This window comes from Symphalangus syndactylus, chromosome 6, assembly GCF_028878055.3.
Source record: "Symphalangus syndactylus isolate Jambi chromosome 6, NHGRI_mSymSyn1-v2.1_pri, whole genome shotgun sequence".
NCBI lineage: Eukaryota > Metazoa > Chordata > Mammalia > Primates > Hylobatidae > Symphalangus > Symphalangus syndactylus.
Genome location: NC_072428.2, coordinates 134107205 through 134178389, shown reverse-complemented (window position 1 = coordinate 134178389; position 71185 = coordinate 134107205). Strand labels below are relative to the sequence as shown.

At 45.0% G+C, this 71185-nt stretch overlaps 2 protein-coding genes and 1 long non-coding RNA gene across 5 annotated transcripts in view; 2 read left to right on the top strand and 1 right to left on the bottom strand.

Moving 5' to 3' along the window:
• NOBOX (NOBOX oogenesis homeobox) overlaps nt 1–1956 on the top strand; it is a 12827-nt gene extending 10871 nt beyond the window's left edge. The window contains 3 exon segments of the mRNA XM_055281485.2: nt 1–196; nt 563–867; nt 1614–1956. The exon segment at nt 1–196 is cut by the window's left edge and continues 33 nt beyond it. Coding sequence (XP_055137460.1) covers nt 1–196; nt 563–867; nt 1614–1915 — 803 coding nt within the window. The 3' untranslated portion in view covers nt 1916–1956.
• Nucleotides 1957–18700: 16744 nt separating this feature from the next.
• Nucleotides 18701–43977, bottom strand: ARHGEF5 (Rho guanine nucleotide exchange factor 5). Its single transcript, XM_055284368.2, has 15 exons — nt 43860–43977; nt 33555–36723; nt 32965–33022; nt 32467–32531; nt 32022–32275; nt 28308–28468; nt 27599–27751; nt 27199–27328; nt 26870–26944; nt 26343–26432; nt 24736–24893; nt 23969–24130; nt 22143–22213; nt 20447–20551; nt 18701–19437 (listed from the first exon to the last, which is right to left on the bottom strand). Exons 2-15 carry the CDS (start codon nt 36709–36711, stop codon nt 19280–19282), a joined length of 4797 nt encoding a protein of 1598 aa, XP_055140343.1. The 5' UTR covers nt 36712–36723; nt 43860–43977; the 3' UTR covers nt 18701–19279.
• Nucleotides 43978–44065: 88 nt separating this feature from the next.
• Nucleotides 44066–62042, top strand: LOC134737054 (uncharacterized). 3 transcript variants are annotated; one of them, XR_010121615.1, is made up of 5 exons: nt 44140–44211; nt 45163–45887; nt 48110–48235; nt 48531–48637; nt 59386–62042. It is a non-coding gene; the product is annotated as an uncharacterized lncRNA (long non-coding RNA). The 3 variants fall into 3 exon arrangements; XR_010121614.1 differs by lacking the exon at nt 45163–45887 and having other exon boundaries at nt 44066–44211; XR_010121616.1 differs by lacking the exon at nt 45163–45887 and having other exon boundaries at nt 44174–44379.
• The last annotated feature ends 9143 nt before the right edge of the window (nt 62043–71185 follow it).

The following is a 71185-nucleotide window of genomic DNA, read 5'->3' as shown; positions in this document are numbered from 1 at the left end:
TGGCCCCCACCCAACCCAGTGAGGGTGCTCAGAGGGTGGTGACCCCCCCACTCTTCAGCCCCCCACCTGTGCGAAGGGCCGACCTTCCTTTCCCCCTTGGCCCTGTCCACACCCCCCAACTGATGCCACTGCTGATGGACGTTGCTGGCAGTGAGAGCAGCCACAAGGATGTTCCCTGTGGGTCCTGGGGGACAAGGTAAGGAACCTATGGGGGTAGGTCACTCGAGTTATCTGGGCGGGGGTAGAGGGGGTGTAGATGGAGAGAAGATAGACATTGAGAGAGGATAGGGTTAACTGAGAGGAGCACAGAGTAGTACAGGAGATGGGGATGAAAGGGATAAGGGGATCTGGGGAATGACCTAGGGGATCACAGCAATAGAGCAGACACAAGGGCAAGATGCTAGGAGCAGGAGCGGGGAGAAGAGGCAGCTGCAGCAGCCTTGCACGGCTGGGGTTACCATGGAGATAAGAAGGAGGTGAGAGGGAAGGACTCAGCTACTGTGGTAGGAACGGGGAGCTCCCCCACCCCTGCACCTCACCAGCTGTTCCTCTGTCCTTGCAGCATCACCCTGCCACCCCCCTGTTCATATTTGGAGGAGCTGGAGCCCCAGGATTACCAACAGAGCAACCAGCCAGGACCCTTCCAGTTCTCCCAGGCTCCACAGCCCCCACTCTTCCAGTCCCCTCAGCCCAAGTTTCCCTACCTCCCCACTTTCCCCTTCTCCACGCCCAGTTCACTGACGCTTCCACTGTCTGAAGACTCTCTGTTGACGTTTCCCTGTGGCCCCAGCGGGGGCACATCACAGGGCTATTGCCCAGGTGCCTCCTCAGGGCAGATCCTGATGCAGCCACCTGCTGGGAACATGGGTGAGTTGAGGCTGGGAGAGAAGGTCCCCTTGAGATTGAGGAAGGTGGGAGGGGACAAAGAGTCACATTATCTGGAGGGTAGACTGAGGCATGTCATGGGTGGCGAATGAAACCTTCTGTTTGCCCCTAGTTCTCTTTATTAAGCTCTTCTCCCTCGAATTCTGCAGAGGCTGCAGAGCACAGTGAGAGGTAGCAGAGAACTCTGGAGTTTAGCATTAGGAAAACAGGCTTGAAGTCCAGGTCAGGCAGTTACTAGCTCTCTTGAGTCTCGGTTTCTGGGACTCTGAAATGGGACTCACAGTTCTATGTTAGGGAGGGATTTGGTGAGGATTAGAAACAACAGGAGTGAAAATACTTGGCCTAGAGTAGATGGCAGCTAATATTCTGCTGGGCCACTTGGACCTCTGAAATCCCAGAAACATCTACCATATTTAAAACTAGATTCTAGCAGAAGGGGAGGAAAGATCAGGTGGTTCCTGGTCTCCTTGTTGCGTGTACGAAACAGCATTGGCCTGATCCATGGTTCACGTTGTGCCAATGTTACTAAACCACAGGACCTCGAGTGCTGGAGCCTGTGTGGTCCTAAGGACAGAGCCCGAGGCTACAGTTTGACCCAGACTTGCAGTGAGGCCCTAAGCTGCGTCTATGTGTGTTGGGGGCATGGGGGGATCTGTTGTAGAACACAGTGAATGATAGTTGATACTCTCAGTCCTGTCTGGTAATTCCTACACTCTCTGACCCCGCAGGTACAGCCTCTTGGAGTGACCCCTGTTTGCCAGAGCTGCCCTTCCCTGGTCCGTTCTGCCCGCAAGCTCTGGGGCATCCCCCAGGAGGGGATGGCTACTTTCCTGACCTATTTCCAACTCCCTGCCCCCAGGCTCTGGGCAGGCAGCCTTCGTCGGCTCTCTCTTGGCTGCCTGAAGGGGCCAGACCAGGGACTGGGTCCTTACTCAGCAAGGCAAAAGAGGAACCGCCAGCTGTTTCCCTGGATCAGCCCTCAGCACTGGAGGAGGCCAGCAGGGATGACAAGGATAGGCATGTCCCCTAGTTGGGGGGTCAAAGAGTGAAAAGAGGCTGCTTGGTGGGATAGGATTGGGCCCGCTGAGAGGACAGGGGTTGGAGGTTTGGGAAAGAGTGTGGTCTCTGTAGACTGAGGGGAGAGTCAGATGTTTCCCCTGTGTAGGCTTATCTTGCTGATATGAGAAGGAAGAAAGAGGGCTGGCCCTTCCCTTTTCTTCACATTCTGTGTGGGGGTCTTGAAGGAAGCAGGTGGCCTGTGTTACTTCTGAATGTTGTATCAGGTGTTTTTGTTTGTTTCCTATCCTTGCTTGACAAATGAGCTGGAGTGTCCACCGTAAGCAGTAAACTAGTCCGTCCTGGGGTTTTCTCTGTGCTTATGTGTCTCAATTATGTGTCTCCACACTCACACTAATGAAGAGCTCCATTTTTGTCCTTTTATTCCACTTGGCTGAGCAGTTATTGGATGCCACTCTCAGGTGGGCACCACTGGGCATAACCACATGGAGGGCCTCTTCCCTGGGCCCATCTCTCCCACTAAAGAAGGAACTGGGCACCTTGGGCTTTTCCTTCGGTCCTGACATTTAACCATATTATATTCCCAAACCCATGAGTGACCCTGAGCAAATCTGAGTCTGGGCCTTTCTCTGGAAGTTGGGCCCCATAGGACAGGATCACAAGAGAAGCCTGAGAATATCTGGTCACTTCTCTAGTATTGTGAACTATGAGTTATTTTCCCACAGCTCTTTTTTTTTTTGTGTATGGGGGGCGGGGCTGGGGAGCACTCCGAGGATAGCAAGTAGACAGTTCTCTCCTGCACAGGAGGATGTGACAGCATCCCCCGACTATAATGGCCCAGACCTCACTGGGCCAGGACAAAAGGTCCAGAATGTTTTCTGTCTCTCCCACCCTAGCTTGCAGAGGCACCAACAGACAACTTTGCTAAGCACCTTGAGAGATCACCCCCTAAAATGATCATCAACCATTTCATGCTTAACTCTCACCCATAGACTGCAATTTTACCTCCTCCACTTGTTTATGGTTACCGTTTGAGGTTGGGTGCTAATCTCGGGAGGTTTGGTTATAAGTTGAGATGTGGGAAGAGGAGGGAACAAGACAGAACTCAACCAAAGATGGAGAATGCTCCCTAGATGTCTGCACAAGGGGTCAGGAGCTCAGGAAAGAATGGACACAGAGTGAGGATGTACCACCCTCCTGTTCCATTGCACAGAGTGATTCTGCAACCACATTGAACTTGAATAGCTTCCTTCTGTCCTCTGGTGGTGAGCCAAATTAGGCAAATGACAAATTAGGTAATGAAGGAAGAAACATCAATTAGACCTTATTGGTTCTATGCTTGAGATCCTGCTTTAGTATGTTAAGGGCTAAAGGAGCATGAGAAGGAGGGTAAACAACCAATTTGTATAAAAAGAGAAGTGGGTGGTGCCTGGGAGATGGGAGAGATGGGACTGAAAAGGACCAGAAAGATGAATGAAGGGTGGAGACAGTAGGTATAAGAAGTAGCAAAAGGTTGACTGGGTGATGAAAGAGAAAGATAACCACAGAATAAAACCTATCCTAAAATACATTTAAACAGTAGAGAAAAGGTAAGGCACAGATCTGGAGACTGGAGGAAAGGGACCTGAGGGGTCTAAAGTAGGAAAGAACAGGTCAGGAGGGGAACAAAGGAAAGAGGCGAGGGGGTGGGAGAGACAGGAGATGACACGTGAATTAGGAAGTGGATTTAAAAAGAGCAGAGAAAGGCCAGGTGCGGTGGCTCACGCCTGTAATCCCAGCACTTTGGGAGGCCGAGGTGGGCGGATCATGAGGTCAGGAGATCGAGACCATCCTGGCTAACACGGTGAAACCCCGTCTCTACTAAAAATACAAAAAAAAAAAAAATTAGCCAGGCGTGGTGGCGGGTGCCTGTAGTCCCAGCTACTCAAGAGACTGAGGCAGGAGAATGGCATGAACCCAGGAGGTGGAGCTTGACTTGCAGTGAGCCAAGATCGTGCCACTGCACTCCAGCCTGGGAGACAGAGCAAGACTCCATATCAAAAAAAAAAAAAAAGAAAGCTGAAGGGACAGGAAGATGTCCTCCTAACAGATAAAGAAGAGGAGTGTTTAGGGATTAGAGAGGTGTAATTAAAACAATAGATAAGTGCAAGCCAATGAGAAAATGTCTCTGAAAGGATGCAGAAATCCACCAGAGGGGCAGAAGTCAGGAGAAAACCAGAAGGTCGATTTGGCGGGTATGTGATGGAGATTGTAATAGCCAGGTTTCAGTACCCTTAATTTAGGGATTAGGATATGTATTTGTTAAATTATGAAATGTTTTATGATGCATAACAACTGAGTTTTTAAAAGTATATATTTACATATCTCTTTATTTTCACATTCTGTCTCATGAGGCTCATGAAATGAACAGCCTAAAGACAGACATAGGGCAAAATAGATGGAAGACTGTAACTGCTCTTTCAATTAATCACCAGAGCATTCTGTTGCTTTCAAAGCCCTACATGGTGGCTGGATATTTTCTCCTCCAGATCTTAATTGGTTCATGCTCCCGCTATTCAGTGATTAGCAGCACCTCTGTATGGAGCAAATACAGCATCTAACACCAAGAATCGAAGGGAAATCAACTTTGACATCTGTCCTTACATGCAACTCTTAGATAAAAAGTGTTGATTTAATAGTATACTAAAAATAAAATGAGTTAATTGAGAATTAAAAACAAACACTAAACAAAGAGAAAATGGTGAAAACTTAGAAGCATGGAAACTTACGGGTGAAAGAAAAAATCCAAGCTCCTGACTTGCAGGAATCTCTTCTACCCACCATCGATGGGGCATCATTCAGTATTGCTTTCCCAGTGGAGGGCCCGGGGCTTGGGGCTAACTCCCTTTCACAAGAACCTGCAGAATTTTTTAATAGCTTTATTTTAAAATTCTTCTACTAGAAATAAACCAATATCTTGTTTGATTGAGCGGGGTTTTGTTTTCCAAGTGCTACAAAAAATAAATCACAAATCTAAGGACTGTATATCATTCCTATTATAAAAGCTTTGCCTTCTACAGGCGATGGTGGGAGCTCTGTCTGCTAGCCCTTGTGGGGCTCGGGCTCCAGGCTCTTTGCCATCCTGTATGCTTCTTTTCAAATAAATGTGAGTTTGCCCATGTTCCTTTTAGGACTGGTGTCAGAAATGAAGCCTACTTTGAATGTGGTCTGGTCAACAATTTGGTACAGCTGTCATCTCCATTAACTAGGATATCCTACAAATGGTGTCTCTATTAAAAACACATTAGCATTTTTGTGCAGCTGGTTCATATTCTTTGTCCAAAACTATGACCTCTAGGTCATTTAAATAGAAGCTGTTTTAAAGGCAGTTCACCCTCCTCATTTTGCACTTGGAGAATTGACATTTCTAATCTAAACATACAGAGATTTATACGGCCTGTCCAGTTTCATTTTGTTAATTTTAGCCCAATATTGAGCTTAAGATACTCTGGAGTTCTTATATAATATTAGCCATTTTTTTGCAGTTTTGTTCTGCCTGCAAATCTGATATGTTTTACACATTTTATAATCAAATCATTAATAAATTAGTAAACAGAATATAGGTCAGCACAGGACATTTTGGTACTCCTCTTTGAAAATACTCCATTAATGGGTACTTTTTTTTTTTGTATAGAGGGTTAAACTAGCTACAAATCTTCCTAAACTGTATTATCATCCCATACCATCCTTTACTATCTCCCTCAAGGATTTTAGGAATAAAACCTGTATGATTCAATAAAATTAAAAACATATTCTCTGTATAGCACTCTGATAATATAACATTATTGTAAACCTAAATATATAACAAATGAGATAGATTAGTTTGGAACACCTGTTGTCTTTTCTGGTTATTTTTTACCTAAGTGTTCATAAGCCATTTTTCAAGAATCTCATAGAATTCCATAAGATTTTACATTTAATTGATTGTACTTTAGTTTCAACAAATCATGTCATTGGAAATTAGGATATTTGCCTCTAGTAAGTCTTAGAAACCCTCTCTTGTCCTGTACTAGAAGACATATAGGATGATTTAAAAGTTATAAGGCTCCAGTTTGGGTTTTTAAGTCCATCTAACTTTTTTTTTTTTGTCCAACTTTTTTTTTTTTTTTTTGAGACAGAGTCTTGCCCTGTTGCCCAGGCTGAAGTGCAATGGCATGATCTCGGCTCACTGCAACCTCTGCCTCCTGGGATCAGGCGATTCTCCTGCCTCAGCCTCCCGAGTAGCTGAGATTACAGGCATGCGCCACCACGCCCAGCTAATTTTTGTATTTTTAGTACAGACAGGGTTTCACCATGTTGGCCAGGCTGGTCTCGATCTCCTGATGTTGCGATCCACCTGCCTCGGCCTCCCAAAGTGCTGGGATTACAGGCATGAGCCACTGCACCTGGCCCAACTCTTTTACTTTCTAGAATATTTTCATTTCTTTGGGAAGACAGTCTGAAATAAAACTCAAGTGCATCTGCTGTGTTTGTATCGTACGTTGACATTATGATGTCTGCCTGCAGGAGTACATTTCTCTTTTCTCTCTCCTTCCTGTCCCAAGTTTGGTTTTATTACTGTCATTGCTAGTGTTACTGTTCGTATTGGTCTTCAGCATGCTTGCAGAGCGGAGTTTCTTCCAGGCTTCTCACTTTGAGATACCGTCTTTGGAATTCCAGCGTGTGCTTTCTTTTAACTTTTGCATTTTTTCAACCTTTTTAAGATCTGAGCTTGCCTGTGTAGCCACATTGTCACCTTCTGGATGACTTCCTTTGTCACTGGTTTTAATGATGAGTGATCATATCTTTAGAATTTTGTTTCTGATAGTTCCACATCGCTTTGAGCCATCCACAGGTGGAAGAATCTTGCGCTTCTTACAGGAAGCTCTAGCTTTTGTTCTGGTTTTGCGTAGAGAGGGAGCAAAGTTTCTGCATGCTGGAATGGAGCAATGGTCCAGGCACTCTGCTTAGAACACGAGGCAAATGCATTTCAGCCTTGTTCCTATTCCATCTGCTTCCTACCCTCCCTTCCCCCCGCCCATGTCCTCCTCCTCTAACAGGGCAACCTCAGGACTTTGCAGTTGGCCAGAGCAGAATCCTTCCTGGCAAACTCCAGAAAGAAAAAAACAAAACCTGTCCAGTCCTCCAATTTTAGCTTTCACTACTAATATCTTTCCACTAGATGGCAATCTATCACCAGTTTCACTGTGGCCCTGAAATACTCTGGTTGTTTACAGCAAGAAGAGTCCGTGGGAATCTTCCTCAATTCTTTCTCCAAAATGCCCCAGAGCCCCATCCTGTCAATAATATCGCGCTCAAAGTTGTTAAAGTCATTTGGGTTACAGCTTGGTTTTCCAGATTAAAAAAAGGATGTGCAGTTAACTTTGAATTTCAGAAAAACAACAAATAATTTTGTAGCATAAGCCTGTTCCCTGCACTATTTGGATATCTTGCATTTTTAATTTTTTTTTTTTTTTTGCTAAACCTGGCAAATCCTAGTTGTAGCACTTTGCTAAGGACATCTACATCCATGTTAGTTTCGCAGTTCAAACAGATAATCTTGAAGTTGGCCTCCATGTTTTACCCAACTTTCTTGCTGTTCAGATGCCTAGGCATTCCTGGGTTCATTGCTGGCATTTTAGTAACCCCTCACCCCACGCCTCACCATTAGGACTCTCATACAGGCTCCACAACTGTCCAGAAAAATCATTTCCTTTCATGTTCTAAAACCTGTTTGATCCCCATTCTATTTTTTGTTCCTGTAGGCTGAATATTTTTTTAATTTTGAGACAGGGTCTTGCTCTGTTACCCACGCTGGAGTGTAGTGGTATGATCATGGCTCACTGCAGCCTTGACCTTCTGAACTCAAGCAACCCTGTCGCCTCAGCCTCCCGAGCAGCTAGGACTACAGGCAAGCACCACCATGCCCGGCTAAATTTTTGATATTTTGTAGAGTTGGGGTCTCACTATGTTACCCAGACTGAGCTCAAGCGATCCTCCTGCCTTGGCTTCCCAAAGTTCTGGGATTACAGGCCTGAGCCACCTCACCTGGCCCTGAATCTTTTATGTGAGTTTAGATAATTTTATGAGATAGCCCATTAGTTTTAAATGTCTACTTAAATATTATTTGCAGAAATGGAACACAAAACAGAAACAGGCTACAAAAGACAATTAAGCTTTTGTTGGCCCCACTCCAAGTAAATGGTCTTTATTAGTCAACAGCAAATCTGCTTCCCTGGAAATGATGCACCTTCTTCATTCATCCCCAAGTGCTGATATTCGAGTCCAGAGGGCCAGTCCGGGAGATTCAGCGTTCTTATGTTTGTAGTTTAGTTCATACTGTTCTTTCATAAATACCTTTTCATTTGAGTTTATAACGAAGCCCTGAGATATAGGGCAGACATCCGTTCCATCAGGTGATGGAGATTTATGGGCACAGACAGTACTAGGTGAGCACAAAGATAAACAAAATCTCGTCTCAGCTTTCAAGGAACTGCCACTCTCTCTAGGGAGTCTGACAATCACATGACCAGTTACAATACAGGGGGCCAATGCTGTGAGGTGCCAGCCTGGGAACAAAGAGTGGCAGGAACTCAAATGGAGGAAAAGCCACGTAAGAAAGCTCTAGAGTCTAAGGCATTAGAGCTAGCTCGTGAAGGAACAGTGGAATCTGGATAAGCAGAGAAAGTAAGGAAGGATATTTCAGGCAGAAACTATAGCCAGTATAAGACCACTGAGATTGGTAAGAGGATGAGAGAGATGCTCAGAGTGGTGGGGTTTGAGTGGAGGGGCTGGGGTGGCAGATGAGGCTGGCAGGGAGATTGGGAAAGGCCTCACACAATGCTGAGTGTTTGCATGTATTCTTTGGGCAAACAGTGGCACTGGCAGTTTTAACTCATGGGCATGACTTGCCCACATTTGTGTTTCAGAAGGTTGAACAGGCCAGGTGCGGTAGCTCACGCCTGTCATCCCAGCACTTTGGGAGACTGAGGTCAAGAGATTGAGACCAGCCTGGCCAACACGGTGAAACCCCAACTCTACTAAAAATACAAAAATTAGCTGGGCATGGTGGCGTGTGCCTGTAGTCCCAGCTACTCAGGAGGCTGAGGCAGGAGCACCGCTTGAACCTGGGAGGTGGAGGTTGTAGTGAGCCGAGATCGCTCCACTGCACTCCAGCCTAGAGACAGAGCGAGACTCTGTCTCAAAAAAAAAAAAAAAAAAAAAAAAAAGAAAGTTGAACAGAGAATGAGATTGATAGATGGAAAGAGGAGATGCAGGGACATAATCCAAGGCTGCTGAGACAGCCTCACTGAGAGATGTGTGGAGTATGGCTGGGTGAAGAGAGAAGAGTGAACAGACTTGAGGAATATTTTGAGATGGGGTTTTGCTTTTGCTGCCCAGGCTGGAGTACAATGGCACTATCTTGGCTCACTGCAACCTCCACCTCCCAGGTTCAAGCGATTCTCCTGCCTCAGCCTCTCAAGTAGCTGGGATTACAGGTACGCGCCACCACACCTGGCTAATTTTGTATTTTTAGTACACACAGGGTTTCACCACGTTGGTCAGGCTGGTCTTGAACTCCTGACCTCAGGTGATCCACCCATCTCGGTCTCCCAAAGTGCCGGGATTACAGGCGTGAGCCACCGTGCCCAGCCTTGATGAATATTTAAGTCAGAATCAATATAATGTGGTAGATAAGTAACTGAAAGAAAATAAGACTTCGGTAACTAAGAAATGCTATAATTGAGAAAAAATAATGGAGATTGCATAATGCCGTTTTTGCATTGCTAGGCTAGGTAAATAAAAGAAGTTTAACTGGCTCATGGTTCTGCAGGCTGTACAGGAAGCATGGTGGCGGCATTTGCCTGGTGAAGGTCTCAGGAAGTGCAGGGTCATGACGAAGGTAAAGGGAGAGTGGGAACAAGCAAGGGAAGAGAAGGAGGGTGCCACACTCCTTTAAACAACCAGATGACCATATATGGCATGAAATCAAAGCGAAAACTCAGTCATGATTGCAAGGACAGCACCAAGCTGTTCATGAGGGATCCTCCCCCATGACCCAAACACCTTCTACCAGGCCCCACCTCCAACACTGGGAATTACATTTCAACATAAGATTTGGAAGGGACAAACATCCAGACCATATCGGAGATGAAGCAAATTCAGGGAAAAGGAGAGCTTTGTTTATATATGTTGAAGATAAAATTCCTGTAGTTGTCTGGTTAGATAAGTGGTTCTCTGCGTAGAGTAGGGTCTGTAAGTTCCCCCCATAGGGTAGAACTTACAGACCTTTGTTGTAAGAAAAATATAGAAGTAGGGTCTGTAACAGACAAGGACTAAAAAAGACTAAAGGCAGCTCTTAGGCCTATTCAGCATAGAGAACACTAGTTCAAATCAAGAGAAAGTCACGCAGGCACAGCATGTAGCAGGAAGAAAAGTGGTCTTAGGCAGACTCACTATGTTTCCTACGGAAACAGCAACATAGTGAAGGAGCATTGGGCAGAAGAAAAAGTGGCATTGATATGGGTCAGGGACAGCCTGAGAGTACAAGTAGAAAGAGCTCCGAGATGTGCTGGATTGGGAAATGATCAAAAGCCCAAACAGGGCTGTAGGTCCTGGAGGGGAGGTTGAACAGGTGTGAAAATATAATGCAATTATCCAAATTCACAGAGCAAGAAACAGGTTTCAATGATTACCTAAAAATGCCTTAACCAAGGTCAGGTGTGGTGGCTCATGCCTGTAATCCAGCACTTTGGGAGGCCGAGGTGGGAGGACGACTTGAGTCCAGGAGTTCAAGACCAGCCTGGGCAATATAGCGAGACAACCACCCACCCCCCCATCTCTAGTTTAAAAATTATCTTACAATTATCTTTTAAAAAAATAAAATTAAAATAAATGCCTTAACCAAGCCTAGATAGAAGTCTTTTAGTTTTTTATCTTCCACTTCAGCAAGTGCAGATAGAAGAGTCTTGCTTTGGGCATGCTAATGTATCTTCGAAAAAACTGAAAGAGCCTTAACAAGTAAAAGGCTATAAATGATAGCCAATTTTGTGTGCTTGTAGGTTTTACAAGACCATGAGGAGCTGAAATAGCTTACTTAATCCAGAAATTGGTCCTTAGGCAAAATATTAATGATGATGCTAGCTATTTATTTGGCATTCATCCTGTATCTAGCTCTCTGCTAGGTAATTTTATTTCACAACCACCCTATAAGGTATTCTTTATTTGACAAGTGAAAATCTGAGACTCAGAGAGGTTGAAGTATTTGCCCAAAGTTGCAAAACGAATACATTCTGGACACGATTTAAGCCCATTCATGAGGTGTCAACTGCAATAAGCAATGTCTAGTGATAGTTTTAGAAGGAGGTGTTAAAGAAGGTCAAAAGCTGGGGTTAGGTGGGGCATGTCAGAAAAGAGTGGGTATAAGCTAGATTCGAGTTAGAATCAAATCTTTCCACAGGCCCTGGGTCTGTGTTTAAATTACTTAAATGCTCAGTACTGTTTAGTTTGATTTAAAAAGAAATAGACACATTATTGTGATATGTAAGAGGGAAGAGAGAATAGTCGTCAAAGGGAACAGGAAGCTGAATGTTCCAAAACTAGAAAGGGAGTTGGGATGTGTGAGAAGAACAGGTAGTGAGGTTAGTGAAGGTGTAACCTAAGCAGCAGTGGGAGAAACAGAGGGGGCTCATGGACGCTGGATGGCTGGGTTGGGCCCAGCCTTATTACCTGGTAGACAACGAGAGGGGTAAAGAATATAAAGTCGAATTTGAGACTGTGGAACACTCTTCCAGATAGATTTTGGGTGAAAAGACTAAGAGTAGATAGACCAGTGGGGAAGTCATTCCAGTACCCAGGGATGAGGGGACTGAGACCAAAACAGCGGTAGGGAAATAGGAAAGCAATCAATGTGATCAATGCTGTGAATAAATCAATGAGTTGATTGCATGGGTGGGGAGGAGAGAACTTCAAACGGACTCTGGGTTTCAGAGCCCAGGGATCTGGGAGTAAGATGTGCAAAATACACAAGCCCAGGGGAGGAGTTGGTGTCAGACCCAGGGTTGTAGCATCTGCACCTTACTTGCTTCTTCATTCTGTAGCCTTTACATTTTATTTGTTTCTTCATCTCATTACCCTGGCAGGTTGCCTCACATACATTCCTACTGCCATAGTTTCATTATCTGAGAATGGAATTTCCACCCACAGAGATTCCAGGGTGCTTTCTGGTACACTTTCATTCTATTGGTTTTTATGTCATTCTTTCCACATAATTCTACCCAGCGTGCCCCTTCTCAAGCTCCTGCACCCTTACCCCAACCCATATTCTTCTAGCCTGCCAGGGATACAATCCTGTTTCTCAAAAGCCCCTTCATCTGAGCTACCAACCACAACAAGCATTTAATGTTTCCAAGCATTCCAATTTAACTATTTCATTATTTCACATCATTGCCCCATACAAAACAGATTGTTCATTTTGGTCTGACTTTTCTGTTACTTCCAATAAATTACTTAAATTGGTGAAATCAGGTATATTTTCAGAACTGATAAACAAAAAAAACGTTCCGAGGACCATATTTAAAAGATGACTGTCAAACACTTAAAAAAAGTACACATTTGGCAGGGTGCAGTGGCTCATGCCTGCAATCCCAGCACTTTGGGAGGCGAAGGTGGGAGGATCACTTGAGTTCAGGAGTTCAAGACCAGTGTGGGTGACATAGCAAGACCTCATCTCTACTAGAAATCAAAAAAATTAGTTAGGCATGGTGGCACACGCCTGTAGTCCCAGCTACTCTGGGAGGCTGAGGTGGGAGAATTACTTGAGCCCAGGAAGTCAAGACTGCAGTAAGCTGACATTATGCCACTGTAATCTAGCCTGGGCAACAGAGTGACATCCTGTCTCAATTTATATATTTATTCATTTCTCTTGGTTTCTTAACTGGAACACATCTTATCTTTTTCCCTTTTATTTGTTAATGCAAATATTATTTTATTTAATTCATTTTTTTGAGACAGGGTCTTGCTGTGTTGTCCAGGCTGGAATGCAGTGGTGTGATCATGGCTCACTGCAGCCTCAGTCTCCTGAGCTCAAGCTATCCTCTCACCTCAGCCTCCCCAGTAGCTGGGATTACAGGTGTGCACCACCACACGTGGCTAATTTTTAAATTTTTTGTAGAGATGGGGCTTTGCCATGTTGCCCAAGCTGGTCTTAAACTCCTGGGCCCAAGGGATCTATCCACCTTAGCCTCCCAAAGTGCTGGGATTACAGAGGTGAGCCACTGAGCCCATCACAAGTATTATTTTATTTCAGGGAGGAAGCCCAGTCTTACTGCACAAATCCCATTTCTCCCAAAGATCTATACTCTTCTCCCTTGAATCTAAGCAGCCACCTCTACACACACACACAAACACACACACACACACACACACACAGTGGACTCTTCAGTTCTTTAAGGCCCTGCTTGTGCAAGGACAATGAACTGCTTTGAAAACACCACCTTGATTCGTGTTTTCTGGCTAATGTTGTCTGGCTAAGCTCAATTCCATAACCCAAACCTGCTTATTAACAATTCCACAGCCGTGCGCGGTGGCTCATCCTTGTAATCCCAGCACTTTGGGAGGCCAAGGCGGGCGGATCACGAGGTCAGGAGATCGAGACCACGGTGAAACCCCGTCTCTACTAAAAACACAAAAAATTAGCTTGGCGTGGTGGCAGGCGCCTGTAGTCCCAGCTACTCGGAGAGGCTGAGGCAGAAGAATGGTGTGAACCCGGGAGGCGGAGCTTGCAGTGAGCCGAGATGGCGCCACTGCACTCCAGCTGGGTGACAGAGCAAGACGCCATCTCAAAAACAAAAAAAAACAAAAAACAATTCCACAAGTCTGACCACCACCTCTTCCTGCTCTCTCAAAAATATTCTGCCTGTGCATTTTCTGTTCACTCAACCTTTGCGTTGTATGGCAAGTCACCTTCACCCTTTGGGTGATGAGCACAAGCTCAGCAGGTCACTCGTTTACATCCTAGCAGTGGACATGGAGCTGGACAAATCTGTCCTTTATAAGCAACTGGCTGTACGACCTTAGGTAAATCACTTCCCCTCTCCAGGCTCCACTGTGACCAGTGAGGGTGTTAGACACAAAGACTTTCAAGGTTCTTCCAAATCCAGCAGTGGATAATTTTCTCATTTGCACCACACGTTGATCTCAATAAGAAAGTACTCTAGAACGGGCTGGCTGAGTCCCACTGAGGGCCCATCATTTCTTTGCTTTCTGCATTTCCCTTTTCTCCCTGAGACTGTCTGCTTCTGGGATAGCCTAAAGTCTGTCCTGTTGGGCTGCTATGACTGTCCCACAATATCCCACGGTCTGTTGCTCTTGCCCACCTTTTCCCCAACAGTCTGAATGTTCTCCCTGGTGCTTAGGAGCCCCTTGGTCTGAGCAGATGCAGAGCCCCCATCTCACTCAGCACACCATGTGGACTGGCTCCCTCTCTCCTTCTGGGTTTCCATCTGCATTGATCAGAGCTAGTTGCCTCTCTGAAATGCTCAGGTAAACTGCCGGAAAATATTCATCTCATCGGCGCCTTGGTGCTCCTGGAGAATGCTGTGAGCCAGACGCAGCCCCTCCCTAGAGCAAGTTCTGCCCTCAGCCCATGACTCATTCACGGAGCAACAGACACCAGCTACCCCCACCCCAGCAGCGCGGAAAAAGTTTGTAACACACACCTACCCGGCTCCTTTCCTACACAGATGCCCCATTCACAGCCACCCAGAATCAACACCCTCACTCACTCACCTTCACTGCCCGAGTTTTGTCTGTGTCCTTAGCCTCGTTTTTGTGACGCTCCTTGGGAACTTCAGGGTGAATGGATGCTCTTCCAAGGAAGCAGCTAGGGAAATTTCCACTCCATGACTGTCATTTACAATGGGTGGGTCGGAAAAAATGGGTCAAAGACTATTAAGCATAGAGAATGTTTTCTAAATCTAAGCAAGAAGTGCATTTGAATCATGACTGAGTTTGGCATCTGTCTCTCTTCAGCTGATTTACTCATAACCTTTGGCCCTTCCACACACCTGACTTCAGAGTTTAGAAGATTATCCTCAACTACAGGCTTGGAACTGCTGTAATCACATAGCTTCTGAGTCATGTTTACAGCCAGTGTGGCTCTGCGGTCACTGGACTGTGTTAGTGATAGAGCGGAGTTACCACCACAAAAGATATTTACGTGTAAGTCTGAAACATCAACAAGTATAAACCTGCACAAGTCTCAGTGATGTGTCTTGAGGGGATGGGTGGGGAATAACTGTCTGTGAAGGGCCACTACACCAAAACACTGGAATTCTCATTTGACCCCATAAACAAGAGTTTATGATAAGGGCAACATCACTAAATACTTAAGAAGCACATAGACTATCAAGAATAGACCAGGCCGGGTGCGGTGGCTCAAGCCTGTAATCCCAGCACTTTGGGAGGCCGAGGTGGGCAGATCATGAGGTCAGGAGTTCGAGACCAGCCTGGCCAAGATTGTGAAACCCCGTCTCTATTAAAAATACAAAAATTATTTTGTGGCATGCACCTGTAATCCCAGCTACTCGGGAGGCTGAGGCAGGAGAATTGCTTGAATCCGGGGGCCGGAGGTTGCAGTGAACTGAGATCGCTCCACTGCCCTCCAGCTTGGGTGACAGAGCAAGACTCCATTTTGGGGGAAAAAAAAAAAAAAAAACAAAGAACAGACCAACATGAGGTCCCTAAGGGAATCAAGTTTATTTAAGGGGGTAAATATGTGTGCAAAGGAAGGGGAACTAGCAAATGTAATCTGGGTTTTAAAAGACATTTTGTTGTTGTTGTTGTTGTTGTTTTTTTGGGGACAGAGTCTCGCACTGTCACCCAGGCTGGAGTGCAGTGACATGATCTCGACTCACTGCAAGCTCCGCCTCCCGAGTTCACACCATTCTCCTGCCTCAGCCTCCCGAGTAGCTGGGACTACAGGCACCCGCCACCACGCCTGGCTAATGTTTTGTATTTTTAGTAGAGATGGGGTTTCACCGGGTTAGCCAGGATGGTCTCCATCTCCTGATCTCGTGATCCACCCGCCTCGGCCTCCTAAGGTGCTGGGATTACAGGCGTGAGCCACCGCGCCCAGCCTTAAAAGACTTTTTAACCACTTCTATCCTAAAGGCTAATTTAAAACAAAATCAGTCATAGAACTCAGATTCATTTTATCTGTCATGGATATAAAAGTTATTTGAGACAAAAAACAAAATTAGGAAAAATAAACACATATTAAACTGTGTGCTTTCCAGATACTTGTAGGCTAGTCTTATTAAAATCACTATAAATGGCCAAGACAGAGCAAGTAGTGCACAGTTAAAAGCCAAAGGTCATAGTTAACTTTAAGTAAAGTTGGTAGTGAAAATAAACTTTAAAAAATAGCTTTCTAAGCTGTGTGCTTAGGCAAACATGACAGAAGTCCAATGTGGTCAAGTGCACAAATAAAACAACTGAGCACACACCTATATGATTTTAAGCTCCAAGCATATTACAATTCAGAAAAGGTTCTATGAATAGAACTATTTTTGGTGTCTCCTGAAGACGCTACTCAATGCATTGTTTTGCTTAAGAAAGCAACAAAATACTGTATATTCATACATGCTTCAAATGCAGTTCTGCCCAAAAAGTCTTGGTTAATGATTGTTTTCATAATCTCTTTTAAGAAAAGGACACGTAATGGTGCCAGTAATCACTGAAGAAGTTGAGTTCAATTCTGGAAATTTGAAGATGGATGGGACAATGAGTGAACCTATATTCACTTTTTCCAAACCTAAAGTATAGTTAGTAATTTAACTGAAGAGACATTACTCATGTCTAAATTTCTCTTTTTCTTTTTTTAACCAAGGACTTAAAAGACAGGTAAAGCCTAATGCTTTCAAATATTCCAGATTAGGTGAGTATAACCCAATTAAATGAATACATATTAAAAATCTAAAGAATAGTTTTAGTTAGAAGTCTTACCGAACTTATTTTCAAAGGGATGAGAAAGCCTTAACTTCAAGCAAAGAAGCAGCAATGCAACTCAAAAAATTATTTGCATTCAGAAGCTGATATTGTACCTCTCTGAGAAAATAATGGAGAATTTGCCTTGAAAATAATATAGGGCTGAATATGGAACTGTTTGAGCCACATGGCCAGTATTCAAATACTGGTTTGTACAAATAGTTTGGATTATAATTATTGTTATTGCAATCGATATGAATCAATTATTATTTTATGTTAGTATATGCAAATTATAGCATATACAAATAACATATATTATTGACTTAAAAAATCTGGCTTTTTGAAAAGAGTGAAAAATCTCAATTGAACTTCTCTAAAACCATCCTATTTTGGATATTTTAGCAATGTCATCTTGCTTATGATAAAATAATATTAGCCTACAACTTTTTTTTTTTTGACATGGAGTCTCACTCTGTTGCCCAGGCTGGAGTGTAGTGGCACGATTTTGGCTCAGTGCAGCCTCTGCCTCCTGGGTTCCAGCAATTCTCCTGCCTCAGCCTCCTGGGTAGCTGGAATTACAGGCACGCACCACCATGCCCAGCTAATTTTTGTATTTTTAGTAGACACAGGGTTTCACCATGTTGGCTAGGCTGGTCTCGAACTCCTGACCTCAGATGATCCACCCGCCTTTGCCTCCAAAGTGCTGGGGTTACAGTCGTGAGCCACCGCACTCAGCCTAGCCCACATCTTAATGATTATAGTGATAATTTTTTTCAACATTAAGTAAACTGGCCAAACACAGTGGCTCACACCTGTAATCCCAGTACTTTGGGAGGCCAAGTCAGGAGAATTGCTTAAGGTCAGGAGTTTGAGACCAGCCTGGGCAGCACAGTAAGATCCTGTCTCTATAAAAAAATTAATTAAACTTAAAACATTTACAAAATAAAAAATTAAGCAAGCTAACATGTTAGGATACATTGAAAACAGTTTGTGTTATTAAGAGGACAATTATGTCACATCATTGTTAAGTGGGCCTAGGACAAATTTTATAGCATCATTCTTACCTTTGTACAAGGCTGCAATGCAATTCTACTTTTGAGCCTCCTGAATATGAAACAGAGTAGTAGAGTGTCAAAGGAAGGACTATTATAGATGAAAAGATGGCATAAAAGATGACTATGGTATTGTTATATATGGATGCTAATGAGAAAAAAATTTAGTCATATTCTTCAACTGAGTCAACCTGAAAGAAACTAGAGAATAACACATTTGTTAGAGTTAAGTAGGGCTTTGGATGTTACTTGGTTCAAGCCTACGTTTTACATTTAAGGGCACAGAGACACAGAAGGGTTGAACTGTGGCAGTGTGGGGCCTGCAGTTTGGGTCTTGTGACTTGGATCCCAGGCCTCTTTCCATTCTGCTTTTCACAAAGAAGAAAGCTAAAGCAGCTGAGAAGATATTTTCACAATAATTCAGGTCAGAATATAAAATCGTGGATGGTCTGAGTCAGATTTGCCCAATCCACCCAAACTAGCCTATACCTATACCTTACGGGTACAGCAAAGACGGGATTTTCATCACCTATCAATTACTTCTAACTTTTTCTACAACCTCTGAAGCTGTAACAAGCAGAAAATCTGTCCAAACTCTCAGGGGTCAGAAAGCAGGAGTCAGGAACTGCCATCACCTATGCACCACCTTAGTCTTTTATGACACCTAAACCCAACAGGTAGGAACTCTTGGGATTCCATGTTCTGAAGCTTTTTCAGTGCTGAGGAGTTTGAGAAGAAAATACTCGGAGAAGTGCCAAGTTTATTAGAGTGAGAGAGTATTACCCTCACATTGCCACCAACAGACATACATCTCAGAGACACACTGACCTTGCACCATAACTATGGAGAATTTCTAGGTTGGAAGATACCTTAGAGGTCACTGGGCTGACCCTCCCATCTGATGTGTTAACCCCTCTTAAACATCTCCCTCCAGGAGACTGAGGTCAGATTCTGTTTAACATACGGCTATCACTGAAACTCTGGCCAGCTCTGAATCTGCACCCCGGAGGCGGAGAATGTTTAAGCACTGTAAGGCAGTAGAACGAAAGTTCCTTGGCTCAGGCCCCAATGGTCCCTTTTTCTTTTTTTAATGATAAAAGGTTCCCAGAGTCCTGTGCAAAGTCCCTCGAAATCCCCCCACCAAGCACAAAGCACAAAACAAGGCCTGGGCCGAGGGACTGGGTTAGCTGGATTTTGTCCTTGAGCTTTGAGAAGGCCTAGTTCTCCATCCACAGAAGGCCTCTCTTGCAGGGTTCTGGGGCCAGCCCTTGCCATGAGCAGCTTGTTCTTCAGCTCAGGAAACTCTTCTCAGAGAAGACTTAGGCTTGCTGTTTCACCAGCTGTAGTTTGGCAGTCTTGACTCGATGAGCTTCCTTCAGGTTCCGCGCACGGACCTCTGGGTTGGAAATGAACTCCACCTGTTGCACAGGAAACCAGCCTCGCTCCCCATCTGAGAGCCTCACGCCCTCCAGCCAGCCTGTGGGCACAGGATGAGTGGGAAGAATTACCTGGGAAAGGCTCACGATAGCTTCTCTGTATCACCTTCCTGGAGACTTTTCTGAATCCTCAGGCTGAGTGAACTGGGGAGCCTCCAGCATAAACCCAGCCTCCAAGTGTCCTAACATGGAGGCCCTGGGTGTGACCAAGTCTACAGCTGTCCATTCCTGAGCCTTCACCACTGTTATGGTTGCATCGTGTCCCTCCCAACATTTATGTTGATGTTCTAATCATCTGTACCTCAAAATGTGACCTTATGGGGAATGAGGTTGTCACAAATATAATTAATAAAGTTAAGATGAGGTCATACTGGAGTAAGGTGGCCATTAATCCAGTATAACAAGTGTCTATATAAAGGAGGAAAATTTGGGCTGGGCGTGGTGGCTCACGCCTGTAATCCCAGCACTTTGGGAGGCCAAGGGGGGTGGATTGCTTGAGGTCAGGAGTTCAAGACCCCATCTCTACTAAAAATACAAAAATTAGCCAGGTGTGGTGGCTCACGTAGCCACTTGGGAAACTGAGACAGGAGAATCACTTGAACCCAGGAGGTGGAGGTTGCAGCGAGCCGAGATTGTGCCACTGCACTCCAGCCTGGGCAACAGAGCAAGACTCTGTCTCAAAAATAATAATAATACATAAAATAAAAAAATAAAGGAGGAAAACTTGGACACAGACACAGGAAGGCAGCTAGCCACAGGAAGACAGAGGCAGAGATTGGAGGGATGCTGCCACAAGCCAAGGAACAGCTGGGGCTACCAGACTGGAAAAGGTATGGAAGGATCTTCCTTAGAGGTTTCAAAAGACGCATGGCTCTGCCCACACCTTGATTTAGGACTTCTTGCCTCCAGAACTGTGAGAGAATGCATTTCTGTTACCATAAGCCACCCAGTCCATGGTACTTTGTCACGGCAGCTGCAGGAAGTGAACACACTCCCAGCGCTGCCCTGCCTGCAGTGCCTGGCCTGCTGCTCATTCATGCTCCCACTTACCGTCACTGCTGTGCTGAGTCACCATCACCACGTCGGCTTTCTCCAGTGCCAACTCGTCGTTCTCTCGGGGCTTGTAGGCTCGAAGGCACTGTACCTGGGGGGAGTCTTTGGAAGAGAAGAGTGTGAAGAGAGGTTAGGAGAGGCAGGGGATTGGAACACAGACAAGGACTTGGAGGGGGGTGGTGTGGGAGGACTTGAGATAGAGACAGATTTGGGCTGTTGAAAGTCACAGACAAAAGAGGAAATTTGAAAATGGTTAATAGGGACATAGACATACCAGAAATGAAATGGACCAAAAATTCCACTTCTCCAGAGGAGATGGGTTGAGAAATACATTGTGACCACCTTTAGATCCTCATCTCAAATACCTGAGATCCAGCTAATGACCCGTCTTCCCTCTGAAACCCTCGCTGACTCTAGTCTTCAATGGGTTCTGAACTCTTTTAAGACTGCTTGTTCATGCCAAGGCATTTATCCCTTATCTAACTGCTACATGGACGTGTTTTGCCTCTCCAACTGGATTATAAAATCGGAGTCTGTGTCTTATTCTTCATTTTCTTCCCAGTACCAGATGTGGAACCAAGAAAGACTTAACCAGTGGTGTCCCAGGTTTGACCTAAGCAAGAGACTGAATGCCCTGGAGCTTCAGTTTCCTCATCTATCAATGATCAAGACGGTTATTGATCAAGGTTGATCAGATGAATCTTGAGGACATTCAAGATTTCTCTATTTCTATGTTTTTGAGAACCAGGGGACATGTCCATAGATCTGAAGCTCAAGAAAACAAGCCTCAGAGAATGCTTCACCTATCAGTATTCCATCATATGTGGGTTTATGGCTCTTTTATGTTACCACACTGCCTTGATTCTCTTGTAAAATAAACAGAATACTGCATTACTATTTGCTTTCTCAAGATCCTCCCCATCTGCCATTCACAAGGTCAAAATGAAGGAGGAAGAATGCTCCTGCCCTCCTCACCCAATGGGGAACTGAAGCCAGCAGATGGAGCCCACAGTGAGCAAGTTAACAGTGTTCAGTTACTACATGGCTCTCCTACATCATTCCCAGGGTTCCTTGTAGTGATTTGTTCTTTTCAGTCACTAAAGGTCCAGTGTTGAGATCAGATTCTCTCTGGATTTAAATTAGGGAATCTTTGCTGGAGGACAACGGTGGGGCTGACATGAGAGGCGTAAGAAGTCCAGTCTTGGTGTGAACGCCGACACATACATAATGTGTGTGTGTCTGTGGCTCCCCATGGGCACCCAGAAGCCTGGGGTAGGTGACCTCAGGTCACCCTCTTAGGAGAAGTGTGGTCAAAATAGATCTGGGGTGCTATCCTCCTGCACACCTCCCACCACCGTCAGGCTTTCTTCCCCTACCCTCACAAGACCTTCCAGCAGGTAAAATCTAGGCAAAGTAATGTCAGCTTAGACTTAAGGGGACAAATGTTTTTAAAAAGAGCAAACTATTGCCCAAGGAAGGGAATGTATGGGGAAGGGGGACTGCCATAGTGATAAGCAGTTTTAGGCGATATATTTCAGGTTTTTAAGCTCTAGAGGCCAGTGTTCCACCCTGACATTTTATGGAATATCAATAAATACAAGCCTAGAGTTCCCACCCAGCCCTTTAAACCCCTGTATCCAAAGGTGACATCTGACCCTGCTTGCTTTTCTCTCCCTCTTAGACCCTCACTCACCATAACACTCCAGAAGGTCCAACTCCTCTCTTGGCATGGCCAAGGCTGAGATCCACCGAAGCTTTTCACTTCTGAGAAAACAAAGCAGGGTCATAGCATCAACTGTAGGGGTGTAGGAGGAGGGCCAAGGATGGGGATGGCAAAAGACTGTGGGAAGGACTTATCTAGTTCCATGACTTCTTTTTTTTTTTTGAGACGGAGTCTTGCTCTGTCCCCCAGGCTGGGGTGCAGTGGCGCAATCTCGGCTCACTGCAAGCTCCGCCTCCTGGGTTCATGCCATTCTCCTGCCTCAGCCTCTCCGAGTAGCTGGGACTACAGGCGCCCGCCACCACGCCCGGCTAATTTTTTGTATTTTTAGTAGAGACGGGGTTTCACCGTGTTAGCCAGGATGGTCTCGGTCTCCTGACCTCGTGATCCACCCGCCTCGGCCTCCCAAAGTGCTGGGATTACAGGCTTGAGCCACCGCGCCCGGCCTCCATGACTTCTATCACAAAACTATATAGGACTCTTTTTGGTTGGAAACATGACACAATCTCGAACTATATGTGAATGTGTCTTGTCACACTTTACTTTTCCTCTTCTCTTTCCAGAATTATCCTCCTAATGGCTTCTCATATCTTCCAAGTTGGGGGCGTAAAGTCCGTTAGTCATAAAGTCTGTACATTTTCTATTTTGGAAATTGTGCTAAGCGAAGTACCCATCTCAGTTTAGATTCCCTTCATCATTTTGCATGATTCTTGACACTCCCTTGCCTATCTCTCTTCGACCAAATATCTCAGAGATGAACATTGTTTCATAATAATAATTAGATCAGGGAGATATGTCTACTGTTTTATTCGTTGTTGTTGCACAGTGTAAACCAAGCTTAGGTTTGTAATCATCTGAAGGTTTTTGCATTCTCTTAGCCTCTGTGCCCAGTTGTGCCTAGGTAACTGGGAACGGACACTATTACTGTTCCAGGCACAGTGCCCAAAGCACCAAACCAACAACATGCATCTGCACCTGGTTATTTGACTTACATGCTGTTTTGCACACAAACTCCAATACTAGTCCTTCTGTTCAATAAATGAGAACAGGTGTTATCAGTCCCACTCTGAAGTATCTTCCAAGGGACAAAACTGAAAAAGTGTCTACAACATAGGGATCCTCAAACACTTAGATATGTCAAACTTTTAAACGACTGTTCATATATCTTTTATAATAGCAATAACAGCTACAGGCTTTTATATGTTCATTATTGCAGGCACTGTGTTCCAGATTTTATAGGTACTATTAATACTCTCAAAAATGTATGTCTGTGTGAATGTATTTTATTTTATTATTATTGAAAACATGAGCAAATCAGCATTCTCAACACTATGGATTTCTGGTCAACAGACGACTGGTTTGGAAGATGGGAGCACAGAAAGTAGAAGTCACCCAGCACTTGTCTTATTCACATCTGTGCCCACCAGCTGGGGCATAGAAGGGTTTCTGCCTCAGGCATGGAGGCATGTGCTCACAGATATCAGCATTCCAATTCCTTGCTCACTGCATACCAGTCCTTCTCCTTTCTGATACCACACAGACCTTGTCCTTCTTGAGTAAAGAGTACAAAATAGATGCTAAGCCTCGGTGGTGACTTTGTACCCTCTCCCACCCCAATCTCCTGCAAGTTATCCATTAGTTCTAGGAGTTTGAATTTCTCTATGGTGGTCCCCAGTCCAGAATGGGCTAAACGAGGCTGTGGCTGTCTTCCGGACACATTTTCTGCCTTGGTCCCACTTCTTTTCTAGGCTGCCCATCTTCCCCCCTAACCCCAGCTCCTCTGCCCAGCCCCATCTCACTGAGTCTCCGTGCGGAAGAGGAACTCGGCCTGGGCGCCCTGAGTGTTCTGCCGCAGAAAGAGTCGGAACAGGTTTTTGTGAGGTCCATGTAGCTTCATTTCACACTTTTCCCCCCGAATGGAGGAGAAGGGAGCATGGTCAAATACCAGGAATCGGCTACCCCTGCAAAATACAAATCCTTTCAACCTGATTCTACAGTTTCCATACTTCACCTACCCTCATAACCTTGGGTTGGAAATCCCTACATCTACAGCCTGCGAATTCCCACAAAAACCATCCCAAGATGGTAGCTCCACGTTCCTCAGGGATTTGTCCTAGTCTGGCAAACCACACACCTAGTGCAATGGATACATTACCACTTTAAAGAGGTGAAGAGATAGAATTAATATACATTTCCCAAGAACCTTAAGACCAGAGACTTAAGATCTGGAATTAGCTAAGTATCTCTAGAATAGCAGGTTGAGGCCAGTCCAAAGAAGCCACAAATAGACTCATGTGAGAATGTGATAAGCTAATTTGCTACATTTTGCTCTGTGTCTACAGCATAGTACATGTCCTGCCATGTGGTTTCATGACATAGTTTGATGGGATCCCCTTTTTGCTTTGGGCTTGTTTTTCTCTTCTCTAGGCTGTGACCTGGGCTGTGTGGGTTAAGCCATTGAGAAGGGCTCTTCTAGGAACATGACCCTTCTCTCTCCCTTTCAGACCCCCCTCTTGCCTCATCCCCTTCCCCTCTTGTGCCCTGGCCTGCCACTCCAGTCACTGACTCTCGGGGCCGAGACAGCAGCAGACAGTCATTGAAGAGGTGCAGGTGGACTGGACGTGTGTTCAGCTTCCTTCGTAGCCCTGGAGAAGCACTGAACTCCAAGGCTGTCAGCTCCCCACTCTTCACCAGCCAGCGTGACTGAGAAATGAGCGGGAATATCTACAGGGCAGAGGAAGAGAGAGAAGGCATTGTCACAGAAGGGAGAAGCATGAGGTTTGCTCCTGGTCCCACCATCCTCCCCATGCCACTTCTATGCAAGTTCCACCTTGAACGAGCATCTCTTCCACATCTGCCTTCTGGCTCATAACCCATCACTTAGATTCTCTTTCTCTGTGAACCCTCTAACTACCACTGTCCACTGGTGTGTGGCTCCCATGGTTGTATGCTCAGGCAAATAGAAGATGCCTATGGTCCAACTCAGGATAGTGAGTGTGTGGGACAGCTCTGCCGGAGAAGCCTGAACTGAAGGAAGGTTGGAAGAGTCCAATCAGGGTATGTGATGGAGCAAGTCAGTGAACACTATATGTGTCTTAGAGGTTAAAATACTAGAGGCAGGTCTGGTATCAATTCCATTTTTTATTATACCAGAGATATGTGAGCAGTTGGAATCAAACTTGGGGGTGAGAAGAACTAGGTGGGGCGTCTTGGAGCTGGAATTTGGTTAAAGATGAGGGTGTGGTCTATGCTTAGTATGTGAATACGGGATTTTCCTTCTTTTTCAGGAGTGTAAAGATAGTATCTGTTCTAAGCATGGGCGAGGTGGCTCACGCCTATAGTCCCAGCACTTTGGAAGGCAGAGGTGGGCGGATCACTTGAGGCCACGAGTTGGAGATCAGCTTGGCCAACATGGTGAAACCCATCTCTACTAAAAATACTAAAATTAGCCAGACATGGTGGTGCAGACCTGGAATCCCAGCTACTCGGGAGGCCAAGGCACGAGAATTGCTTGAACCTGGGAGGTGGGGGTTGCAGTGAGCCAAGATCGCACTACTGCACTCTAGCCTGGGGCGACAAAGTGAGACTCTGTTTAAAAAAAAAAAAAAAAAAGATAGTATCCGTTCTAAGTTGGAATTTGAATATGGAATGTCTATTTTAGATTTATATTTCAATGAGGGATGTTGGCCCTAAATTTGGATCCAATCTTATGTGGGTTTGATTAGACTAGAAAGAGATTTGATAAAGTAATAAATGACTCAAGCACCAAAACATTCTTTTATAAAGCCTCATCCTGAAAAGTTCTCTCTCATTTGCCCATTTCTCAAATGCGCCCCCCTTGTCCTCAGGTAACCACTGTTTCTTTTTTTCTTATTCTCCTTCCAGAGTTTCCTTATGCACACACAAGCAGACACCTGTATAGATTTGTATCCTCCCACTTTAATACCAAAGATGATATAATATACACACAATTCTTTACCTTTTCTTTTCACTTAGCAATATGTCTTGGAGACCAAAGTAGGCCTCCCAGAAATGGAACAGAACAGAAGGCGGGCAGAAATGAGGGGAGGGGCTGGGGATAATGTGAGCAAGGTGGTTCCAGGTTAGGGGGTGATCTGCAGGACATGTTAAGGGAGTTCATGGGCAGGGATGGGGTGCATGGGACCAACTCACTTTGCACTCAAACTCAATCTTCTGGCTCAGGTAGATTAGCTCCTCTGTCCGTCGCATACTCTGGACATTGTTATTGCAGTCCCAGATCAGCTAGGGATGCAGAGAGTGAGGAAAGGGGAAGGGCACTGTGTTAGAGGCTTTGACCTTTGAGTCCCCTGCAAGCAATCTGGAAATAGGTCATGACAGCCTCGGTCATTTTTCCCAGGCTGGAATTGGGCAGGCAGCATCAAGCACAAGTCCTAGACAACTTTGTATCACCTGGCAGAACATTCCTGGACTGAGCAAAAGTGAGACTGAATGTGAGGGTGATGGTGGAGAGGGCACAGTCCCTTGATGTGGAGTGTGCTCAGCGTGGGAGAGGTGGCCGTGGGGTGTGTATATTTGGAAGTTTGGTGTATGCAGGGAGGTGGCTGAGCTCTCCCAACAGGGTCCCACCTCTCATGCTCCCTGGAGTTGTGGGCCTAGGTGGGAACGACCTCTCTGAGAAGAATACACAGAGGGTCAGAGCGGAGGTGGTGGCTGCCTACCTGCTCCAGGGCATGGTGCGCCTTTGTGGCCTCTGCCTCCTCCGAGGAACCAGGCTGTGTTCTCTTCAGAATGTTCTATTGAACAGACAGTAGGCAGGAGTGAGACAGGAAGAAGAAATGGGAAACAGGAAGAAATGATTGGGGGCTGGTGAATGGAGAAGCCCAGGGACCACATTTCAGCTGCAAATATTTCTAAGCAAGCAGGCAGTGGGCAGCAGGGAGACAGGATGTGGACACCTGGCAGAAGAATGGTTGGTCCTTTGTTGTGGGTCTTCCTGAGGGCATCCCTTTGAGTTAAGGGGAGAGGATCAAGGTAGCATCTGCCCTACCTGGAGCAGCAGTTTGAGGCGGGTGATGCGTTGGAAGGGCAGAATCAGAAAGGACTTGAGGGAAAGACGCTGGCAGACGGGGTCGCTCTCCAGCTTCTCCAAGACCTCTCGGAAATTGCTGTTGCTATTCCTGCATGGACAGCGAGCCTTAGGGGAGGGGGGATGTGGGGAGCAATGGGGGATGCAGTGAAGTCGCGGGGAAGGGAGGTCAGTGGAGTATCTGTGGGCTGGGAAAGAGCTGTGGGAGCTGATGTACAGGGCTCTCAGATGTGATGGCTGGGGGAACCAATATGGAGGGTGGGATGGAGAAAGTGTGCTGTTGGGATAGCCCTCTGGGCTGGGGACTGGTGCATGGTCACTGCAGGGCCTACATCGGGATTGAATAGGGGATGAGTCTCACATCAGGCTCTGGAAGGTGCGTTCCTGATAGGTCTGGTTGGTGACATAAGGCAGGTAGACCCGGCGGAAGTCTGGGGCATGGTTCAGGACTACGTCACACACTTGGAAGGAGAAGATATTGTTCTCAAAGTTCTCTTCCAGGTCTGAAAGGAACCTGTACAGGATTTAAACCAGTCTCATGAGACTTCTGGACCTCAGCTAAGCAGTTGACTGGCCCCTGATGCACACTGAGCTGGTGACTTCTTCACTCCATTAGCCAACAACTTCTATTGACTCTCTGCTCTGTGCTCCTTGCTATGCACTAGAATTCGCTCCAAAACTGTCCTGAGTTTGAGCCTGATTTAACACTTTTATTCTAATATTCCGTTTCTCATTCTTCTTTTGATCCTGTTCAGGTTTTCTGATCTTTAGATCGTTTTTCCACCTCATCTCCAATGCAGTGCATGACCACAGTAATCCAAAACCTCAACCCAGGCAGCGTTGCTCATTTACTTATCCATTAATGGATCTATCCACCCACAGGCCCTCTTCTCTTCTTGCTATTCTTCTTCCTATGGCCATCGGGAATCATGGAAGAAACTGAGGCCCAATTTCATCCCATAACTGTGAAAAGGAGAGGGTTTCTAAGAGGGGGAGAAAAATAACGGAACATTTAAAGCCTAACAACAGTGAGGCTGAGTGAGTGGTATTTGGGAGAAAGGGAGTCTCACGTGGCGCTGACGTCTCGCACATCCTGTAAACGAGAGAAGAGCCATTGGTGCTCCTGGTTGGAAAGTGTGGCCCGGAGTGAGGTTGAAAGTTGGAAATGATCCACAGCTATGTTTAGACTGCGCAGGTAGGAGGCCTCTGACACAATCAGCTCAAATTTGACCTAGGAGGTTGGAGATGAGGAAGATTAATTAAGGATTTTATTTACCCCCTGGAATATGCCAGCCACTGTGTAATGTTTTGGGAGTAGAGCAGTGAGCAAGATCCTTTTATGGTTCACAGTCACACAAGAACCTAAGTTGATCTGCGGGGAGGGGAAGAGCATTTGAGTAGGATTTAATCTAGGGTTGAAGCACAGGTATAGGCCTTCAAAGGTATAAGAGAAAAATATGCTTTCAAGAAATCTAAATAACACAAAAACAAGAACAAAAAAATGAGTAACAAAGTGAGATGAATATGTTAATTTGCTTCACTAGGGTAATTCTGTTACTATTTATATGTATCCCATAACATCATGTTGTATATCTTGAATATACACAATGAAATTTATATTAAAAAAGCTAAGTAGACTGGGCGCAGCGGCTCACGCCTGTAATCCCAACACTTTGGGAGGCTGAGGTGGGTGCATCACTTGAGTCTGGGAGTTCAGGACCAGGCTGGGCGACGTAGAGAGACCCTGTCTCTACAAAAAATACAAAAATTAGCCGGGTGTGGTGGCATGCACCTGTAGGCCCAGCTATTTGAGAGGCTGAGACAGAAGGATTGCTTGTGCCTGGGAGGTGAGGTTGCAGTGATCCGAGATTGCGCCACTGCACTTCAGCCTGGGTGACAGAGTGAGACCCCATCGAAAAACAAACAAATAAACCAACTAACTAAACTAAATAAATTGAGCATTTTTTGAACCAAGTATACAGCAGTAGTGGCAAGAGATAAAGCTGCAGCAGTCGAGGAGGCCTGAAGGGTAATGTAAACAATGTAAAATTGTTTGGACTTAAGACAATGGGATAATGAAAACAGGCTTTACATAGGAGAATAACTTCAGCAGATTTGTTTTTTATAAAGTTATTTCTGCGGTTTTTTTTTTTTATTATTGAGATGGAGTCTCGCTCTGTCACCCAGGTTGGAGTGCAGTGGCATGATCTCAGCCCACTGCAACCTCCGCATCCCAGGTTCAAGCGATTCTCCTGCCTCAGCCTCCTGAGTAGCTGGGATGACAGGCATGCACCACCACGCCCAGCTAATTTTTGTATTTTTAGTAGAGACAGGGTTTCACCATATTGGCCATGCTGTTCTCGAGCTCCTGACCTCAGCTGATCCACCCGCCTCGGCTTCCCAAAGTGCTGGGATTACAGGTGTGAGCCGCTGTGCCCAGCCTGTTTTTTATAAAGTTATTTCTAAGCACAATGAGAAGAAAAGATGAAAAGAAGCAAAAGCCACGTTAAGAAACTGTTGTAATAATTCCATATGAGAGATGAAGGCCTGAATAGCCATGGAGCTGAAGAGAAGTAGATTAATTTTATAATTATTTATGGGGTTGAATTGGAAGGGTTGGATTATTTGCTAGAAATGGGGCCTCAAACCGAAGGAAGGTTCAAAGCTAATGTTTTGTACTCACAGCAAAAGCTTTTTGAGTCGGGCACCTGGGTGAACGATGGAGTCATTTACTGAGCCAGAGAACTTTGAAAAGGCATAGATTTAGGGGACGAAGGTGATGAGCTCAGTTTGAGGTTTGAGGACAGATGAGAAGCAGGAGACAGAAGCAGGATATCTGAGAACAAGATGGCGCAGCTGTGGTTTAATGCATGCCCAGCATATAAGAAACTGTCTGGAGGTTCCAGCAAGGGGCGCTATGACTCATGACCATGCCTCTAGCTGGGCTCCTCATGCTTTTCATCCAAGCATGTGGCCTCAAGAGAGATGCCTGGATAGAAAAGAGACAGGAGACACACACACCCTGGTGATGACTTGGATGACCAATGACACAGCCAGATGACCCTCCCATACAACAACCCTGAACAGGGACACTGAAGGCTCATTTGCATCCTTGCTCTAACATTCACTACATGACTGACTTTGGGTGGCTCATTTAACCTCTCTGAATCTCACTTTTCTTGTCCTTTTATGTGGATATAGTGACCCCCATCTCACTGTGGAAGAAGCAACAGTCGAAAGAAATGGAGCCTGTGAAAGCACTTTGTGAACCCCAGAGGTGCTACTTTATAAAATGAGTATGTGTGTTTAACAGATAGAAATGTAAAGCCCTTTCTTCTCAAACATGAGACCAGGGCTGGAATAGGAGCCCTGCTGGACTTCCCAGTATGCTGGAGTTGGTAAAAGAGAGCTAGAACTCATGTCATCTCCCACTGTTTGGTCAACAAATATGGGGAAGATCAGTTATTTTCTAAATATCTTCTCTGTGCTTAAAAATTTGCAGCCAGAACAGGGCTCTCAAGTCTGAGCTTTGCAAAGTCTAACAATGTATTCTGTCTCTGACTTGGTAAAAGCATTGTCTATCCATAAGTCCTCCTGGCCCAAAGTTTACTCTTCCCTGCCTCTGATAGGCAGAGAGTATGGCACTAATATTTATCAAACTATACATCAAATATTACTGCTAAATTAGATATGCATTATTTCATTTAAACCATTCAGCAACCCTGAAAGGTGGGCATTATTATCCTCAATTTGCAAGTGAGGAAACTGAGATTTAGTGAAGTTATAAGGCTGCCTAAGCTAGTAAATGGTGAAGTCATGTTTCGAACCTAGGTCTGGCTTACTTAAAATGAAAAGTCAACGTTTTTTGAGAAATTACTATGTACCAGGCATTCATGTTTCTTGATTCTTACAGTAACTGTTTGTATCTCAGTTTTACAAATGAGGAAACCGAGGCTTAGAAAGATCATGTCGTTTGGGCAAAGGTAAATTGGAAATATTAAAGTGGGCTCTGTGGCCGGGCTCAGTGGCTCATGCTTGTAATTCCAGCACTTTGGGAGGCTGAGGCGGGAGTATTGCTTCAGCCCAGGAGTTCGAGAAAACTGGGGCAACATAGTGAGACACCATCTTTACGAAAAATTAAAAAATTAGCTAGGCATAGTGGCACATACCTGTAGTCCTAGCTACTTGGGAGGCTGAGGCGGGAGGATTGCTCGAGCCCAGGAGGTTGAGGCTGCAGTGACAAACAGCCTCTAGTTCAGTCTTGCTATTGGGAGTAACAACCAAGCAGGGACTGCTGATCACTCTAAGGCCCCTGTTAGATTGATGGACCACAGGACAGCTGCAAGGGGCCCTCTTCAAGGGACCCAACAAAGAGCCCCGGAATGTGCCTTGTCTAAAGACGAAAACTGTAGTGTAGCCTGACACCCTGGCTGAACAGGGAAGCTTTCCTCTACCCTGAAACAGCAGTGATGATGGGATTAACTCCACATTCCTCCACACAAATTCAGAGGCAATGGCCACCCTGTATAGTCCAGACCAACAGCAGGTAGGAGCAAGTGTCCTATGGCATGAAGAGATGAGGATGGAAGGGGAGGTGGTGAAAGCCAGAAAACAATTCAACTTCTTCAGAATGGACATGACCCACAGCTGTGGCATTTACACGCGCCTGTGTGGTGGGGACAGCCGACTCTTCGTGGCAGTGCTGAGCAGGAGAGAAGAATGCTAGCAAACCAGACCTTGTCATCTTTTCTGTAGCCCCCTCCCCACTGCGGCCTGCCCAGTACCTCTTGCAGCTTTTGGTCTTCGTGGGTCATGGAGAGCAGCACGGTGCTGTTGCGCACCACGGGGATTTCCTGCCAGAGGGAGCCGCTGGAGGCCATGGAGAGCCGCTGCAGGTACGACTCGGAGGAGACCAGGGCCTTCCGAGGCTGCCGCGGAGAGCTAGGCCCGGATGTCTCGGACAGGCTCTCCAGCCGCTGCTGGCTCTGGATCTCCTTATTCAGGACAACATCACTATACTCCTGGTAAAGCAGCTGGGCTGCAGGGCAAAAAAGCATGGGAAGGAAGAAAAGCAGGAAGAAGGGACAGTGAGCGGAGGCAGGGAAACAGATCTTCTGCAATGCCTTCTCGCTAGGGACATCCCCACCCCACTGCTGACAGCCACAAACCCCTCTCCAGTGCTGGGCAGAATGCCCACCTGGGTCTATAGTTCCATTTCAAGGTACTCACAGGAGTTGATGAGCTTGGAGCAGCGTCTTGAAAAGCCTCCCATCACCTCCTTTGTTTTTTTCTCCCTGTGGAGTAAAGAAGGGCTCTGGGGTACCTACTGGCCATTAGACACAGAGCACCCCAGGTGACTGTGGGGAACAAAGTCTCTAGCCTCTGGGATGTGTGCTGGGATGTCAAGACCAAATCCCCTGGAGAGGCACAGAGTTGCAGCTTGAACCACTTGGGCTAACATGGAGCTTTTGTGGGGTTTAGTTCACAGCCATAGGGCTTGGGAAGATGGATGACTCGTAGGCTCGGCTGACCGAATGAAGTAGATAAAGACAATCTCCCTAAGCTGGCATCCTGGCATCTCTCTCTTCTCCTCCTTACATCCAGAAGAAACAGGAATGAGCCATTTGGGGTCTCAGAACCCTTATCAACTGAAATCCTCACTAGGGGACTCTCAGTATCCCAAGTGAAGAGAGTGCAGTGTGGCTGTTAGGGGAGAGGGTGACTTACCGAAAAACAACAGGGTCCGAGGGTCCCAGATATTTCTCCATGGCTGGACCTCTTGAATCTAAAAGTGGAAATGGGGAAGATAACTGAGATTTCAGAGGGATAGAGAGAGCCAAAGAAGACCTAGAGCAGGAGATGTAGGGGTCCAGAAGGGAAAATGGGCTTTACTGGGAAACTGGGAGGGAAGAAAGTGGCAAAGCAGAGAGTGTGAAGGAGACCAGTACCAGTGACGTCCTGAGCCACGGGTCAGGATGGGACTGGGACAAGCATAGGAGGCCTTTTCTAATACCCAGGAGGACAGCAAGCAGGGGAGTGTAACTGAAGAGTAGAAGGGAGTCCAAAATAACCTTGGGACATCCAAAGAAGGTGCTGGTTGAGGGAGAGACAGGGAGATAGAGGGGAAGAAGAAGGAAGAGCATCCCAAGGAGCCTGGAGGGCGCTTCGGGACTCTCTCTGTGTTGAGGTTAGGCACACATGTGAGTGAAGCCAGCAGAGGGAATGTTAGGAACCCTGGGGACAGAAGATGGGATGAGGTGGGAAGAGCTGGGAAATGCTTGATCTGATGCATCACTGCGGTCCTGGTTCTTGCTCACCTGAAGAGCCCTCAGGCAAGATGGAAGGTCTGCGCAGGCCCTGCCGGCTCCAGCCCTTGTGCTTGTTGGCCCCCTCACTAGGAGCCACAGCCTGTCCACTGCTGTCCCCTGGTGGCCTCCCTGAGTCCCGCCTGTGGGGCCAGCTGGACGCCTTCTCCAGGTGCAGATGGCTGGGTTTTTCTGGCTGCCTTGCTTGGCCCACAGGTGACCTCCCTGGGCCACTGGCTCCTTGCTGAGGGGTTGTCCTTCTCAAAGGTTCTCTTGCAGGGGCCTCAGGGTGTTCTGAGACCCCTGCTTCATCCTTAGGGATGGGTCCCTGGAGCTCCGGAGTCCAGGGAGTGGTAGGGGAAGAGGGGCTTAGGAAGTTTGTCATGTTGCTGAAAGCCATGCCAGGGGACACTTCGCTCTTACTCCTGCTGGTGGAAGTGAAAGACTCTGTTGATCTACCTGTGGCCGGGGGCCAGGAGGTGCGTCCAGCAGAGGCAGGGATGGGGACTGTCCAGTCTTGACAAGCAGGTCTTGTTTTGGCATGACCCCCTGAGTTCATATGTCCTCCCCGAGTGCTCCGGCTCCTCCCTCTGGACTTTGGGGGTAATGGGGGTGGTTCGGTGGGAGGGTCTATGATGGGTAGCGGGGGTAGAGGCCTGTAGATCCTTGAGATACCAGGAGCAGAAATGGGAGAAAGGTGGGGCTGTGGCAAATCAGGGGTAGGGGGTAGCGGCTTGTTGTATCTCCACCTGGGGGTGGCCTGAGCATGGTGGGAGCTGTCTGGGGTAGATGGCAGAGCTCGGTGCTGCCTGGCCACAGTGGGGTCAGAGGCTTGGGGAAGTGGGCCTTTATGGGGGGCATGCGGCCCTGAACCTAGGGCCAATGGAGGAGGGTGGCTATGCTGCTTCAGTGTGGGAACCACCACACGAGGATGGCCATCTCTCTCCACCACGAAGGGATGGGTGTCCCTCCTCTCTGGGGGAGGAGGGGGCAGAGGTTCGTGGATCCTCACATCCTCCATGGAGACAAAGGATGGGGAAGAACCGTAGGCGGGAGACTCTGTGGCAAAGGCTGGATTATGTGGGGAGACCCAGGGCTGCATGCTGGGAGGACTGCTGGGCCTCTCTAGATTTGAGATGGATTCTTGAGAGTCCTGCTTCAGCGTGGATAAGGCAGTAGGGGATTCTGAAATGGTGCTGCAGTCCCTACCACTCCTTCTGTCCCTTCTTGGGGTCACAGAGCTGTAGATGGCAGGTTTGGGGGGCCTCTGGGGCAGCTCTGAGTGGGAGCAGGAAAGCAACATTCCCACCAGGTCTGGAGTCTGCTCTGTCCTGTGAGAACCAGGGAAGGAGTCACTCTGTAAGTGCTGGATGGTGCCTGTGGAGTTGGCTGGGGGCCTGGGAGGGCTGGCCCCGGCAGAGGGGAAGCCATGGAGGGCAGCCGGGCACATCTCAGAAGTGCCCCAGGGAGCTGAATCATCCATTGAGAGAGGGGCACTGGCAGTTTCTGGAGCACGTGCAGCACAAGAGGTTTCCCTCCTGGGAAAGGCAACTGGGGGCCTGGCAGATACCGAGGCAGGTGTGATGGGGGAGGCTTCAGCAGAACTGGGAGGAGCTGAATCTGGTGTCCTTGGGGGAGTCACAGATGCACTGGCAAAGACCACCTCAGTCCCTTGGCTGGACACTGTTCCCTTCCTCAGCCTGGATTCCTCTTGCCGGCTGTTTTGAGCTATTTCCTTGTCAGGTGACTCCTCAGTCGAAAAGGAGCCCAATAGAGAAATGGGCTGGTGAGAGCATCTGATGGGCTCTAGCGAGGGAGACAGAGCTGTGGGGGACAGTTCCTCAGCCCTGGACTCTGTCTGAGTCCCGGGAATCTGAGTCGCGAGATATGAGGCACCTGGAAACAGGTCACGGTGAGGAGAGTCCTCAGGGGCTACCAGAGCGGGCATCGAAGGCCCATCATGCTCATTCTCCTCTTCCCTGCTCCTCGCTCCTCCCCCTGCCCCCAGCCTGCCTCCATCCCAACTGCCTGGCTCTTTCTCCTCCTGCCCGCCAACTGGCACCCCTTTCTCCTTTAGACCATGATCTTCTTGCTTTCCAGTTACTTCCTCTGATTTTCCCACATAGCTTTGACTCTTCTCGTCCTGAGAGTCCACCCTATTCCCTTCTGGCACCCGCAGCTCCCTCTTCCTCTCTTCTCCCTGTTCTGGACCTCCCTGAACCTGAGCCGTCCTCTCCATATCCTCCTGCTCCCCCTCACCATCATTCAGACCCTCTGGTTCCCCAGTGAGCCTCGTTCTTTCTCCTCGTCTCCCAAGCATCACATCTTCTTGTACCTGTTCCTGTTTTTGCTTCTGTTCTCCCTTTTCACCATTAACCTGCTCTATCATCTGTTCCTCCCCCAATAGCCCATCGGCACAAACATCCTCCCTCAGAGTTCCTTCCCCCCGAAATCCTGCTTCCTGCTGTCCCTGCTCCTCCAGAACTTGGACCTCCTGGGGATGCAAGAGCCCTTGACTTTCCTGCAGCTCCTCAGATGGCAGCTCTTCCCCCTGCCTGATAGTCCCACTTTCAGAGCCTTCATTCTGGTTGGTCTCTGCAGGATGCTCTTCGCAGGGAGAATAATATCTGGTCTGACCAGAGTTATCCGAAGAGGTTTCCTCTTCTTCTTCTGCCTGTCCAGATCCCAATGTCAAAGAAGTAAGTCCTGGCCAAAATTCCACCTCCTCTTCTTCACTTCCCAGGTCACTGGAAAATGGGGCCATGTCTAGATGCTCACTCTGAATGGGGCAGGCCCAGAGCTCTGGGGGAGCTAGAGTCCTTGCTTGTCGGCCTGCCAGGCTCTGGGGTACTGCTTCCCAGTGTTCCAGAGTGTCACAGGCCTCAGCCACAAGGCTTTCCTGATTGGGCTCCACATCTGCAGAACCGTCCTTGGGAAAAGAAGGCATCATCTCAATCGCATAGTCACACACATCCTTTAACTCGCTCTGCTGTGTTGCTGAGAGTCTGTGTTCCTCTCTCCATTTATAGGATGGGTCCTCATCTTCTTGAGCTTCAAGCCCCAAGGCAGAGACCTGGCTGCTCCTCATGGGAGCCTCAGGGATAATGCTGAATTCCTCTATGGCAGAGATGGGAGGAGAGGCTCCATGCTGGGCCTCCTCAGCCTCCATCAGGGCTGAATCCTAAGGAGGAACGAAAGACAAAGGTTTCTAACAACTCTGCTTTTACCTATCAGAGGAAGAGACCATAAAAAAGAAGAGTGATGCATTTATTTGGTTCTATTTAGGGTCATTCTTTGAGACAACAGGTTCTCAACAACATAAGCGACAGCCTCTAAAAAACTTGTCATTGATGTATTTATTTCATAAATATTTTCCTAGCGACCCTGTTAAGTGTGGGGCATTCAGTAGTGAATGAGATAAAGATCTTGTCGTCATGGAGCCTGTGGTCTTGTGAGGGAAACAGGTCATAATGAACAATTAAATTATAGCAGAGGACCATTGTCAGAGAGTGCCCAGCAGCTCCCAGTTGTCAGTTCTCTCTAGACTCCATTATGTCATCTTCTGTCTCTCCCTGTCTACTCTTCGGACACTAGGAGTGACTCAGCCTCATATAACCCCCAGACACAGCACGGGACACACCCCAGATCTATTAGGCCAGAGAAGCAGTGTCAGGAGAGGGTCTTCCTCTTAAGCTGTGGACATCAGTTAAAATAGGCCAGGCTATGATAGCCAGTGTGCGAGGTGCTATGGTTTCATCTTCTTTACGGAGGGTTTGGAGTTTACTCATCTTTCTACATTCCATAGTGTCTACTACAGCATTGTAACTAACAGTTTTGTTTCCATTTCTAGAGGCAGCTGTAGTAAAGTGGGATGATAACAGCCTTATTGGATTAGTGTTGAACTAGACACATTACCACCTTCAAGGAGGACCAAAGAAGGGTAGCTTCTGCATCATCTTACTCTCCCCTTGGCCTCAGTATCCATATGAACTCTTGTCATTGTCATTAATTGTCATTAATTCTTTTGACCTTCCTGTCTTTTGATTTCGACCTTCCTGCCTTTCCTCTCACTTCTAGCAGAACACCTCATCTCCTATTTTGCAAAGAAAATAGAAACTGATGGAACTGGGTTTCTCTCACCTCAATTTCTTGCGATCCAAAGCAACCTGTATTTCCACTCTTTCTATATTCCACCCTCAGTCAGGAAAAGACGTATCCCTCCTTTCCATGCTCTGTCATTTCTAGCCTGCTTCCCCAGGAACCCTGTGCACTCATACCTTCAACATCCCTGCTGAACCACCCCTGGGGTATGGAAGCATTCCCACATTCTTCTCATCTTTCAAATGACTAGAAGGAGTTGCTCTTACCTGCTGTCTTCATAATCTCACATCCCACCTGCCTCCAACCCGGCTTTGATAAGCAGCATTCTGCCAATATTCCCTACAATCTACATGTTGTTAATTCCAAAGAAGACCCTACGGATCTTCATTTTGGGTGGTTCTTGTCAGTATTTGACAGCACTGAGGTTAGAAATACTCTCTTGTTACTTGTGGTGTTACATTTTCCCGGTTTTACCCCTTCAGTTTCCTCCAGTCTTTTTTTTTTTTTTTTGAGATGGAGTCTTGCTCTGTCACCCAGGCTGGAGTGCCGAGGCACAATCTTGGCTCATTGCAACTTCCACCTCCGGGTTCAAGCGATTCTCCTGCCTCAGCCTCCTGAGTAGCTGGGACTATAGGCATGTGCCACCACACCCAGTTAATTTTTGTACTTTTAGTAGAGACGGGGTTTCACCATTTTGGCCAGGATGGTCTCGATCTCCTGACCTCATGATCCACCCTCCTCGGCCTCCCGAAGTGTTGGGATTATAGGTGTAAGCCACCGCACCCGGCCTCCCATGATCTTTTAACTAGGTTAAATTGTACCCCTCTTTGTAGCACTTACCAACTATAATTCACTTGACTTTTCCTTTGTAGCATTTATACAATTATAATTATATAATGATGTGTGTATTTTGATTTACCCTCTATTGCAACCAATAGATGGTAAAATTTATGAGATTAAGAACTATGACTTGCTGAATTATCCATACTTAGCCTAATACTGGCCTATACTAAGTGTTTAATAAATATTTTTCACATAAAGAATAAAATTCGGTCAGAATAAAATGTGATCCTTTTACTTCAATGGAAAATGCCCACCTTTTCCTAAAATCATGATTAACAGTTTACACAGAACTTTAAACATTTAGAGCTGTATACATAACAAATTAATTTTTCTTATTTTTCATTCTGAAACATTAAGGTTTTCCTTCATACATGTCATTAAAAATAATGAAACGCTTCTTTAAATATGTATATGCCATACATCTAAGAGTCATCGTATAAGATGGGTACCATTATTCTGCCAATTTGACAGATGAGAAACTGAGTTTCCCGATGCACTTTATATATATAAACCTGACACTTTGGGAGGCTGAGGCAGGTGGATTGCTTGAATCTAGGAGTTTGAGACCAGCCTGGACAACGTGGTGAAACCCTGTCTCTACAAAAAATACAAAAATTGGTGGAGCGTGGTGGCACGTGCCTGTAGTTCCAGCTACTCGGGGGCTGAGATGGGAGGATCCCTTGAGCCCAGGAGGCAGAGGCTGCAGTGAGCCAAGATCACATCACTGCACTCCAGCCTGGGTGACAGAGTGAGACCCTGTCTCTAAATAAATAATTAATTAAAATAAAATAAAATTCTTGTTTCTCTCCTGGCCCAGATTCCCCATATCTAATCAATCACCATGTGCTATTGACCTCATCTGCTAAATATCCCTTAAGACTGTCCACTTCTGTCCCATCCATCTCCACTGGTGTATGCTGCTACTGTCTCACCCGGGCCACTGCACCCAGCCACAGCTTGGGCACTGGCCTCCACCCATTTCGCGCTATTCCAGTCCGTTCTCCATACAGCATCTAAGTGAGCTTCAAAAGCACCAGTTCTAGCTTAGATTCTTCGGCAGCCTCTGAATGCTCTTGAGATGAAATCTAAATCTTCAGCATGGGTTATACTCCCTGCACAACCTGGCTCTGCCTTCTTCTCCAGCAGCCTATTCACCTGTCACCATCTGTCCCTGCCCACATCCCCCCTCTCCCACTGGCTTTCAGTGTCTTTAGCTCACTTCTCTCTCTGTCTCTCACCTGTAGGCCTTTGCAGACACTGCTCCTCTGCCTGGAATCCTCTTTTGCAACAGAGAATCCTTTGCTTCTCCTCAAACACACCTTGCACTTGTCATGTCACATATAATGTCTATTTTCCAGGCTAGATCATGAGCACCATGAAGGCACAAACACTGCCATATTAACTGCTCAAACCCCTCTGCCTGTTGGCCCTCAACAAAGATGTATTGCATGAATGAATGATGGAAGAATATACAGTTAAAAGAGTGTGGATCAGTGTTTGGTTGTGCCTCTTTGGTATCTTTGCTGGTTTTAAGACAATTGTAGAAACCAGTAAATTTATTTGAACATCCATTTTCTTATATTTAAAAAGGAGATAAAAGGATTCCTTCACAGTTCTAGTAAAGACTAAATAAGGTAACACAAAAATGTATACTGCTATCTTTAAGGGTCATAGAAATAGTGGCTGTGGTAAATACTGTTAATCTGAGAAACAGAGAATAAGTGTAAGAGAGAAACATAGGATTCATAAAGCCAGAAGGACCTTCAGAGACACACAGAAACTTTGCTCAATTTACAGATGAAGAAACTAAAGGTCAAAGACCCTAGACCCTTGCTCCAATCTCCTAAGCAAATGGTATGGGCAAACCTGAAGCAAAGTCGCTTGACTTAAGTCTACTGTAAGCACTTACAGGTCCCATTGAAAGAAAGCTGGCAGGCCACCAGTCCAGAGAAGACCCCAAAATTCTATGGACCCAATGCTGCACCTGACCCTGCATCTTCCTTGTCTGGTCCAGGCTTAAACTGAAAACTCACCTGCTCAGAATACTGTCCTGCTTAGCCACTGTATACACACACACACACACACACACACACACACACACACACACACACACACAGCCATCCTTACAATCTCTTGCAATAGAGCCTGACATAACCAAACAGGCAGGTCCCCAGCACACTGCAGAGTAGTATGTGACAAGATTCTGGCCATCCCAGAGACACAGATACCATCTATATGGGGCAAAGAGCTATGTCTGACATAATTGTACACAGGCAGAAGGACTTTTATGTCCTTTTCCAGTTAACTGACACCATGTGTGATTGGCTCCCTATGTCTAGCCCTTAAGTACAAAATACTATAATCCCTATGGGTGATTCTGTGATGTGGCCCTATTCTCTCAACCACACATCGAGTAATATACTTGCTCACTGTAAGACACTTTCTGAAACTTGGCTCCTTCCTGCCTAAGGAGACCATGGGACTAAACCTGTAGTCTCTCCTCATCTACATCTGTATGATTCAGATGCTCTCCTCCATATACACCATCACATCCTCAAAACAAGTAGCCTCTAAATAGAAGTGTGCTTCTGCCATATCTAGGGTATATCTATAAATACCATGTGCTACCTGGACATTTTCTGTTCCAATCTAGTGGCACAGTGCATGCCTGCCTCTGCAAGCCCATTGACATCGTTTCTAACTGTCTTTTTTCATTTGGAAATATCAGTGGTCACCTGCTCAGCCACCAGTTACCACAAAGGGAGAACATACCCCACGTTCCCTATACTTGATCCTATCTCAGTGATCCTGTTGCAATCAGGCATGACAAAGCTAAAATGTGACAAAGTGAAAGGAAATCTGTAAATCATGGTCTTACTCTCGTAAAGGCATCAGGAGAGAGTTTTTTTGCAATGCTCATTACGTTAGAGTGCAAACATCCTCATCTCCTTCTCCACTGAGGGTGAATAATCACTGTTTATCTGTGTACAGGCAAAGCCAGGGCATGGGATTATGGGGATATGGCCTTGCTTCAGACCACAGACATTTTGCATCCACATAACCTCACCCACGTGTGACTTCTTGAGAGGCAAAGCTTCAAGTCATCCCTTTAACACAATGAGTGACAGAGCTCACTATCTTCCCCAGAGCCCCCCCAACACCTTAGCTCTTGTCTATTTCTAGTCCCTAGAAACAACACTGTATTTCAAGGATACAACCCCTCTCCAATCAAACTGCCAATTCTTTGAACTGAGACTCAGTGCCATATATATTTTTGAGGACCATGCTTCCTGGATTTTCTAGCAAGGTCGATTTCAAATATTCTGACTTACAAATCACTAAAATAATATTGAGGTTAAAATAAGATCACCACATAGATATATAACTTTATTCACTGACATCACTGCCCTCAATACTACAAAGATATCAAAATGGGGGTAGCTTGCTAGACCACTGACTACTGCAATGTGTTTCTATCCATTGTAGGAAAGTCCCACCATGCCAGCAAAAGCTGTAATAAACATTTATCTATTCCCTAATGTCTGAAAATGTCACACCAACTGCCTTATAGACCAGATGGTTTCTATAAGAACATTATTAGTGTCAATGCTGACTTACACTCTACAATGTCATCTGTGGTCCTGGTGGCATCCACACAGATAACACTAGGGTGAGGGACGTGTTTGTGTATTAACATAGACCTTGAGGGTGACTTTGTTCCAGTCTACCTTGCAGGCACTATAAGCAATCAGCTCCTGCTTACTCCACAGACACTGTGAGTGACCCAGCCCCTGTCTACACCAGACCCGTTGGTCACCTGTTTGTCTACACCACTGACACTTGAGTAATGCTGCTCCCGTTGAACCCAAGACCCTACGAGTGACTCCATTCCTGTCCATACCACATAGCGACTGATCTCTCCAGACACCACAGATGACATATTCCTGTCTATCCCACAGACATCACGTGTAATGTGGCCACGGAACCTCAGACAGACCGCGTTAAGGGCACCGATACACTCTCAGGACCTCTAATACATGAACACTCTTCTCTCTATTGAGAATCACTATGTTCTGTTGATGAGAGGGATTCCTTTGCACTCCTCTTGATTTCTCTGTCCTCCCCACTAGGACCATGACATACATTCCTCCTGCAAAACAGTCTCACCCAGAACTGACACGCCCTCATCCCATCTTCCCAGCTCCCCAGGACTCCTTCACTAGCCATGGCTTCAGTTTTAGGCCCACAGATTGGTTAACAAATGACATCCATTTTGCTAAGGCCTATACCAGGAACTTCTTCATGCTCCAAATGTGTATAAAACAGGACGTCTGAGACAGAGGCCACATCAAGAACTTTTCAGCTGGAGCTGGGACCTCTGGATTAGGCCCAAGATGCAAGGCCAGACAATGGAGTTCAGTAGGGCAGCAAGCTAGGGAGGAAGCTCGAAAGGAAAACCACCCTCTCTCCTCTGTTTGACACACCCTTCTCTTTCAACCAGACAAGAGTCATGGCCAGAGTTCACTTCTAGGTAGACAGGAGGGCAAATCTGTCTTTGGAACCCAAGATCCAGGAAGGGAAGAAAGAGACTGACATCTGGAAATGACGTGGTATCACAGTTGGCTCTCCTCTGGCAGTCTTGCCAGAAGGCAACTGCAAAAGATGCTCAGGGGTTCTAGAGCTCTGAGTCCACATTCTAGCTCCCCGACCCCTAACTCAGTCCCCAACTCTAAATAACTTCTTTCCACCTTGCTAAGAATGCAATGTTGTGATTCACATCAAGCTTTAGGAGGCTCCCCATATGTAGGGAACCGGGGTGAGGGGCAGGGCAGGAGTCACTGTTCCAGGTTACGGAGCTTTGGTTAACACGGAGAGAAGCTACACATAGACTCACACAGTATGCAAATACCTATGGAGATACATAAGGAAAGGCCCCGGCCTGGTTAAGGAAAAGGAGCCGATAAAACCTCTCCAGGTAAGGAACAGCCTAGAAAGGGAATCTCAGTTATTCCTTCTGATACGGCTTAGCTTTCCCCAGGGCGCCGACTTTGAAGAAAGAGCCCTGATTATTGGCCCGGGGAACGTCTGGGGGCAGGGTGCCCATTTCCTAGGCGGGACCCGACCGGAAGCAAACTTTTAGGCAACAACATTTCCTCCAGTTCCTCTCCTCTTCCCCACCAGGGTCCTCAGCCACACACACCGAGCCCTGCCTGCGGGCCCAGCCCCCCCATTTCCGGAGCCTGCGCCCCGGACCCAGCGGGGGCTGATCCCTGGGAAAGGCCTTGCTTCCTCTTCCTTCCTGTCCCTGCCCCACCTCCGCCGGGCTCCACAGCCGCCGGGAGCCCAGGGCCGAGACGGGAGGAGGGCACCCACCTGGTCGGTGTCACATGCTGCTTCGGCCCCAGCGTCCCCTCCAGGTCTCGGCGCCGGCCGCAGTCCCCAGCGCCGTCCCCAGCGCAGGCCCGGCCGCCCCACCCGCGGCCCGCCCCTGGCCGCCCGACGGGAGGGAGGGATCGGGTTCTCCTAGGAAGTTTCAGGTGAGGAAACAGGGACACACCTTCCCGGAGGAGGGGCAGGGCCCCTCCGCGCGCGAGCCCCATTGGTGTGAAAGAAGCTCTCGCGTCAGAGCTGGGAAGTGCCGGGCCGGCGGGGAGGGGAGCCCGGGCGCACGGGCCAGGCCGCGGGCTGTCCCAGGGAGCCCCGAGGGCGCGGTGCGCGGGCGCAGGTCGGGCGCAGGCGGGGTGACCCGGGGAAGGGGCGCGCATAGAGACAGAGGGAGCCAGTCGGGCCCCGCGGTGTCCTCGGACGCCTCCGAAATCTCCCTGCGTGTTTGTTTCTTCGGAGCTTCACCGGAGCCTGACTCTGGACCCGGCCTGTCTGCCTGCTTCAGTCTGTATGTGTTTGTCTTTTGCCTTGGCCGTGCCTCTGGAAGTCTGACATCCGTGGTTGTACATGTGTCTTTATCTTCAGGCCTCAGTGGTTTTTTGTTTGTTCGTTGTTGTTGTTGTTGTTTTTCTAAGACGTAGTCTCGCCTTGTTGCCCAGGCTGGAGTGCAATGGCACGATCTCGGCTCACTGCAACCTCCGTCTGCGGGTTCAAGAGATTCTCCTGCCTCAGCCTCCCGAGTAGCTGGGATTACAGATCCGCGCCACCATGCCCGGCTAATTTTTGTGTTTTTTAGTAGAGGCCGGGTTTCGCCATGTTGGCCAGGCTGGTCTGGAAACTCCTGACCTCAGGTGATGCGCCCGCCTCGGCCTCCCAAAGTGCTGGGATTACAGGCGTGAGCCACCGCGCCCGGCCAAGGCCTCAGTGTTAATTTCTCTTCCGTGATGTCTCCTCCTATAGAATAAAAAGTGTCTTCTTCTCCTCCTCCGCCCCCTTCTTCCTTTCTCTCTCTCTCTCTCTCTCCCTCTCTCTTCCCCCTCTCCCTGTCCCTCTCCCTCTGCCTCTGCCTCTCCCCTCTTCCTTCTCCTACTTAGGGCCTAGAAGTGTGCCTCTCTGAAAGGACATGCCCGTGTCCTTCTGTACTCCCGAGTTTATTTTAGAATGAGTGCATATCTCAGGGTGTATGTTCCTTCTAGGGCCTGTGTGTGTGTGTGTGCGTGTGTGTATTTAAATCGCTAAGCCCATGTTTGTGTGTTTTCTTATGCCTGTATTTTTTTTTTTATTCTTTCAGGGAAACGTTGTGTTCTGTTAGTCTTGGAGGCCAAGGCTGCGTGGGTTTATCTCTGTGCCCCTCTAGTGACTTCAAAGAATGCCAAAAGTCTCTGAGTGTACGTGTGTGCACACACAGACACACACAAAGTAGGAATCCTTTACCTGGGGGACAGAGATTTCTGTTATTTTTGGTTGAATCTGACCACCCCCCAAAGCCATTCACTACTCCAGGGGTTTCCATGGTGACATAAGTCAGGTGAAATATTAATGGACTCCTTGCCTATTTTGCTCTTAGGAATGCCATAGTCTACAGCCCAAACAGCTTGGCTAGACCATTTCCAGATCACTGTGCCCACTAGCTGTTGCCAATGATTCTGGTTGAACGTGTTCACTAGTTCTTTTGAGGTGGCTGTAGAATAGAATGTAATTAAGGAAGTATAGCCTCTTCTGTAATAGAGTCCTGAACAGCTTTATGTTCAAAGAGTGTGCTACTTCTGCCGTGTTACTCTGAAGGATTAACTCTTAAACAGTTCAGCAGTTTTCAGCCTACTCTAAGCTGCCATGGAGTATATGGGAAACAATAGGAAAAATTGGGATTAAGACTCAAAAATCTGGATTAAGAAGGGCAGGCCTTGCATGTGTCCTAGGCTCAGCAAAGGGGTAAGAACTGGGAGTACAGAAAGGCAAAAAGTTCGGACTGGGACTGGCTCTACTTCTAGGCTGGAATACAAAACTCATTCCCAGGTATGGAGGGTCTTTGATTTATAACGAGTGAGCAAAGTGTGTAAACTTCTGATCTAGGGCAGAAGCTGTTGACCTCTGGGCCGGGGGTGGTGGCTCACACTTGTAATCCCAGCACGTTGGGAGGCCTTGGCTGGTGGATCACCTGAGGTCAGGAATTTGAGGCCAGCCTAGCCAAACATGGCGAAACCCCTTCTCTACTGAAAATACAAAAATTAGCTGGGCGTGGTGGTGGGCATCTGTATTCCCAGCTACTTGGGAGGCTGAGGCAGGAGAATTACTTGAACCCAGGAGGCAGAGGTTGCAGTGAGCTGAGATTGCACCACTGCACTCCAGCCTGGTTGACAGAGCAAGACTCTGTCTAAAAAAAAGAAAAAAAAAATTGTTGACCTCTGGCATATTTCAGGCTGCCTACTGGGGGTGGGCAATGGGGTCAGAGGTGCCAGAACTGCCTCCTGAACCAGCCTGGCTATCTATTCTTTCTGCTTCCCTCCAGCTTCAGTTGGTTCTCCTTGATTACAGTGCTCTCTTTCTCTCTCTTCTGATCAACTCGACCTCCTTTTGTTCTGCCAGCTCTGACTTGTCAGCATATTTTGGTTTTTGAAGTCACAACCCTGGATTCTTGTGCGCTTGTCCAGAGAGTTAGCACACAAGGCTTTTCCTGACTTTTCAACTAGTAGGAAAGTTACCACCGACCATTTAGGGAGTTTGCTCTTCCCATCAAGTGTGTTCCTGTCTGCAGGGTGTATTTGCATGTGGAGGTCACTCTAGGTCTCCCAGGTATTCTTCCTTTCACTTTGCAGAGTATGGTTCTCAGCATTTTATTTATTTATTTATTTTTTCATTTCTTACTGCTTGGTCTTGGTGACTGGGTTTCTTAATCAGGCCTGTCATCCCATCCTGAGATTTTGATATTTTATTTGGGCCTATATTTCCTCTATAAAGGCCTTGAGAGGAGAGAGAATGATGCAATGGAAAGAGAATGAGATTTAGATTCAGACAGGGTAAATTTGAATCCTGCATTCCATTTACTTAATGTAAAATCTTGGGCATATTCACCTTCCTGTGCTTTCTCTGAATCTTCCTACATTTCATTTCCCTAATGTCTTAAATGGGGATAATAATATGTAATAATACCTACATCACTGGATTGTTGTGGTGATTCAATAATGTAATATATAGAAATCACCTTAGTATAAGTACCCGATGTGTAAAGGTGGTCAAGATGGGTTAGTTTCCTTTCCTAGCAGCTCCTGTCAGTGATGCATGTGGAATGAATACATTTATAAGAACAAAGTGATAGGGGCTGGGAACAGTAAATAGATTCAAAATAAAGCTATTTTAAAATGAAAGCTGTATTAGACGAGGCTGAATAAAAATAGCTTCTGCAACTTGGGACTACTTTAATTGACAATAATGCCTTTAAGATCGAGTTATGGGGCTTGGGGAGAGGCAGGGAACGATCCTGTGTAGTTCTAGGTATCAGGACTAAAGGAATGACAATGACCTTTTTTGAAGCAGGAACTCATCAGCGTTGTCCCTGGGGCTGTCATTGTCCTGACTAGATACTGTCATGGTGCCACCATCCCACATGACTGGCTGCATTGTTCCCACGTGGTGAACTCTTTCTGACTCTCAGCTGGTCCAGTGCTAGTTCTTGGAACACTCCTAAGGCCTTTCTGCCTCTGCTTTTTGCCTGATCCTGTGACCCAACATTGAACCTTTGGAACTGATTTTGAACTCAGTTCTTCTCTTTTTTTTTTTGAGATGGAGTCTCGCTCTGTCGCCAGGCTGGAGTGCAGTGGCATGATCTCGGCTCATGGCGACCTCTGCCTCCTGGGTTCAAGCGGTTCTCCTGTCTCAGCCTCCTGAGTAGCTGGGATGACAGGCATGTGCTGCCACACCCGGCTAATTTTTGTATTTTTAGTAGAGATGGGGTTTCACCATATTGGTCAGGCTGATCTCGAACTCCTGACCTCATGATCTGCCTGCCTCGGCCTCCCAAAGTGCTGGGATTATAGGCATGAGCCATCGTGCCTGGCCCCAGTTCTTCTGTTAATGGGGGTGACTGTGGTCTCTCCATTCGTCTCTGTTGAAGCCAGGCTGACTTGGCCGCCATGGTTCTTAGCTATCCTCTTCTATTCTGGTATTTTATTTTATTGTATTTTATTTTATTTTACTTTATTATTTTATTTTACTTTACTTTACTTTATTTTATTTTTCAGAGATGGAGTCTTGCTCTGTCCAGCCCAGGCTGGAGTGCAGTGGCACGATCTAGGCTCACTGCAACCTCCGCCTCCTGGGTTCAAGTGATTCTCCTGCCTCAGCCTCCCCAGTAGCTGGGATTACAGGTGCGTACCACCACGCCTGGCTAATTTTGTGTTTTTAGTAGAGATGGGGTTTCACTATGTTGGCCAGGCTCGTCTCAAACTATTGACCCCACGTGATTGGGATTACAGGCGTGAGCCACCACACCCGGCCTATCCTATTCTATTCTGATGAGTATAGTTTTATTTTCTATCCTTGGCTTCCCCTTATTTATTTTCTCAACCTTTGCACATTGATTGGCATGAGCCTAAATTTAGTGCCATTCAAGGCATACATACTAATTGTCTCATTCATTTTTTCTTCTATTCGTTTATTCAGTATGCATTCTTAGAAACCAGATATACAAAGACAAGATCTCTGCTTTCAAGAAGCTCTCAGTCTGATTGAGGAGAGGAACAGGTAGCAAATAACGACAGCAGAGTGTGGTAAGTGTTATGTTGAGATGGACACAAAGTACAATGGAAGCATAAAGGAGAGAGTAGGTGGCACTGCTTGGGGAATCAGAGAAGCCTGAATGGATAAGGTGGATTATATATATATTTTTCTTTTTGAGATAGGGTCTCACTGTGTCACCTAGGCAGGAGTGTAGTGGCGCGATCACGGCTCACCATAGCCTCAAACTCCTGGGCTTAGGTGATCCTCCCACCTCAGCCTCCTGGGGCTGGGACTATAGACATGTACCACCATACACACCTGGCTAATTTTTGGTATATTTTTGTAAAGACAGAGTTTTGTCATGTTACCCAGGCTGATCTTGAACTCCTTGACTCAAGCAGTTCACTCACCACGGCCTCCCAAAGTGGTGGGATTACAGGCGTGAGCCAGCGTGCCCAGCTAAGGTGAGATTTGAGTTGACTTGTCTTTTAAAAATATTCTGTTACTGGCCGGCATGGTGGCTCACGCCTTTAATCCCAGCATTTTGGGAGGCCGAGACGGGTGGATCATGAGGCCAGGAGATTGAGACCATCCTGGCTAACATGGGGAAACCCCATCTCTACTAAAAGTACAAAAAAAATTAGCTGGGCTTGGGAGACTGAGGCAGGAGAATGGCTTGAACCTGGGAGGCAGAGCTTGCAGTGAGCCGAGATCGCACCACTGCACTCCAGCCTGGGCTACAGAGCGAGAATCTGTCTCAAAAAAAAAATTCTGTTAACCTGGTATAGAGGAGGATATAGGAAAAGCATACCAATAGCAGAAGTGAAATATGCAAAAATACAAGCCTGAGTGCCCTCTGTTCAGGGATGTGCAAATAATGTGGGTTTAACATGAGATGTGGTGAAGAAATGACAGAGAATGAAGTTGGAAGGGTAGTCGGGCAGCCAAATCATGAAAGGCCTTGTAGGCCATTCCTGCTACTGAGTTTGGACTTTATCCTTCTGGGGATAGGCCTCCTTGGAAGGGTTTCTTGCAAGGTCATGATGAGATCAGATTATAAGGTTAGATTTTAAAAAAAAAAAGCTCTGGGGGCAGTTTAGAGAATGGACTGGTATGGGTAGTGAAGTGGAGAGGCAAGGAAGGCAATCAGATAGCTGTTGTAACAATTAGATGGATATTGTAGTCATGTAGGTAAGAAAAGAAGACACCTTGAATGAATGCAGGGGCAATGGGAAAATAAGACAGGGAATGGATTTTAGTATTGTGCTGTTTTCTGAAGATAAAATGATTAAGTCAGATTTTAAGAATTGACTGTTGGAGGTGAATACAACGATGTGCTCTCTGAGTACTTTCTCTGTTTGTGAGAGGACTCCTCGAGGAGTTCTGCTCTTGATTTTGCGGGGGCTGCCTCTAGAGCTTTGTGTTTTATTCACAGAAAGAAGCTTAACTATTAATACTTTGCTACTTGCTTTGAACTTGCATTTCACAGCCTGGCCCTTTTATCCTCATTGTTGCTACCTTGCTTTCAAGATGTAGAGGCCTACTGGCCAGATAGACACATGAAAGAGCCTTGCCTAGGAGTTTAGTCACAGCTGTCATCATTTGTGTCCTGGAGCCGTGGGCTTCAGCTTGCCTCGTTTAGTCGGCACTACCTATTTTTCTTTTTTTTTAGTCAGTAGTGGTAAGAGTGGTAAGATGGGTGGTTCTGGGAAGGGTTACTGAGGAAATGGTCTGTTTTGCTTGTAAAAGGAATGTTTCTATTAACTCAGACATTTAGAAATTCACTTATTCTCAGAGATATTAAGTCATGGGTGTAGGAAAAGGATAGGAGTTTAAGAAAGAAAGAGACCACCTCGACCTGAGTGAATGAATGAATTGTGAATTTTTAATAATTCACAATTGTGTGTACTTGTGAATTATTAATAATGTATATAACAACTAAGTGTGCAGAGGGTCTCAAAGTATAGTTTGTTGATGTGAGGGTGATCTGGCTGTGACATCTGCCACACCATAGATCAAAGTGTAGTTTGTGGTACACCTGCATTGGAGTCTCCAATTCACTTTGTGAGTCATTCTTTTTTTTGAGACGGAGTCTTACTCTGTTGCCCAGGCTGGAGTGCAGTGGCACGATCTTGGCTCACAGCAACCTCTGCCTCCCACGTTCAGGCAATTCTCTGCCTCAGCCTCATAAGTAGCTGGGGTTGCAAGCACCCGCCACCACGCCTGGCTAATTTTTTTGTATTTTTAGTAGAGATGGGGTTTCACCATACTGGCTAGGCTGGTCTTGAACTCCTGACCTCGTGAACCACCTGCCTCAGCCTCCCACGGGTCATTCTTAAGCACAGTAAAGCTTAGGACTCAGGGTGTTCCAGCTTGTATAGAAGGAAGAAGTACAGTGGACTGCAATGCCTGCTTTAAGGATATTAGGGAAACAAGAAAAGAAACTTCTGTGCCAGGCCACTGGGTATAAAGTTTTATGACCCGAGGATGGAAGGAAATTAGAAACAGGGATTGTAAGGCCAACAGGGAGAAAAGCAGAGCAAGTATTCAACAATTTCTTTAGACAGTACGTGTAATCAGTTGTAGTTTAACACTGGACATGCATGTGTGATGTAATTTTTGAAGTTATGAAAGTGTAAGCAATCTTTTGTTCCGAGTTTACCCCTGGATGCTGTGGGCAATGAGGGATGGGCCTGGTGCAATGAAGAAGTAAATTGCTGCACAGCATGGTGCCTCAGGCCTGGAGCTCTTCACATCCTTTAGAGCTGAATTAAGAGATGCTGTGTTAGCTCGAGCAAAGGTCACTAGGAGTCTTTGGGTTAAATTTTTTTTTTTTAATCCACAAATTCTTGTAGTTCATTGAACTTTAAGAGGAGGAAAGCCCAACTTGGGGTCAATAAATGGTATAGTAAATACTTTTTCGAGTTCTAAAATGGACTATCATTTTAAAGAGTTGATTAGCAAAGTTGAAAATACCTGATGTTCTCCATGGTTCGTATCTGTGGGAGATGTTTGGTGGAATGGTCGGGAGGGAGAGAGGGAAAGAGTGCCATTGCCTTAAAAAAAAGAACAGCCCTGGCCGGGTGTGGTGGGTCATGCCTGTAATCCCAGCACTTTGGGAGGCCGAGGTGGGTGGATCACCTGAGGTCCGGAGTTCAAGAGCAGCCTGGCCAACATGGCGAAAGCCCGCCTCTACTAAAAAAAAATACAAAAATTAGCCAGGCGCAGTGGCTTGCACCTGTAATCCCAGCTACTCAGGAGGCTGAGACAGGAGAATCGTTTGAACCCGGGAGGTGGAGATTGCAGTGAGCTGAGATTGCACCACTGCACTCCAGCCTGGGCAACAAAGCAAGACACCATCTCAAAAAAAAAAAAAAAAAAAAAAGAACAGCCTCTTACCAGCTCTGCTGGGTTCTAAAAGATGAATAGGTTGCCTACCCTGATGTCAAGGAGCTCACAGTGTAATGGATGTGACAGATGAACAACAATGTTGAAGTGCAGTGCACTTTATGCTAGAGGTGCCATGGGAGTTTGGAGGAGGAAAAGATTATCTTGTCGGTGAGTTTATAAACCAATGCCAAAGTGATGATGCCTCTGTGTGATGCTAATAGGTCAGCAGTTACACTATCACTCTTCCTAAGTCTCTAGACTAGAGGCTCATATTTCTCGAATTTCCTATACAAAGACATTTTTAACTTGAGTGCATATATCATAGAAAAATATGTATGCTTCCAAATCTCATTCATTTGAGCATCTCCAAAACGTCTGGTACATAATATCTGAGAATGCCCAGGTCCTCCTGGAGGCTGGTTATAGCTATGGTGAGGTGTTGCAGTCATGAAGAGGGAGTGGGTCCTTGCCTGCCTGCCCTACAGTGAGCAATCCCTGGAAGCGCTGTTATTCAGGTTGTCTTGCTTTTTGTCTTTTGAAATGTTTGGATTTGGGATGTTTTGGAATTTTCCCCATCCAAAATTTTTGGAAGATAGGGATGGGGATGGGAATGATCACTGTTCCTTATTTTTTTGTTTTTTTTTGAGACAGGGTCTTGCTTTGTTGCCTAGACTGGAGTGCGGTGGTGCTATCATGGCTTACTGCAGTCTCTACCTCCCAGGCTCAAGCGATCCTCCCACCTCAGCCTCCTGAGTAGCTGGGACTACAGGTACACACCACCATGCCTGGCTAATTTTTGTATTGTTTTGTAGAGATGAGGGTCCCACTTTGTTGCCCAGGCTGGTCTGAAACTCCTGGGATCAAGTGATCCACCTGCCTCAGCCTCCCAAAGTGCTGGCAGGATTACAGGCGTGAGCCACTGCGCTTAGCCAGTTCCTGTTCTTTCGAGATGGAGTCTCGCTCTGTCGCCCAGGCTGGAGTGCAGTGGTATGATCTAGGCTCACTGCAAGCTCTGCCTGCCAGGTTCATGCCATTCTCCTGCCTCAGCCTCCCGAGTAGCTGGGACTACAGGTGCCCGCCACCATGCCCGGCTAATTTTTTGTATTTTTAGTAGAGATGGGGTTTCACCATGTTGGCCAGGATAGTCTTGATCTCCTGACTTGTGATCCATCCTCCTCGGCCTCCCAAAGTGCTGGGATTACAGGCGTGAGCCACCGCGCCCGGCCCAATTCCTGTTCTTAAGGAGACTATAACCAGTAAAGTTCATTTAGTGGAGTTCTGGCTCTACTGTAATTATTACCAGAAAGAGGTTCTGATCCCAACCCCAAGGGAGTGTTCATGGGCCTTGCACAAGAACGAATTTGGGGCAAGTCCGTAAAGGGAAAGCAAGTTTATTAAGAAAGCAAAGGAATAAAAGAATGGGCTGTTCGACTGAGTATACTTACAGTTATTTCTTCATTATATGCTAAACAAGGGGTGGATTATTCATGCGTGTTCCAAGAAAGGGACAGGCAGTTCCCAGAACTGAGGGTTCCTGTCCACTTTAGACCGTATAGGGTCTAAAGTCCAGACATTGCCTGGCATTTTTAAGCTGTCATGGCACTGATGGGAGTGTCTTTTCGCACACTAATGAATTATAAGTAGCATATAATGAGCAGTAAGGATGACCAGAGAGGTCACTTTCATCACTATTTTGGATTTGGTGGGTTTTGGCTGGTGTCTTTACTGTATCTTGTTTTATCAGAAAGGTCCTTGTGACTTGTATCTTGTGCCGACCCCCCATCTCATCCTGTGACTAAGAACGCCTAACCTCCTGGGAATGTAGCCCCGTAGGTCTCAGCTTTATTTTACCAAGTCCCTATTTATGATGGAGTCACTGTGGTTCGAACACTTCTGACACAGTGGCTCCCAAACCTGGCAAATCGGCAAAATTTCCTTAAAATCCATCCATCTATCTATCTATGAGACAGGGTCTTGCTATCTCGCTTAGGCTGGAGTGCAGTGGTGTGATCATAGCTCACTGCAGCCTTGAACTCCTGGGCTCAAGCCATCCTCTCACCTCAGCCTCCCTGGTAGCTGGGACTACAGGTGCACACCACCATGTACAGCTCATTTTTAATTTTTTTGTAGAGATGGGGTCTCACTACTCTCTATTTTCCCAAACTGACTTTGAACTCCTGGCCTCAAGGGATCCTCCTCCCTCAGCTTCCTTGGGTGCAGGGGTTGCAAGCATGAGCCACTGTGCCTGACTGTTGTTTGTTTTTAAGATGATTATGATCAGGATGAGAAGCCAGGTTTAGGAATCCTGATAGAAAAGCAGTGGTTCTTTAGCAGAGGCTTCTATCATAATCGTCTGATCAGCATCCTGAATTTGCCATTGCCCTAAACCCATGGAGTTTTAATTCTGTAGGTTTGGGGTCAAACAGAACTATTTGAAAATAGCTCCTTGCTGATTTGGATGCCTAATAATAGTGGAAACTCTCTGACCCACAGCAGTGATTTTTAAACATCTTTCATCCTACCTTCTGTCAATAAAAAAATTTTGAGCAGGCATTTCCCCAATATATGCATGTTTTATTTATTTATAAATTGTATATGTGTACTTCTGTATGATATGCAAACACAGATGTTTTAAAATAATAAGGTAAAAATAAATGTCATTGAAAGTTCTAATATTTTTATCTCGTTCCCCCAGTGAATACACTGAGGATCTCATTGTGTAGAACATTGAAAGAACAGGGCCAGTGGTTCCATAATTGACCCCAACTCTTATTTAGATGCTACTGCCTTGGGTAGCTGTCTGAAACAGAATCACCTGTTCCCACCCCAACCAAAGCACTCCTACTCCATTCCTTAATTTATGCAATCATTCAACACATGTATAGGTTTAGCAGACCTAATCCTCAAATCCCAAATCCAAAATGCTCCAAATTGTGAAATATGATACTCAAAGGAAGTGTTCATTGGAACATTCGACATTTGGGATTTTTGGATTTGGGACGCTCAACTGGTTAAGTACCTGCAGGTATTCCCAAATCCAAAGAAATCCAAAAACCAAAACACTTCTGGTCCCAAGCATTTCAGATAAGGGATACTCAACCCATATTGTGCAAAGCGTTGAATGAGGGGCTAGGGATGTAGTTGTGCACGTGGTCTTTGATCTCAAGGACCTAGGTTTTGCCCACATAAACATTAAACAAATGATTACTTAATATTAAATTACTATAATAAGTTTGATGGATGCTAAAAAGTGTGAACTCAAAAGTACCTGAGACAAGTCTCAAAAGAAAGTTTAGAAAGTTTATTTTGCCAAAGTTAAGGATGTACCCATGACAGGGTTTCAGGAGGTTCTGATGACATGTGCCCAAAGTGGTCAGGGTACAGCCTTGCTTTTATACATTTTGGGGAGCCATAATACATCAATCAATACATGTAAGATTTGCATTGGTTCAGTCTGGAAGGGTGGGACAATTTGAGGGTAGGGGTAGGAGGCCTTGCAGGTCATAGGTAGATTTATAAATTTTCTGATTAGTAACTGGTCAAAATAATTATTATCAATAGAAAGGAATGTCTGGGATATGTTAAGGGGCTGTGGAGACCAAGGTTGTTTTCTTTTTTAATATATATATATTTATTATACTTTAAGTTCTAGGGTACATGTGCACAACGTGCAGGTTTGTTACATATGTATACATGTGCCGTGTTGGTGTGCTGAACCCATTAACTTGTCATTTACATTAGGTATATCTCCTAATGCTATCCCTCCTCTCTCCTCCCACCCACAACAGGCCCCGGTGTGTGATGTTCCCCTTCCTGTGTCCAAGTGTTCTCATTGTTCAATTCCCACCTCTGAGTGAGAACATGCAGTGTTTGGTTTTTTATCCTTGAGATAGTTTGCTGAGAGTGATGGTTTCCAGCTTCATCCATGTCCCTACAAAGGACATGAACTTATCCTTTTTTATGGCTGCATAGTATTCCATGGTGTATATGTGCCACATTTTCTTAATCCAGTCTATCATTGTTGGACATTTGGGTTGGTTATCTAGAATTAGAAATATCATTTGACCCAGCCATCCCATTACTGGGTATATACCCAAAGGAACATAAATCGTGCTGCTATAAAGACACATGCACACATATGTTTATTGCGGCACTACTCACAATAGCAGAGACCAAGGTTTTATCATGTACATGAAGCTTCCAAGTAGCAGGTTTCAGAGAGAATAGATGGTAAATGTTTCTTATCAGACCTTAGGTCTGTGTTGATGTTAATGCCGGTCGGTTTTTCCTGAATTCCAAAAAAGAGGAGGGCATAAGGAGGCGTGTCTGACCCCCACTTCCATCATGGCCTGAAACAGTTTCTCAGCTTAACTTTGGAATGCCCTTGGCCTAGAGAAGGGGTCCTTTCAGATGGTTGGGAGGCCTTAGAATTTTATTTTTGATTTCTGAAAGTATATATATATATGGCCCGAGAATGACCTCTTCTGGAGGGTTTGAGAAATTTGTAATTTGGAGGCAGGAATGTCATTGAAGGAAAGCTAGAGAATTTCAGATCTGGAGGACAGAGGTGGAAATACCATAGTAAAAGATGAAACTGAAGATATGAGCAGAGACTAGGGATCACGTGGGCCTAGTAGACCATATTAAGGAATTTGATCTTTATTTTGAGGGCAAGGTAATCCATTGGAGGATCTAAGGGAGAGTGACAGGGCCAGATTTTCATCTCAAAAATGTCACTTGAAGGTGCAGCAAGTTGTATCAATTCTTTCCCTTCTTTTTCTTTTTGAGATAGGGTTTCATTCTGTCACCCAGACTGGAGTGCAGTGATGTGATCCTGGCTGACGTGATCATGGCTCACTGCTGCCTCAACCTCCTGGGCTAAAGCCATCCTTCCACCTCGGCCTCCCAAATAGCTGGGACTACAGGCATGCACCACCACACCTGGCTCATTTTTAAATTTTTTGTAGACATGGGGTCTCACTATGTTGCACATGCTGCTGTCAAACTCCAGGGCTCAAGTGATCCTCCCACCTCAGCCTCCCAAGGTGCAGGGATTGTAGGTATGAGCCACTGCACACAGCCTGTTTTCTCCTTTCTTATCTTTTGCTTGTATTTAGAAACCTTTGCTTTTATAGTTGCCCTCAGATTACGCTCCCCTTTTCCCTACTTTCTATAAACTCTTACAAGTCCTCCAAGATCCATCTCTGTTGTCACCTTCTTGGTGAAGCCTTTTCTTATTCTGTCCTCTAAACATCCACACCCTTTAGAGCTAATGTATTTTATGTATATAATTTTTAATATATATGGTATATGTGCTGCTGAAGTGAGCACTAGAGCTAATCTCTATAAAGGCACTTTGCAGGTTTTATTGCAATGTCACTATTTTGGTAAATTGGGGGAAGGCAGATGCAGAAAATAGAATTACTTGAAATCATCATGGCACAGTATCATTTGGTTTCTTTGGTTTGTTCAAGCTCCTCCCTTATTTCACTTATTGCTTTCTTATTATAACGAATTCTGCACTGTTTGTATGTGTTTTTAATTTACATAAATGCTGTCTTTTATTGACTTTACATTTTTTACTTATTAGAATTAGGACAAGTTTTAAACATCTACTCATTTTCCTTTGTGTATCTGTAGTCTTTTGCTTCTAACCAGTGCTTGCTGTTCCACAGTCTGAATTCATCATATTTTACCTATTCTCACTTTCAGTGGTGGCCACCCAAATCCTTTCACCTTCCCTGTATCACAAACAATGCTGTAATGAGCAGCCTTGTATACATCCTTTACGGACCTGTGTGAGAATTTCTCTGGGATGTGAACATCCAGGATTGGGATTCTGGGGTTGGAAAGCGATGGTGTGCTTATTTAACCAGATCCTGGCTATTGTTCCCTAGAATGGCTGCACTGACTGTGTATTGATCACAGTGCAGGAGTCTCTGTAGCCCCATGTCCCCACCAACACTGGGCATGTTTTGTTCAACTGAGTAGATTCAAAGCGGTATTTCACTGCTGTTTAATTTTCATTTCTCTGGTTACTAGTGGGTTGAGGATCTCAGTAAATTTGTTAGCATGTTATTATTCATATTGCCTATCATGCCTTTGTCTACTTTTCTGTTGAGTTACTCTCATTTTCTTGTTGCCTTGCAAAACTTTCTTGTATCCTTGCAAAACTTTCTTGTTGCCTTGCAAAAGCTGAGGTGGAAGGATGGCTTGAGCCAAGGAGGTTGAGGCTGCCGTGAGCCAGGATCATGTCACTGTACTCCAGCCTGGGTGACAGAATGAGACCCCATCTCAAAAAGAAAAAGAAAAAGAAGAGAAAGAGTAGATACAATTTGCTGCACCCTTAGGTGATCTTTTTGAGATGTAAATCTGGCCCTGTCACTTGTATAATCTCAATGTTAGTTATCTGTAAGTTTTAGATATTGAAAATATTGTCTCCTAGTAATCTGAACAGAAATGTGTAACAATTTTGCCACACATTAATTCTTCTATATTATCTTAAAAGCTTTATTTTCCATCCTGAGTCTATTTTTTAGTCTAATGATATTGAGTAGATACTTAATTATGTCAGTCTATTATGTCAGTTTTTAAACTCCAATTTTCATCTTTCCTTGATTTATGCTACCAACTTTATTATGTATTACATTCTTATAAGTAGATGAGTCTGTTTCTGATGCTTGCTCTCTGTTCTGTTCTACTTGTCCATTTAAATGTTCTTGCTCAAAATTGTTTCTATGGCAGTGGCTTTGTAGTACATCTATGGATTTGGTTGGGACACTCCCTCCCCTACTTCTACTTTTCTCCTCTTTCTCAACATTTATTTAGTTATTTGTGGACCTTTATTTTTCCATGTAGATTATAGAGGTTTTCAGAGATCCTTAGAAAACCCGACTGAAATCTTACTTGAGGTTAATTTGGGGGAGAATTGAGATTTTATGATAATAAACCACCCTTCCCAAAAGTATAGACTGTCTCCCTAATTATTCTTCTCATATTATTTGTTTTTAAACTAATTTAAAACTTTTTCTTTATATTTTTTATTAAGTAAGGTTATCAATATTTTATAGATACTTTTTGTATCTCCCAGAATTCCCACGTGTTATGGGAGGGACCCACAGGGAGGTAATTGAATCTGAAATGCTCTTCCTATCTTTCTCTGCTTATTTATCAATCCTCTACTAATTCTTTTCAATGATTGATTCAATGATGAATTTCCATGCTATTCTTATGATAGTGAATTAAGTCTCGAGATCTGATGGGTTTATCAGGGGTTTGCACTTTTGCTTTTCTCTCATTTTCTCTTGCCACTGCCATGTAAGAAGTGCCTTTTGCCTCCCACCATGATTCTGAGGCCTCCCCAGCCATGTGCAACTGTAAGTCCAATTAAACCTCTTTTTCTTCCCAGTCTCAGATATGTCTTTTTATCAGCAGTATGAAAACTAATACAGTATATTGGTACCAGTGGAGTGGGGCGCTGATGAAAAGATACCCGAAAATGTGGAAGCGACTTTGGAACTGGGTAACAGGCAGAGGTTGAAACAGTTTGGAGGGCTCAGAAGAAGACCAGAAAATGTGGGAAAGTTTGGAACTTCCTAAAGACTTGTTGAATGGCTTTGACAAAAATGCTGATACTGATATGGACAATAAGGTCCAGGCTGAGGTGGTTTCAGATAGAGATGAGGAACTTGTAGGGAACTGGAGCAAAGATGACTGTTGTTATGTTTTAGCAAAGAGACTGATGGCATTTTGCCCCTGCCATAGAGATTTGTGGAACTTTGAACTTGAGAGAGATGATTTAGGGTATCTGGCAGAAGAAATTTCTAAGCAGCAAAGCATTCAAGAGGTGATTTGGGTGCTGTTAAAAGCATTTCATTTTAAAAGGGAAACAGCATAAAAGTTTGGAAAATTTGCAGCCAGTTGATGCAGCAGAAGAGAGAAACCTGTTTTTTGAGGAGAAATTCAAGCTGGCTGCAGAAATTTGCATAAGTTACAGGGAGCTGAATGTTAATCTCCAAGACAATGGGGAAAATGTCTCCAGAACATGTCATAGGTCTTCATGGCAGCCCCTCCCATCACAGACCCTGAAGACTAGGAGGAAAAAATGGTTTTGTGGGCCAGGCCCAGGGTCCCCATGCTGTGTGCAGCCTAGGGACTTGGTGCCCTGCATCCCAGCTGCTCCAGCCATTGCTAAAAGGGGCCAAGGTACAGCTCTGCCCATGGTTTCAGAGGGTGCAAGCCCCAAACTGTGGCAGCTTCCATGTGGTGTTGAGCCTGCAGGTGCATGGAAGTCAAGAATTGGGGTTTGGGAACCTCCACCTAGATTTCAGAAGATGTATGGAATCGCCTGGATGCCCAGGCAAAAGTTTGCTGCAGGGGCAGGGCCCTCATGGAGAACCTCTGCTAGCACAATGTGAAGGGAAATGTGGGGTCAGAGCCTCCACACAGAATCCCTACTGGGGCACCGCCTAGTGGAGCTGTGCGAAGAGGGCCACCGTCCTCCAGATCCCAGAATGGTAGATCCACCAACAGCTTGTACCGTGCACCTGGAAAAGTGGGAGACCCTCAATGCCAGCCCATGAAAGCAGCTAGGAGGTGGGGCTATACCCTGCGAAGCCACAGGGGCAGAGCTGCCCAAGACTATGGGAACCTACCTCTTGCATCAGTGTGACCTGGACGTGAGACATGGAGTCAGAGGAGATCATTTTGGAACGTTGTAATTTGACTGCCCCGCTGGATTTTGGACTTGCACGGGGCCTGTAATGCCTTTCTTTTGGGCAGTTTCTCCCATTTGGAATGGCTGTATTTACCCAATACCTGTACCCCCGTTGTATGTAGGAAGTAACTAGCTTGCTTTTGATTTTACAGGATCATGGGTGGAAGGTACTTGCCTTGTCTCAGATGAGACTTTGAACTATGGACTTTTGGGTTAATGCTGAGATGAGTTAAGACTTTGGGGAACTGTTTGGAAGGCATGACTGGTTTTGAAATGTGAGAACATGAGATTTGGAGGGGCCAGGAGCAGAATGATATGGTTTGGCTGTGCCCCCACCCAAATCTCAACTTGAATTGTTATCGCCCAGAATTCCCAGGTGCTGTGGGAGGGACCCAGGGGGTGGTAATTGAATCATGGGGGCTGGCCTTTTCCATGCTATTCTTGTTATAGTGAATAAGTCTCAGGAGATCTGATGGGTTTATCAGGGGTTTCTGCTTTTGCTTCTCTCTCATTTTCTCTTGCCGCTGCCATATAAGAAGTGCCTTTTGCCTCCCACCATGATTCTGAGGCCTCCCCAGCCATGTGCAACTGTGAAGTTCAATTAAACCTCTTTTTCTCCCCAGTCTCGGGTATGTCTTTATCAGCAGTGTGAAAATGGACTAGTACGATCACCCTCTTCTTTGTTCTCCTTTCTATTTCATCTCTAATTTTTCTGGCATTTGGGGGGTATTATACATTGCAAAAGTTGGGGACTCACTAATTCCACTACTCACTGCATATCAAGGTAATCTGTCAGGGGTTTGGTTTTTATATAGGAAACAAATGAGTCCCCAGAACATACAAGTTAAGATTATTCAATCAAGGGAGGCAGTCATTACCCTTTAACCTCTGAAAGAAAACTGCAGGTAGGCATCAAACTAACCCTGAGATAGGAGAGAGTAGAAATTCCCACACCCAGTGAATTATAGGACATTAGGTAATTATTGGTGGGAAGTATATTTGGGTGGGGAACTGAATTTCAACTGACTTTTATCCTTGAAGATGGTGCTTCTATTTTCTCAAGTTAGAAGGTTATGAAAATTGCATCTGAACAACAAGTTGTATTAGTATAAGTTCTAGAAGAAACTGAGAAAGCAAGGCTAGTCTGAGGAAAATTTATATTGCTCACATTTCCCTTCTGAATTGGAGAATAGAATTGAATAGCAAAATTGTAACCTACCTTTCAAAGATGTATTGTATAGTAAAGTATATTTTGTGAATTTTTATACCTTCTATTCTTATTTTTCTATTGCCCTATTTTAAAATCTATCTTGAATTTATTTTATTAAATGTATATGTCTCTGTGTATATATTTATGAGTAATATTGTACTCTTTTCGGTATCAGATGATAACCCAACACACACAAAGATATACTGACACATACAAAGATGTTTATACTGCCTCTTATATCGGTCAGAAGAGAGAGGGTTCCAAGAATTCCTGTGATGAGGGCTTAAAGCCAGATATTTTTGTTATCATTTTATACATATATATTTTATTTTTTTTCTATTTGGGAGAAGCTAGAAAACACACATTACATTTTTTTTTTGTATCTTATCTGTTTTAGGCTAAAATCTACTGCTATTCAAATAATAAGTTGTATCTTTGTGTATTCTGATAGACATAATAAGTAAGTTGTATAAGTAAGTAAGTTATAAGTATGTATAAGTAGGTAAGTTGTATCTTTGTGTACTCTTCTTCTGATAGACATAGTAATATAAGACAAACCCAATAACAGCATGCTGTTTATTTTGAACACAGAAATGTCCTTAGTTCCGCCTAACTCTGTCCTTCCTTTTTGCTGATGGAAAGTCGTTGGCCTCATCCCTCATCTCACGTCCTTGATGCCTATTTCTCGAGGTGTTCCATCCACTGTCAAAGTCCCCAGTCAGTGATTGTTCTTAGGTATGAGTATTCTTTTCCATCCTAATCCATATTATCCCACTCATCTTCCAAAAGGCAGCCTCTACTCCTAGAGCAGCGCAACAGTTTTCCTCCTCTACTCTTGATGGTGAGCCCAGAGTACCCTGTTGTCTCTGTGGCTCTAGGCTTCCACTTACCCTGCCCTTACCTCTGTGGCAGTGGAGAGGATATGGTAGCAAAAGAGAGCAGGAGTGATCCACCATGTCCAGTCATCCTAGGGGATTGGTTCCAAGGACCCTTCCCACCCCCCACAGATACCATAATCCCCAGATGCTCAAGTCTCTGACATAAAATGGCTTAGTCTTTGCCTATAACCTATGCACATCCTCCTGTACACTTTAAGACATCTCTAGATTAATACCTAGTACAATGTAAATCCTATGAAAATAGTCGTTATACTGTGTTGTTTAGGGAACAATAACAAGAAAAAAAGTCTGTACATTTTCAGTACAGACACAACCATTTTTTTTTCCTGAATATTTTTGATCCATTGTTGGTTGAAGCTACGATGTGAAGCCTGTGGATAAGGAGGGCTGACTATATAGCTATGTCACATTTTTGACTGCCAAGGCACAGAAGCACAGAATAAAATAAAGAAAAATGGAGACAAGAATAAAGATGAGGCCGGCACAGTGGCTTACGCCTGTAATCCCAGCACTTTGGGAGGTGGCGGCGGAAGGATCACTTGAGCCCAGGAGTTCAAGACCAGCTTGGGAAACATAGTGAGACCCCATCTCTATTAAAAAAATTTTTTTTTTCTTTTTGAGACAGAGTCTCGCTCTGTCACCCAGGCTGGAGTGCAGTGGTGTGATCTCAGCTCACTGCAACCTCCACCTCCCAGGTTCAAGCGATTCTCCTGTCTCAGCCTCCCGAGTAGCTGGGACTATAGGTGCCCGCCACCACTCCCAGCTAATTTTTGTGTTTTTAGTAGAGGTGGGGTTTCAACCATGTTGGCCAGGCTGATCTCGAACTCCTCATCTCAAATGATCCACCCACCCTGGCCTCCCAAAGTGCTGGCATTACAGGCGTGAGCTACCACGCCTGGCCAAAAAAATTTTCTTTTAAAGAATAAAGATGAATAGGAAGGGAGGTGCCATTCACTTCAGCAGAAACATCCTTCTATTTCCCTTGTGATACAAATATTCCCACCTCTATGACTCTGTCAGGAGAGGGATACTGAAAATGTTAAAGTCATTAAAACAAGATATTTTTAAAAATCAGGACAGTTTAATCCTATCCTGTTAGAGATGATCAAACAACTCCAAAGAGGTGATGACTTAACATATTTCTAGGTCCAAGTAGTGGCCAACCGGGGCCAGCAACCTCCCAGTCACCCAGGCTGCCAACCAAGGTGACTGAATACTTGCTTGAGATTGCCAGCATTTGTGATATCATCACTGTGCATAAATTCAAGGTAGGATCCTCATTGCTGTGGGCTATAAAATGGACTCTGCGCTCCCCCCCAAAAAAAAAACTTGGCACAATTAGATGGAAATGGAAAAATGGTATTCTAAAACATTCTATTGCATTATTATTTGTACCCCTAGGCAGGTGTGATTCACGTGGGACAGAGTGGCAAGGAAAGGCTCTGTTGAAGGGGCGAGCCTTGAGTTGCCCCTGGTGGAAGTGTGGGTGGCCGTGGGAGCTGCATTTCCATGGTGGTGGGAGCTCTGGGCCACTCCTCAATCTCATGTCTGACACACACACACACACACACACACACACACACACACACACCCCTGATAGTAGGAGGAACAGCATTTTGGACAAAGAGGAGGCTGAAGGCTGCATGACGCCTTGAGACATCAACTCAGGTATGTGTGGAGGTGGCAGAATGTATTATTATTACCTGGAACAATCTTCACCCTTTAGGCCCAAATCAACCTCCACCTCCACCGGGATGTTTTTGCACAATGTGTTTCTTTGACAGACTCACCAGAGCGCATGCAGATTTGGTTCTCAATTAGCAACATATTTTGTATTTCTAGTTCCTAAAGGAAATGTAAATTTTGTACTTAGCAGAAGCTATAGCACCATCTTGTGGAAATAAATGCATTGGATCACAAGCTTGCTCTGAAAATTTTAGTCATCTTAAAAAGTAAATCTTGATATGACTTCATAGCTCTAAATCACTCTTGGAATGCACAATCTATTAGTAGCAAAAGACTTCTCATATATTCTAATTGTATGAGGGTGGAGTTAGCATTTTCCACCAGCTGCAGCTTTCTTTCTGTTTTGCTTTTGAGATAGGGTCTTACTCTGTCCCCCAGGCTGGAGTGCGGTGGTGTGATCATAGCTCACTGCAGTCTCGAAGTCCCAGGCTCAAGCAATTCTCCTGCATCAGTCTCCCGAGTAGCATAGTGTGCCACTATACCCAGCTAATTTTTTGTAGAGATGGGGTCTCTCTATGTTGCCCAGGCCAGCACTGGCGACTTTCTTCTTTTTAGAATAATTACCATTCTTAGGATCCAATATTCTTCCCATCTCAGACTCATTTCTTTTAGAATGTGTGTCCTCAGGTTTGGATTTTAACCATGTCCCAAGGGATCTTGCCTTCTAAATAAAGGAACACTCACTGGGTACCAATGTTCTTTTCTGTCTCCTCTGGCGAATCAGACACCTCTCTTCTTAATAGAGTTCATTGATAAAGGGCTTAGAAAAAGGAGGTCCCTTCATTATTGAGAATCTAAAGCATTGGATTGGGAGCTCACAGAAGAACTGGAACAGAGGCTGAGGCAGGAGGATCACTTGAGCCCAGGAGTTCGAGGTTGTAATGAACTATAATCGCACCACTACACTCCAGCCTGGGTGACGGAGTGAGACCCCATCTCAAAAAAAAAAAAAAAAAAAAGTCCCTGGGAAAGGTTTTATTTAGAATCACGAAATCATTGAATCATTTAATAAATAATGAATCTTTTTAATGTAAGTGGTATACCCTCCAGTGGAAGTGAAAAAATGCCCAATGTTCTCAACCTTTCTTATCCCTAGTTTGATCTGCATCAAACATGGAATTGATGTGAAGCTTTGCGGCTTCACTAGGCTCCCCTCTGAACAGTCTCAGGCTTGATTAAAATTTAAGGCTGGTGTGAATTTTGCAAATTTTAAAGATCTGTGTTTATCTTCAAGACATATTTTGAAAAAGTTACACATTGGCATCCTTCAAAAAAGCTAAATGCACAGAAGTAAATGTCTCCCTCCACACGTTTCCCAGCTATCCAATTATCTTCTCTCAAGGCACCAATATTACAAGTTGTTTGTGAAATGCTTCCAAAAATATTTTGCACTTACAGGAAATATATTACATCAATGATAGTCCACTAAATATTTCAAAACTTGCATTTTTCATTTAAAAATATGGGTTGAAGATTGTTCTATATTAGCACATAAAGAGTTTCCTTATTTGTTTTTCAGCTGTACAAGATTTTATTGAATGGGTGTAGTCTCCTGTTGAGATTTTTCCCAGTAGTTTGGCAGTACAAACAATGCTGCAGTGAATAACCTTTACGTCTGTTGCGTAGCACACATGCTGATCTACCTGTGGGATATATTCCTGGAAGTAGAATTGCTGTGTCAAATGGTGCATTTGTAATTGTGGGAGACTTTGGCAAACTTTTCTCCATGGAGGTCATTTATACCAAATTACAGCAATGTGTGACACTCCATGCCTCACTAACTATATGTTTTTAAAACTTTTTTTTTTTTTTTTTTTCTGAGACAGGGTCTCACTCTGTTGCCCAGGCTGGAGTGCAATGGCGTGATTATAGCTCACTGCAGCCTCGACTTCCCAGGCTCAAGTAATCCTCCCACCTCAGCTTCCCACAGGAATGCACCACTCTGCATGACTAATTTTTTACTTTTTGTAGACAGAGTCTCCCTATGTTGCCCAAGGTAGTCTTGAACTCCTGGGCTCAAGTGATCCTCCCACCTCAGCCTCTCAAAGTACTGAGGTTACAGGCATGAGCCACCACACCCAGCCTTTAAAACTTTTTGACTTTGCTGATGTAATCGTGAAATATTATATTTCAGTGGTTACTGTTGTCATTTTTGCAATGTTCCTTTTATGAATTTGGTTATAGGAACCCAGATTTTTCATGAGGCCTGGTCACCTAGTCAGTTCTCTTTCTCCAGAGCTATTTTGGCAAATACATTGATTGTTTTAAAATTAAGTTTTATGAATAGATATAAATGACTCAGATTTCAATCAGCTTTCAAAAATATTTTTTTTATATTCTCCCTTTCCTACTTGTCCCCAATAGTGGATTTACCATGAAGCTAGCAAAGCTTAAGCTTAGAACCCCTTCCAAGGGTGCCTTCCAAAGCTCTGAACTAATTTTGTATTCATACATTCACATTCTTTTTCTTAAAGAACCTGCCCCAAATTGCATAAGCTTCAGGCCTAGATATGCCCCTGCTTGTCACCATCTTCCCTGTTTTCAACCTCTCTCTTCTTAGTTTTTTCTGTATTCCTCTAGAATGACTTTATGCATATGTAAGCACATCCAGATAGAGTTTATCCACCCCCTTCCTTTTTTCTTGCTTTTCTGAATGGGTCTTGGAGATTTTTCAATGTAAGATCTAGAGACCATCCATATTGTTTACTGTTTGCTGATAATTTTATGGTATTCCATTGTATGAAGATACTGGTCTTTACTTAATCAGTCCCGTATTGGTGGAACTTAGTCGACATTTGTTTGTTTTTTTGCATTAAGAAAAGCTCCTGGCAGGTTTCAGAGACTTAAATGACAGCTAAAAATCTGGTATGATCACAGGTTTCAGAAGCGATAAGGTTTAAAATAGATGAAATTGTTGGGGGGGAGCCCTAGCCTCCCTTCCTCCACACCCTCTTCAGGTATCTAGGACTCGAAGTCTTATCAAAACAGGACACTTATTACCTGCTAATCACAACCTATCTATATGAACATATACATCGGCGTGGGAAGTTTATCTGTGATTGTGAAACAAGATTGTCTTGCTAAAGACATTCTGAATATCTGAAGGCAGGAGGGAGAGATAATTGTAAGGCTTTGAGTGCCTCTAAAATCCTGCTGGATAGTTGTTGGCTTCAAAAAAGGGCAGATAGCTTCTGAGGTCATAGTATTCTATCAGTGGCATTGCTACAGCCTGCTAACTGACTTTCACTGCCCACACACTAACATTTTGTTCTGCCGTATCCGATGGGGAAGGGTTGAGCCACCCAGGCATGGAATGCTAGATGTCTTCTGCATGCCAGAAGAGTTCATTACTTAGTATTTTAACCTTCATTTACCTAATTTTATTTATTTATTTATTTTTGAGACGGAGTCTCCCTCTGCCATCCAGGCTGGAGTGCAGTGATGCAATCTCGGCTCACTGCAACCTCTGTCTCCCGGGTTCAAGCGATAATTCTGCCTCAGCCTCCTGAGTAGCTGGTATTACAGGCATGCGCCACGACGCCCGGCTAATTTTTGTATTTTTAGTAGAGATGAGGTTTCACCATGTTGGCAAGGCTAGTCTCGAAGTCCTGCCCTCAAGTGATCCACCCACCTCGGCCTCCCAAAGTGCTGGGATTGCAGGCATGAGCCACAGCACCCGGCCTTTCATCCACATTAGTCATCACTTCCTTTCTTCTCTTCCATTTCAATGCAAACACCATGGGAACCACATTTGAGATAGCTAGAAATTCAGCCTTTTTATTCTCTCTACCACCTTAAAGCATGGAATGGCTGATCTCCTATCACAACCCACTTTTTGAGAAGAAAGGATCATACACATGTCTGATTTGGTTACTTCAAATCCAGTCCTATTGCCCAGTATTATCTTTGTTCATATGTCTTTGTTTGGCTCTTCCCTAGAACTCTCTTCCCTGGGACTAAATTGTAGTGGGTTTTGGTTTAAGATACCACATTAAATTTTTTAAAACATTTTTAATATTTGTGGGTACATAGTAGGTGTATATCCTTTACTTCTTTTATAAGGGATCAGGTAAATAATACATAGAGAAAGTAAGGAAGGAGAAAAGAAAGGTGAGAGAAGAGAATAGATGGATCTCAATGCTTTATGATTAAGAATAACTTTTAGTACTTCTTTTCAGCTTACAAAGTGCTATGTATATTACCTTTTGTGAAGCTCACATTTCCTTGAAATAGATGGGGTGGTGTCTTATCACCATTTTATAGACAGGGAAGCAAAATAAGGATAAGGCTGATCATGGCACACCTGAATCCAGGTTTATAGGATTTCCCAACATCTTGAGACTTGATGGTTCGGTTTCGACTTTGTCTGGGTCTCTCAGAAGGTAATCAGGGCAGTAGCAGTTTCAGAATTTTTGTACTGAAATGGGGGCTAGGGGATTTGTCTTGAAGCTCTATTTGGATTGTATTTCATATAAAATTGAAAAAAAATCTATTGTCTGATAAAATTGAAAAAAAATCAGATAAAATTGAATTCAGATAAAATTGAAATATTCAGGTAAAATTGAAATATTCAGATAAAATTGAAAAAAAATTCTATACAGGTACTGATGATGGAGATCTGTGGAGGAGGCTCAAGTCTCTTGGTCCCTCTACTTCTTTTGAGTTTTACTATTGTCCTGAAGAGGCAGAGAGCTAGAAACTCAGAACCTCTGATTCTCTGTGGGACAGGCTGCTAGATGTTTATCAAAATTGTTCCTCTTATGCCTGGGTACATGGACCACATTTCTCAGAATCACTTGCATTTTTTATCACCATGGTGACCAAATTTTAGCCAATGGGATGTGAGCAGAAATGAAGAGTCCACTTTTGGGCCAGGTCACTGAAGCTTTGCTTTTTCTTCCTCCAACACCCATGACGATCATGGGAACCATGTGGAAATGATGGCAGATCCATGAGGTGTAAGGACCCTGGGTCCCTGAATCACCAATTGATGGCATGATGTCTGCTGGTCAGGAAAACCTCCTCTGAACAAGGAATGAACATTGGTTTACTGTAAAATTTTCAAATAATGCAATATTCTTTCCCATGGTTCAGTCTACATTTTGAGAGGTCTCTTCATTAAGTCTTTAATGTGTATTATTTTAAACATTTTCCCTGCGTTAGTATATGTCTCTCTATATATATATTCTCACACATACACATATCTATAGGTTTTTAAGTGAATGAGAAAGCACAGTATCAATATACTTTGTTTCCTCACTTCACATTTTATGAAAATTTTGCTTGTGGTAATATTAGTTTATATGTTAACTGTACATTAATATCTAATTAGATGTTAATTAATGTACTAATAAAACTTATTCATATTAAGAGTTGCATAATATTTCATTGTATATATTTGCAATCTTTTATTTAATAACCTCGCTATTGATATTAGGTTATTTATCAATTTACAAATATTGCTTCTGTTTAAAATATATTTACATGTATATATTTATGCATATGGGAATATTTCTGTAGGATATGTTCTTAGAATTGAAATTGCTGCATCAAAAGGTATGCACATTTTATTTTTTGAGACCGGGCACAGTGGCTCATGCCTGTAATCCCAGCACTTTGGGAGACTGAGGAGGGAGGATCGCTTGAGCCCAGGAATTCAATACCAGCCTGAGCAATATAGTGAGACCCCATCTCCACCCAACAACAACAACAAAATTAGCCAGGCATGGTGTCTTGCACCTGTAGTTCCAGCTACTCGGGAGGCTGAGGTCGGAGGCTATTTTCAGCTCAGGAGTTGGAGGCTGCAGTGAGCTATGGTTGCGTCACTGTACTCCAGCCTGGGCAACAGAGTGAAACCCTGTCTCTGAAAAATCAAAACAAAACTAACAATTTAGTTTTTGAAGAGACATGACCAAATTTCCCCCAAATCTATTAAGACTGTGGGGAAGTATCCACTTGCCTACATGCTTAGCGATGCTAGAAAGTATCCATCTAATGGGCGAAAAATGGTATCCTGTGCTTTAAAATTTATTACTTACTAGAGGAACTATACATCTTTTATTATATTTATTATTGTCTGTCACTTGTTCTACTCTAAATAGTTTATCTGTCTCTACTCGTATCTCTGTATTTTTTTCCAATAAAAAACTGGTTTGTATATTACTATTTTGCTTGTTATATATATTGGGGACTACGTTAGCTACATTTTAATGATTTTCTTAAAGCTAATTTTCTTTTCTTTGTGTGTGGTAAAGATGGTGGACTTTTTAAACGTTTTAATTTTTTCTGCTGGGTGCAGTGGCTCATGCCTATAATCCCAGCACTTTGGGAGGCTGAGGCGGGTGGATCACTTGAGGTCAGGCATTCAAGACCAGCCTGGACAACATGGTGAAACCCTGTCTCTATTAAAAATGCAAAAAATTAGCTGGGCATGGTGGTGGCCGCCTGTAATTCCAGCTACTCAGGAGCCTGAGGCAGGAGAAGCGCTTGAATCGGGAGGTGGAGGTTGCATTGAGCCAAGATTGTGCCATTGCACTCCAGCCTGGGCGACAAGAGCAAAACTCCATTTCAAAAATAAATACATAAATAAAATTAAGTAAAATAAAAGTTTTATTTTTCAATTGACAAAATTGTATGG

Coding starts and splice junctions, on each gene's coding strand:
- ARHGEF5 (XM_055284368.2), bottom strand. CDS start 36,711: ATGGAGGCTGAGGAGGCCCAGCATGGAGCCTCTCCTCCCATCTCTGCC. Junction 32,532..32,964: donor TCGGACCCTGTTGTTTTTCG/GTAAGTCACCCT, acceptor TTTACTCCACAG/GGAGAAAAAAACAAAGGAGG. Junction 22,214..23,968: donor CTCTTCCGCACGGAGACTCA/GTGAGATGGGGC, acceptor TTGTTTTCTCAG/AAGTGAAAAGCTTCGGTGGA.